We start from the raw sequence: 72,089 nt of genomic DNA on the forward strand, positions 1-72,089 counted from the left end.
TTGCCTTCGATCTTTCCCAGCATCAAGGTCTTTCCCAATGAGTCAGCTCTTCACATCAACTGGCCAAAGTGTTGGAGCTTCAGCTGCAGCATCAGTCCTTTCAATGAATATTCAGGGTTGATTTCTTTTGAAATTGACTGGTTTTCTCTCAATGCAGTCAAAAGGACTCTCAAGAGTCTTCTTCAGCACCACAGTTAGAAGGCATCAATTCTTTGGCACTCAACCTTCTTTATGGTCCAACTCTCACATCTGTACATTTCAGATCTTGGTTCTTTTCTTCACTGTCCTCTGAGACATGAATTAGCTTTCAAAACATTGTTCATAATTTTTCATTTTTCCTTACCTTAATTCTTAAAGCTTCAAGGCTATTCATCCATCACTCTTACTCTCCTGACTCAGAATTTCACATCTCCTAACTGCTTCCTCTCTTTCAATATCAGAATAACATGATCAGAATACAGAAAACATTTCTGTCATCAGAATATTTCAGACTGGGTGAGAGGGAGAAGCTGCTTAAGGAGTTAGGAGTCATCCTTGATCAGAATAAGTTTATTGTGACCATCACTCGAGGAAATCAATCTCACCTGATTTTTTGGATTATATTCAGTATTTAACAAACTACCCTTTTACTTGAGGAGAAGTTAGAAAAGAAGAGAGTGGAGATGAGGATGCAAAGAGCTTATTTCATACCATCTATAAAATCAAAAGGCAAACAGCAGGGAGTCACAGAGAGCAAACTGAGATTCAAAAAAGAAAATATCAAACATCTGAATTGCACAGTTTCAGAGTAATTTATTCACCATGACCCAATCTCACAATTCATTAGTTTCACCCCAGAGACAGGACTGAATGTCAACTATTTTCCTGACCTGTAAATAATAGGTGCCACTTGTTCTGAAATGAAACTTAGTTAGACCATAATACCAAAGTGAATCAATATGATTGTTACAAAGCTGAAGTACAACAGGCTAGGTCCTGAATCTTTGGGGAGAGAAGATTCTTATTCCCGCTCTTTATGAAAAAAAAATTTGACAGGAAAATTGATAAATTATCTTTTAGCAGCACTACGTTTGAACCAAAAACTAATCTAACAATGAGAAATAAAAAGTCATATTGTTCAATTATTTATTCAATCTGAGTGAATAACTGGGAACTATGATATTACATCTTAGGTTAATGACGACGGGGCATGGTTGGATGTGGCAAGACTGAATTCTAGACAATGGGATGTGAGTAGAATGTGTGCCTGACCCTAAAATGCACCCTGCCACATGCATTTCTCTGGGCTCTTTCTTCATTCCTGCTGGTGGGAATGAAGATGATTATGGTGACCTGAAAGCCGCTTGTTCAATGCGGCAGAGCCTCTGTCAGCCTGAGCCCCTGAATGACTGCAGGGAGTAGAGCCCCCACCAACCACCTTGGAACCTGCTCTCTGCTCCAGTACATGAGCAAGAACTGAAACCCTAGTTCTCTAAGCCAGGATATTTTTCAGTTTAATTTGTTAGAGCATCTCTATTTCACACAGGTGTATATATACACACATGTAAATACACATAATTACATACATATTACATACATAATTTTATATATATAATTTTTTCCATAAAGAGCTGATATATATATATATATATATACACACACAGACGCACAAAAGCGGCTTCCCAGGTGGCACTGGTGATAAAGAACCTGCCTCCCATTGCAGGAGACATAAGAGACACAGGTTCGATCCCTGAGTGGGAAAGATCCCCTGGAGAAGGAAATGGCAACCCACTCCAGTGTTCTTGCCTGGAGAATCCCTTGGACAGAGGAGTCTGGCGGGCTACAGTCCACGGGGTTGCAAAGAGCTCTACACGACTGAAGCAACTTAGCACAGCACAGCACAGCACATGTACACATATTCACATACACAGATATAAACTATACATTCCACCTTTATTTCATCTTTTAAATTTTTTAATAAAAATAATATGATTTTATTGAAAAAAATATTGTAATACAAATAAGTCAAGAAAGAGGAAATAAAAATCTGTAATTACTCAACATAATGAGATCTACTATTATAAACCAGGGGTCATACTTAACCTATCATTTTGGAAGGCACTTTTTTCACTTAAAAAATATCATGAACATCTCCCCTTCTGTGTCATTAAGTAGTATTCTGCCCCATAATTTTTAATGGATGCATGATAAAAATTACACAGGTCATTGGGAAATCACAGTCGAATGAACAGCAATATTTCTGTCCACAAACTAATGAACCTAGAACATCTCTAGGCAGCAGTTGTTCTCAGAATGCTTAGATCCTGAATTCATAGGTGACTGCTTGGAATATTATATTCGGTTCTGGTGGTACATGACTATTGAACCATTTGATGTTGTGGTAGAAGTTGAGCTTCTGTAAGAAAAAAAAACAAAACATCTTTGCCAGAAGGCAGGAAACATTTGTCATTAGAATACTTCAGATGATGCAGGAGAGAGTAGTTGTTTAAGGGCTATGACTTATCGTCAGTCAGAACAAATTTGGTATCACAGTCCAGCAGATCCAGACCAGCTTGGCAACTCTGCTTTCCCCCACAGGAAAGAGAGAAGTCTGGCCAATTTCTTGATAGAAATTGAAGATTCGCCTCTGCTTACATTCCATTGGCTAGAGCTTAGTTGAATGGCCAAATCTAACTTCAAGGGCATCTAGTTAACAAAGCCCCTACAGAGGGGCCTGTTATTCACCCCCAAACTCCACAATAGGGAAGAAGGAGGAGAACAAACTTGGGTGGTGAGGAAAAGCAATCTGCCACATCCTCCAAAGTTAGCACCGAGCAGTGTTTAAGAATCAGAGCCCTGGGGATTTTCCTGGTAGTCCAGGGGTTAAGACTCCATGTTCTCAATGTGCGAGGGTTTGGTGCATGGTCGGGCAACTAACATCCTGTATGTCAAGAGATGCAGCCAAAAAAATAAGAAAAAAAGAACAGGAACCCTGAAGACTTCTCTGGCCGTCTACTGGTTAAGACTGTGCACTCCCAACGCCGGCGGCTTGGGTTGAGTCCTTGGTGGGAGAAGTAGAATCCCACATGCAAAAAAAAAAAGAAAGAAACTGAGGGGAGAGGGAAGAATAGAAGTTCTGTCTCTCTAATAGCTACTCTCACCTTGGCTAATTAATTGCTAGGGACTTAGGACATTTACTTAACCTCAGTTTGCAAAACAAAGATATTGAAATTCACACAGCAGTTAGTTATGGGAATTAAATGATTTAATTTTTATAAAGTGCTTATAAAATACTGATTGTACTTACTATATATCCAGAACCAATAGAACATCGCTATCATATGGTCAGAAGAGAAAAGGGAACATAATAAACCAAGGAAGCAAAATCCTAAACTACATTAAGTCTGCGTGCTCACTCGCTCAGTCATGCCCAACTCTTTTGTGACCCATGGACTGTAGCTCACCATGCTCCTGTGTCCATGGGACTTTCCAGGCAAGAATACTGGAGTGAGGAGCCATTTCCTTCTCCAGGGGATCTTCCCGACCCAGGAATCAAACCCACATCTCCTGCACTTGCAGGTGGATCCTTCACCAATGTGCCGCCTGGGAAGCCCTACATTAAATATAGTACAGTGGCTAAAAGCATAACTCTACAGCCAGGCCTCCCAGATTTACCCACTTGGCAAGTTAAGTTACTGCCAGAGCTCACTTTCCCCATCTGTAAAGTAGAGCTCTCCATTAGTATCTACCCTGTAGGGTTGCGCTGATGATTACATGAATTACACAGAAAGTGTGCAGCACAGAGCCTAACAGGTAGCAAGCACTCTGTAAGTTAGCTTCTACTCATGATTAGTGTTGCCCAAGAAAATAAGCCAGCATTTTTATAAAATTCACTAATTCACCTGAGTATTTGCAAGTGACTTCCACCTCCATACACACTGACCATTACACAAACTATCACACCATTTCCATTTCTGTTACCCAGTACTAAGAGCTCTGTGCTTCCCAAAATCAGTAGATTGGTATTCCGCAGCATAGGATCTGGGAATACTTTCATCATGCAAATCAGACAGGAATAACATCTATGCCCAATATCATTTCCTTTTGGAGAGTCATGCATGTTCTCATACATCTTCCTTGGTTCTTGTAATACATGCTCCTGAATGAACACAGTGTCCTTTCAGGTAATGAATCTTCCCAAAGAATGTCCCTGTTGATTCTGAGATCTTCAGATTAAAAATTATTCTCAGAAGCCAGAACTGAATTAGGTTTTGTCTTTCTTTTCCATTGTTTTTATTCTTTATTTTTTTCCATTGTTTTTAATCAAAGCATTCTTGCATAATGACATATGCCCCAAAGTCCTTCAGTATGATGTCCACACTTTAGCTGCAATTAAGTTTATCTATCGAAATCAATGATGATTTGTAATCAGAAAGGAAAAAAATCAAGATGATCAGAACCTCCCTGCAAGTCAGATTCTATCAATCTACTCAGTCTCTGATAAATGTAATTCATTTGTGGACCATTCCTAGTTTTGCAGAGGATTGCATTTCTAGAAATAGTGGCTTAAGTCAAAATTATGTAAGCTTAAAATTGTTTCTTCACAGACTTAAAGTCATATTAGGCCATTAAATTCCTAATTAAAGGTTTAATATCCAACTTTGTTTTAAAATGAACCTATAGACTATGTTTCATCAATTACAAATTACATACCTAATATATGCTACAAAATATATAATGTCATATACCAAATTTTTATCTTCTGTATAATTTCTGCCCTACTTCATTGCATAAATCTAAAGGTGAAGGAATATCTTCACAGAATTCAGAAAGACTTTATTTTCTAACTTTTCATTTTAAAACAGTTTTAGACTTCAAGAAGGGCTTCCTTTGTGGCTCAGCTGGTAAGGAATCCGCCTGCAATGCAGGAGACCTGGGTTCGATTCCTGGGTTGGGAAGATCCCTTGGAGAAGAGAAAGGCCACCCACTCCAGTGTTCTGGCCTGAAGAATACCGTGGACTGTGTGTACAGGGAGTTTCATATCCCCTACACTCAGCTTCCCCAAATTTTTATCATTTTATATAACTATAATAAAATTGTTAAAACTAGAACATTGACACTAGTACAATAAAACTAACTAATCCATAGATCTTATTTGAATTTCACCAGTTGTTCTACCTATGTCCTTTTTCTGGTTCAGGAACCGAGCCAGGATCCCATGTTACAGTTAGTTGTCATGTCTCCTGGTCTCCTCAATTTGGAAAAGTTATTCAGACTTTTATGAAAGTGTACAATAGAGTCCTTTATTTTGTAGGATATCTCTCAGTTTGAATTTGTCTGATCTTTCTCATGATTAGTTGAGTTTATGCATTTTGGGAACAAGAATACAGAAGTTCAACCTTCTTAGTGCATCAGACCTGGAGGTACATGATATCTGTATGTCTTATTGTGGTGATGTTAACTTTGATCACTTGGTTAAAGGGATATCTACCAGGTTTATACTTTTAAAAGTTACTATTTGGGGTTTCCCTGGTGGTCCAGTGATTAAGACTTAGCCTTCCAATCCAAAGGGTGTGGGTTCCATCCCTGGTCGGGCAGCTAAGATCCCACACACCTTGAAGCCAAAAAACCAAAACAGAAAACAGAAACAATATTGTAACAAATTCAATGAAGACCTTAAATATAGTCCACATCAAAAAAAAAAGTCTTCAAAAAAATAAATAAAAGTTACTATTTTCCTTTTACATTAAGAATATCATGAGAGGGAAACTGTACAAATATCTGTTTTTCATGATGTCTTCACTGCTGATTTTACCATCCACTGATGGTACTTGAAACAACTATTATAGAAGTGTTTGCAAAAGGTGGTTTTTCTATTTCATTCCTTCTCCATTGTTTAACTGGTAGTCCATAAGGAAGAGCAGTTCTCTCTCTCTCTCTCTCTCTCTCGTTATTTACTCAATTATTTATTAACATCAATATGGATTCTTGGATATTTGTCTTGCTTTATGCATTATAATCAATCACTATCATTATTTATTCTGTTGCGCAAATTGTCCTCAGCTTGGCCATGAGGAGCTCCAGAAAGGCTTAAAGGTTTCAGCTGTCTCTGACTAGACCTGCAGGGGAGATCTAAGTTCACTTGAGGGCTTTTGAGAAAACCAACCAAGGGATGTGTTTGTCACTCTTTTATGAAAACAATTCTGGGCAAGCATAGGTATTAAAGAGGAAGTTTGGACTCTGTTCAAAATTGCCTGGGGAACAGACATTCATTTATGTTTACTACCATAAATCCAGGAAGTATTAACATGGGTTAATATCCTTTGGAGTTTCTCTGTTCAGATGTACAAAATCACTTTCATCCCTTTTGGGAAGTCAAATTCTCCCATAGATAAAGAAGTGTCCAAAAACATTTCTTATTCCTCTCTCCAGTTTATTACAAGCTCCTCCCCAAAGGGAAGGAGAATTGCCAATCTGATTAGAGATTAAATGCTAACTGCACTGTGTTTAATAGTGGGCCACCTTACTGTGCGATATAAAAGATAGATAGTTATGCTCTGCTTTTTCTCTTGCTGAACCTGTGAGGTAAGCTAGCCTGCAAGGTTTGCTGCTGAAACAGCCCAGGCAAGGCCTCTCTCAGGCCCATTCTATTCTATTCCAAATGAACAGAGACACTGCCCTTCTGTTTTCAAGAGGAAATGAATCCAAAGCCTTACTGGAGCCTCCCAGTCTAAGCCACACTTGAAAATACAGCTTTTGACTAGAGAACCCTACTTTGGAGACGGTTGGGTGCTCATTGTGTTGTTGTTTAGTCACTAAGTCGTGTCCGACTCTTTTGTGACCCCATGGACTATAGCCCTAACCCTAAACTGCTCCCTACTAGTTTCATTTGGCTGAGAGCTCAACCCAATCTTTACCCTTTCCCCACATATACACAGGGGGGGAAAAAAAGACCAAACTCGGACATGTGGGGATTATCCTGACCTCTTACCTTCCACCGAGCTTTGTTTTTTTTGGCTGCACTGGGTCTTCATTGCAAAGTGTGGGCTCTTCCTTGCATTGTGTGAGCTTCTCTAGTTGTGCCACTCAAGCTTAGTTGTCTCTTGGCATGTGAGATTTTAGTTCCCTCACCAGGGATTGAACCTTCAACCTTGCATTGAATGGCAAATTCTTAACCACTGGACCACCAGGGAAATCCCTCCATTAAACTTTTTTAAGACAGGGACCAAGTTGTACTATTTTTTAATAATCCCAGAAATAATTAGCATCTTGCCTTAAAATTTACGACACTAAACTGCATTGAGAGGTTCTAGTTTCAGGTAAGATGGAATAAGCACACGCTACCTGTTTCTTCCACTGAATACAGAATGCATGGGGCAGTCACTCGAGGATTCTGTAAAGAGTGTAGGCAGATTAGGGGAGAAAACAGATTTCAAAGTACTCTCAAATCCACAGTGAGTTTATTATATTTTCCCCTACTGTCTCCCCTGGTCTAGGCTAAAGGCAGCCCAAAACCTGGAAGTGGGCATTGGTGTGGATGGAGGGAACTCCGGGAGAAACCCTGTAGTTCAGACTCAAGGAGTCAGTCCTAGCAGTGACAGCAGGGCTAGTGGGGACCCACAGTGTCTGCTGTGGCGTCGGTGCTGAATTGCCCAATAATGATGGTGATAATAATAAATTATACAATGATGATATTAAAAACACTAGCTAGTATTTACTAAGGTCTTACTATGTGTCAAGAACTCCTGAGTTCATGGCTAACTTCATCTTCATAAAAATGCCATGATGTAGATATCTATTCTATTTCAGGGATCTGCAACCTTTCTATTAAAGGGTGAGATAGTAAATATTTCAGGTACTATAAACCAAATGATCTCTGTCACAACTACTCAACTCCACTGTTATAGTGTGAAAGCAGCCACAGACAGACAATATGTAAACAAATTACATGGCTGTGTTCCAGGTAAACTGTATTTGTAAAAAGAGACAAGAAGATGGGTTTGGCCCCAAAGCCATAATGTCATACACACACACATACACACACACACACACGTATATATGTGTGTGAGTGTGAGTGTGAATATTTATTTATTCTTAACTTTTCACTTTGTATTGGGGTATGCTGCTGCTAAGTCGCTTCAGTCATGTCCGACTTTGTGCGATCCCATAGACGGCAGCCCACCAGGCTCCCCCGTCCCTGGGATTCTCCAGGCAAGAACACTGGAGTGGGTTGTCATTTCCTTCTCCAATGCATGAAAGTGAAAAGTGAAAGCAAAATTGCTCAGTCGTGTCCGACTCTTCACAACCCCATGGACTGTAGCCTACCAGGCTCCTCCGTCCATGGGATTTTCCAGGTAAGAGTATTGGAGTGGGTTGCCATTGCCTTCTCCGTGTATTGGGGTATAGTCAATTAACGATTCTGTGATAGTTTCAGGTGAACAGCAAAGAGAGTCATCTATCCATCCTCCCCAAACTCCCCTCCCATCCAGGCTGCCAAAGCCCATAATTTTCTAAACCCTTTCCCATTTCGAAGATGGGAAAATTGAAACCCAGGGTGATTAAGTAACTTGCCCAATGTCACAGAACTGAGAAATGCCAGTGGTGTGTGTGCTCAGTCATATCTGACTCTTTGAGACCCCGCCAGGCTCCTCTGTCCATGGGATTTCCTAGGCAAGAATACTGGAGTGTGTTGCCATTTCCTTCTCCAGGGGAATCTTCCCAACCCAGGGATCGAACCCGAGTCTCCAGCATTTCCTGCAACACAGGTGGATTTTTACCACTGAGCCACTGGGGAAGGCCATAAAGTTCAAACCTGGTTGAGTCTTAATCAACTGTGCTATGTTGACATTTTTGAGTTAATGAATGAAATGATGACATAGAGGTGGACCCAAGAGATACCTTTGGTATGAAACTTTTCAGAGCCCATGAGTAAATGCTGAATGTCAGGACGTGCCAAAGAAGATAAAATTACAAGCCTGAATAAGACTATACTTGTTTCCCATTGCTGCTCTAACATGTCGCCACAAACACAGTGACTCAAAACAACACAAATTTATTATCTTAATATTCTGGGGGTCAGAGGTCAAGAATCACTCTCACTAAGCTGAAATGTTGGGAAAGATTGAAGGCAGGAGGAGAAGGGGATGACAGAGGATAAGATGGTTAGATGGCATCACCGACTCAATGGACATGAGTTTGGGTAAGCTCTGGGAGTTGGTGATGGACAGGGAGGCCTGGCATGCTGCGGTTCATGGGGTTGCAAAGAGTTGGACATGACCGAGCAACTGAACTGAACTGAACTGAAGCTGAAATCAAGGTATGCACAGGGCCATACTCCTTCTGGAGGGTCTAGAGGAGAAGCCACTTCCTTGCCTTTGTTTCTATTTCTAGAGGCTGCTTGTATCCCTTGGTTGTGAACCCTTCCTCCATCTTCAAAACTAGCAGCATAACATGAGTGGCCCTCATATCTCTAATAAAACCCTGGTGACTTCACTGGCCCACCTGGATAGTCCAGGATAATCTCCTCATCTCAGGTTCCTTGATTTAATCACACCTGCAAAGTCTCTTTCCCATGCAGGTGACATTCACAGGTATTAGAGATTAGGACGTGGACACCTTTGAGGGGCTGTTTTTTCCGCCTACCACAAAGACCTTAGGGACAAATAGCACTGACTCAGCCTCCTTTTTCCTCTAATGTCTGCTCACAACACCTCTGGCAATTTGAGTGAAAGCAGAACTTGTAGAAACTGTGCTGTGTCCTCATGTCTTCGTGCATAAGTGTGCACAGCACAACCCACTGTCAGAGGAAAAATTAAACACTTCAGGACCTGAGATAAACCAAAAATAAAAGAACATGACACTTTATCTGGGTATATCTGGTCTAACTAAAACTGTTTACCTTGGACTGGGACTTGAACACATGTGCTGGAACTCAAACCCAACCCAAACCCATGGTATCTGGTTTCAGGACCTAATGAAGCTCGGGTTCTTGATGCCTCATTGCAGAAAGAATTCAGTGAGAGACAAAGTGATAGGTAAGAAGTGGATTTATTCAGATTCAGAGACAAGCACATGCCACAAACAGAGTGTGGGCCATCGCAGAGGGCAAGTGCAGCCACAAAATGTGGAGTGATTAGTTTTTACAGGCTGGGTAAAATATGCTAATGAGTGGGAGGGTTATTCCATCTATTTTGGAGAAAGGGTGGAGATTTTCAGGAATTGGGCTACCACCTACTCCCTGGTCTTTTGATAGTGCCTTGGAACTGTCATGGGTTTCCCCAATAGCTCAATTGGTAAAGAATCCACCTGCAATGCAGGAGACCCCAGTTCGATTCCTGGATAGGGAAGATCCACTGGAGAAGGTATAGGCTACCTACTCCAGGATTCTTGGGCTTCCCAGGTGGCTAAACTGGTAAAGAATCTGCAGGCGGGAGGCTTGGGTTCAATCCCTGCGTTGGGAAGATCCCCTGGAGAAGGGAAAGGCTACCCACTCCAGTATTCTGTATATAGTGCATGGGTCGCAGAGTCAGACACGACGGAGCGGCTTTCACTTTGGAACTGTCATGGCGCCTCTGGGTGTGTCGTTCCACTTGCTGACTGAGGATCAGGGTCTAATCTCGTCTGCCATCTTGGTTCTGTTTGATTCTAATGGGTGTATGCTGTATCCTTGGGCTACGTCATTCTTTCAAAAGTTGTGCCCTGCCGCTTTCCCTTCTGTTACATAACTACCAAAATAAGTGAAATCTTAAGCCTTTCTTTAACAGGATGGTGATGTTTCAGTTTTGTTTTTCCTAGCAAAAATGTCAACCCTGACCTGTTGCTGGTCTCTGAAGACATCAGTGTTGGTCTGGGTTTTCTGGGAAGCAGGGGTTGAGATGGAATCAGAGATGCAAATATTTATTGAAGAAGATGCTTTTAAAGAATAAGGGGGCAAAGGACCAGGAAGACACTGAGAGCTATCTGTGCCAGAAGAGAAGAAAGAAGACACTGTCAAGATGAAGAAGGGGGCTTCCCTGGTGGCATAGTGGAAAGGAATCCGCCTAGCAATGAGGAGGACATGGGTTCAATCCCTGGTCTGGGAAGATCCTACATGCCTCAGAGCAACAAAGCCTATGCACCGCAACTACTGATCCAGTGCTCTAGAGCCCATGTTCTGAAACAAGAGAAGCCACAGCAGTGAGAAAATAATTTTTAAAAATACATGTTTAAAAAAAAAAAAGATGAAGAGAGACTTGCGTCTCCTTCCTGCTCTTCTATCTCCCACCACAGCCTCCCCTTGGCCAAATCGAGTCAGACACCAACTGGCAAGAAAGCCTGGGAGATGCAGGCTTCAGGGATCAGCCCCTGTGAAACAGAGCTGGACAGGGAAAGGACAGAGCAACCTAGTCTAGGACACACTCAAGCTCTGTGCCCTGGCCAGCTCCCTAGAACTTTCTAACTAGCTTATAAGGAAAGAAATTGTCCTCAAGACAGATAAGGACACACAGGTTAGAGGTTTCTTTCTCATTTGATGTTGCCGCATTTTCAATAAACTGGCTTCAGATGGAGTTATGTAGCCTATAAGAGGAACTCTTTGTTTTCCTACAAACTGTTCACCTTCTCTAAATGAACAATGCTTCTTTGAAAATCAGTTGCTCATGACTTCATGGTCATTCTTTCAAAGAACCGATATTGTGCAATGGTTAACTTACCAAGTACACATTTTTCAGGTATCCTTTTAAACTGTAATTATAGTAATTATATTCAAAAAAATTTCACACCTCTTCAGGATTTAAAATAATCTGGGATATTCAATTCAATACTTTGGCCACCTGATGCGAAGAGCTGCTCATTGGAAAAGACCCTGATGCTGGAAAAGATTGAAGGCAGGAGGAGAAGGGGACGACAGAGGATGAGATGGTTGGATGGTATCACCGACTCAATGGACATGAGTTTGAGCAAACTCTGGGAGTTGGTGATGGACAGGGAGGCCTGGCATGCTGCAGTCCATGGGGTCGCAAAGAGTCGGACACAACTGAACGACTGAACTGAACTGGAATATTCAAAATATTAGAATTCTAAAGGACAGTAGGACAAAATATTTGAGTTATACACTTCTTCAAATTTTTAAAATAGAATCCTTCCACTAAGATTGCATTTGCTCCCAAGTAAAGCATATGCCTTGGAGAAGGAAATGGCAACCCACTCCAGTGTTCTTGCCTGGAGAACCCCAGGGACGGGGGAGCCTGATGGGCTGCCATCTACGGGGTCGCACAGAGTCAGACACGACTGAATCGACTTAGCAGCAGCAGCAGCAGCAGCAAAGCATATGCCTATAGGAAAATGCATTGCAGTCCAGCTCAAAAGACCAAAATACATTTCTATCTCCTGTGAAATTCAAAGTGGGATTGTTTATCAAATGTATGGATTCCTTTTGGAACTGAGGATCCAGGTAGATGAGGGAACATTTACCATAAACAAATACTATCTTCATCTATGTACCAGAAAATGGTTTAACAGCAGTCCAGTCATGGAAGGAGCCGTGTCTTATATTGTAGAGTAATACCCAGTCACAAGGACGTCCCCAGTGGCTCAGAAGGTAAAGAATGCGACTGCAAGGCAGGAGGCACAAGAGATGCCGGTTCCATCCCTGGGTCCGGAAGATCTCCTGGAGAAGGGAATGGCAACCCACTCCAGTATTGTTGCCTGGGGAATTCCATGGACAGAGGACTCTGGTGGGCTACAGTTCATGGGGTCACAAAGAGCAGAACATGACTGAGCGACTATCACTTTCACTTTCACACAGTTGCAAACAAGGTCAGAAGACTACCCGCACCTGTCTATAAGCCAAGTTATAGCTTGGGGCACTGCTGGGAGGATTCACATTCATGTCAACAACTGCAGATCACCATTCTAGGATTCCTTTGTCTGGATTTCACTGTCCTCCTTCTCCCCTGAGCCTGCATTTAACTGAACATCCAGACTTCCAGTCACCATAGGAATTTTTAAACTGCTTTCTGGCTCTCCTTCTCAGATTTTTTTTTTAATTTGTTGCCTTTGGTTTGGCCCCTGATCATGACTTCATACTCATTTTTTTTTTTAATTGAAGTATAGTTGATTCACAATATTGTGTTAGTTTCAGGTTTACAGAAAAGCAGGTTAGTTTTATTTTTCAGATTACTTTCCATTATAGGTTATTACAAGATATTGAATATAGTTCCCTGTGTTATACATTAAATCCTTGTTGCTTATCTATTTTATCTGTAGTTGTTCGTATCTGTTACACTCATACTCCTAGTTAATCCTCCTTTTGTAAACATAAGTTTGTTTTCTTTGTCTGTGAATCCATTTCTGTTTTGTGAATAAATTCATTTGTATTCCTTTTTAGATTCCACATATAAGTGAAATCATATAATAGCTGCCTCTGTCTCACTTACTTCACTTAGTCTGATATTCTCTAGGCCAATCCGTGTTTCTTTAAATGCCATTATTTCATCCTCTTTTATGGCTGAGCCTCTTGATGAAAGTGAAAGAGGAGAGTGAAAAAGTTGACTTAAAGCTCAACATTCAGAAATCGAAGATCATGGCATCTGGTCCCATCACTTCATGGCAAATAGATGGGGAAACAGTGGAAACAGTGTCAGACTTTATTTTTGGGGGCTCCAAAATCACTGCAGATGGTGACTGCAGCCATGAAATTAAAAGACACTTACTCTTTGGAAGAAAAGTTATGACCAACCTAGATAGCATATTGAAAAGCAGAGACATTACTTTGCCAACAAAGATCCATCTAGTCAAGGCTATGGTTTTTCCAGTGGTCATGTATGGATGTGAGAGTTGGACTGTGAAGAAAGCTGAGTGCAAAGAATTGATGCCCTTGAACTGTGGTGTTGGAGAAGACTCTTGAGAGTCCCTTGGACTGCAAGGAGATCCAACCAGTCCATTCTGAAGGAGATCAGCCCTGGGATTTCTTTGGAAGAAATGATGCTAAAGCTGAAATTCCAGTACTTTGGCCACCTCATGCGAAGAGTTGACTCATTGGAAAAGACTTTGATGCTGGGAGGGATTGGGGGCAGGAGGAGAAGGGGACGACAGAGGATGAGATGGCTGGATGGCATCACTGACTCGATGGACGTGAGTCTGAGTGAACTCTGGGAGTTGGTGATGGACAGGGAGGCCTGGCGTGCTGCGATTCATGGGGTCACAAAGAGTCGGACACGACTGAGCGACTGAACTGAACTGAACTGAATATTCCATTATATATACCACATCTACTTCTGCTTTATTGACTATGCCAAAGCCTTTGACTGTGTGGATCACAACAAACTGTGGAAAATTCTTAAAGAGATGGGAATACTAGACCATCTGACCTTCCTTCTGGGAAATCTGTATGCAGGTCAAGAAGCAACAGTTAGAACTGGACATGGAACAACAGACTGGTTCCAAATCGGGAAAGGAATACATCAGGGCTATATATTATCACCCTGCTTATTTAACTTATATGCAGAGTACATCATGAGAAACGTTGGACTGGATGAAGCACAAGCTGGAATCAAGATTGCCAGGAGAAATATCAATAACCTCAGATATGCAGATGACACCACCCTTACGGCAGAAAGTGAAGAGGAACTGAAGAGCCTCTTGATGAAAGTGCAAGAGGAGAGTGAAAAAGCTGGTTTAAAACTCAACATTCAGAAAACTAAGATCCAGGCATCTGGTCCCATCACTTCATGGCAAATAGCTGTGGAAACAGTGGAAACAGTGACTTTAGACTTTATTTTGGGGGGCTCCAAAATCACTGCAGATTGTGACTGCAGCCATGAAATTAAAAGATACTTGCTCCTTGGAAGAAAGGTTATGATAACCCAAACAGCATATTCAAAAGCAGAGACATTACTGTGCCAACAAAGGTCCATCTAGTCAAGGCTATGGTTTTTCCAGTACTGATGTATGGATGTGAGAGTTGGACTGTAAAGAAAGCCAAGCGCTGAAAAATTGATGCTTTCGAACTGTGGTGTTGGAGAAGACTCTTGAGAGTCCCTTGGACTGCAAGGAGATCCAACCAGTCCATCCTAAAGGAAATCAGTCCTGAATATTTATTGGAAGGACTGATGCTGAAGCTGAAACTCCAATACTTTGGCCACCTGATGCAAAGAACCAACTCATTGGGAAAGACCCTGATGCTGGAAAAGACTGAAGGCGGAAGAAGGGAACGACAGGATGAGATGGTTGGATGGTATCACCAACTCAATGAACATGAGTTTGAGTAAACTCTGGGAGTTGGTGATGGACAGGGGGGCCTGGCATGCTGCGGTCCACGGGGTCGCAAAGAGTCTGACACAATCGAGTGACTGAATTCAACTGAACTCAACTCATATATCACATCTTCTTTTTGATGTGGTCTATACATATATATCAGGCTTCCCTGATAGTTCAGTTGCTAAAGAATCCACCTGCAATGCAGGGGACCCCTGTTCAATTCCTGGGTTAGGAAAATATGCTGGAGATGGGATAGGCTACCCACTCTAGTATTCTTGAGCTTCCCTTGTAGCTCAACTGGTAAAGAATCTGCCTGCAATGCAGGAGACCTGGGTTCAATTCCTGGGTTGGGAAGATCCCCTGGATAAGGGAAAGGCTACCCACTACAGTATTCTGGCCTGGAGAATTCCATGGACTGTATAATCCATGGGGTCACAAAGAGTTGGACACAACTGAACAACTTTCACTTTCATACATATATATCTCATGTATCTTTCTGAATTAGAGTTTTCATCTTTTCTGAATATATGCCCAGGAGTGGAGTTTCTGGATCACATAGTAGCTCTGTCTTTGGTTTTTTAAGGATATGGCTTCATACTTTTGATTCACAGTACCAAGTCTGCCGTCTCCCTCTTGTTCCAACACACCTTCTTGTCCTTGAGTGGGCTTTTAGCCCCAGCCTTTCCTGGCTTGGCCCACCCTACCCCACTGTCCCCACAACAGGAAACCTTATATTTACACAAGTATTGATAACTTTTCTAGGTTGACCAGGCCAACCCCTTAGTAGTAACTACTTAAAATCTACTTTTGGAAAGTATTCTGAGGCCAAGCTGTAGTACATACTATGACTGATTGGCAAGATCTGCCATGGGCAGGGTACTTTTTGTAGTAACTGTGATGCCAGAGAGAGCTTCTAAAGTTTGAATGCTTGCTGTGCATCAGGCTCTAGGCTTAATAGAGCACTTGTATGCTTTCTTGTTTAATCCTCATGAAGAAAAGGAGGCCCTAGTAGTTAGAAACTTCCCAGAATCACACAGTTAGTAAGGGAAAGGCCTGAGACTTGGATTCAGGTTTGTTTCATCAAGAACCCTGGCTTTTAGATCAAACACTTCTTGATATTCTGAAAAAACACGTAAGAGAACAAATGCCCATTCCTGTGGATTGTACACTCATTAGGTGTATGGTCACTGGTAAGCCATGTGCTTGTCTATTAAAATATACCTGTTCAGACCTATAAGGATTCTGGGAAAAAAAAAAAAGAAAAAAACAGAAGCTATGAAACTGAACCACTGTGGTGGGGCATCAAATGGAGGAGTGCAATGGAAAAATAAAGCAAGAAAGATCTAGAGAAGACAGTAACTGATATCCTATTTTAAACATGGTGTTGAGAACAAAGCATTCATCTTACTCCCTCGATCACTACACCCTGTGTTGCACACACTAAGGCCCTGCAACTTGAAGTCTCCCACTTGGGATTTCTGTTGGAGAAAAATGCAGCAAAGGAGCTTCAACATGCAGCTATCTGTTCCCCAGCCAAGGATTTGTCTTTGCTTGCATGTTCAGTCATGTCCAACTCTTGGTGACCCCGTGGACTGCGAAGTCCACCAGGATCCTCTGTCCACAGGATTCCCCAGGCAAGAATACTGGAGTGGGTTGCTATTTCCTCCTCCAGGGAAATCTTCCCAACCCAGGGATCGAACTTGCATCTCTTGTCGCTTCTGCCTTGGCAGGTGGATTCTTTACCACTGAGCCCCCTAGGAAGCCCTAAGGAGACTTAGCAACTGAACAACAACTCAAACTTTCCAGCCACTGAAACCTGGGGGGCCCTCCCAGTACAAAAGCCCCATTTCTTATCTGTAGGTTAAAGGCTTTAGCTTTCTAGACTTTTCCTGAGTTCCAAAGGGTATATTCAAACAGTTACTAATTGGGAAATAAGGGGATGCAGAAACAAAGGAAAAGCTGTGCAACAATAGAGCAGCAATAAAATAGAGTCCTGGCTCCTCCTCAAGGGATACACATACAAATATGTCTTTGAAGTTTTCTAAAGGACTAAGGCCCTCGCCCAGAGGGAGGATGGTAACTTCAGGCTGAGGACAGGATGCCCGGAGCACCACCCCATTATCTCACCACCAACCAATCCAAAGAAACTTACTCATCCTGCAACCCTCACCCCAAATTTTGCCTTTAAAAACTCTTCCGCCTAAACCATCAAGAAGTTCAGATCTTTTGATCTTGAACTGCCCGTACTCCTTGCTTGACCCTCCAATAAACATTGTGCTTTCCTTCACCACAACCTGTTTTGAGTAAATTGACTTTGTTGCCTATTGAGTAAGCAGACCCCAGTTCGGTTTGGTAAGAGCACCATGTGACTGCACCCAAGCAAAGGGATCTCAAGGAGCCCAGAAAGGGTGAAAGTGTTGCCAAGTATGGGTCTGGCCCCACTCACCAAACTGGGTGCTCCAGGCTCAGCTCTGTCAATCTTGGAGAAAGAATGACTGTTTTCTAATTCTCACCCAGAGGGCACACATTTTTCGAATTCAGGTAATAGCTATTTCCCTGCTTGTAGTTTTTTCTTGGCCTCACCAGACCAGATTTCATCTATTCTGTAGTTCCTTAGACCTTTCTCTGGGAGTGGAATGAGCTAGAGATGGAATTTGTTTATGTTGTTGCTGTTCAATCCCCAAGTCGTGTCTGACTTCACTACTACATGGACTGCAGCACACCAGGCTTCTCTGTCCCTCACCATCTCCCAGAGTTTGCCCAAGTTCATTTCTAATGAATCAGTGATGCCATCCAAACATCTCATCCTGTGTCACCCTCTTCTCCTTCTGCCTTCAATCTTTCCCAGCATCAGGGTCTTTTCCAATGAGTCAGCTGTTCTCATCAGGTGGCCATAAACAACATTTATGTTGTTACTTTGATTATTTATCAACAGCCTCAGAAAAGAACTTGGTAGACTCTCTGAAAACCCGATTGATGTCTCTGAAAAATACACTGAATGGTTATCAGTAGATCAAAAAGATATGTTGGTAGATCTCTAAAAGAATTACAGAGAAACAAAAGAAAATGTTGAGTATTGGTTTATTTGCTTAAAACCATAAAATTCTAGAGAGAAAACCATTCTCCACTGCAGAGATTGGCTTTAGTGTCTAACAGCCTTCCTACCAGCAGGGGAGACTGGAAAACAATTTCACAAAGAACTCTGCAGTATTCCAGGCTCTGAGCACGAGGAATGCAGAAAGTAAACAGTCAGTCTTACAGAGGTCTCCACAGTGGACATCCAATGACTACATGAACCAATGACCCAGGTTCTATTTCTGTCTTTTAAAACATTTAACCATATTGCTTTGTTCAAGGCAACGTTTAGTGATTTTGATTGATTCGATTCCTACTCTTGTAATACCCAGATGAAGGCTAATTACTCAATAAATATGAGTTGCCTTAAGCTGTCAAATTCCAATAATATTTCATCATTTTCAAAGGCACTCAGATATAGTGCTGAAATGTTTAAAAGAGACAGAGGGATCAGCATATTTATTTGATTAAAAATAAACTACCTTGTTCCCTCTCTTTGCTGGTTTCTTTATCTCATCACTGTAGCAACATGGAAGAGTCTATGTTTGGGAGCAGCTCAGCTGCATCCTACTGCAGCCATCTCCCCAGTCCTACACAAAATGGTACTGGCAACCAAACGCCCTTACATCACAGCAGGAGCAACTCTGGTTCTGCAAGGAGGAATCTCAGAAGCCACACTCAACACACACGGGGCACAAGTGACAGGCTGGCATGAATTCCTCAGATTTCCACTGGGCTAATTCAGCTTTAGCTATTTTGCTAACCCGTGGACACCCCACTACCTCGGGGGCTCATACTCTTAGTTCATTTTGCTGGATTCCAAATCCTTGGCCGGCCATGGCTGGAAAGCTTACACCATGGATGTTGTCCTGGATACGGCATCTAAAAGGACTTCAGTGACTTTTGCAATGTTGTTTTCCTCTCTGAAGGGAATCGTTTGTTCATACAACAGATACTTTTAAAGCATCCAATAATGTACCTCAAACTATTCTAGGCTCTGGAGACATAGCAGTAAGCAAGAAAGACGCAGTCATAGTAGAAGGGGAGTCAGATAATATACAAATATAACGTGGCAATGATAAAATGAGCATGGAGCAATGTAAGAGAGTGAAGGGAGGAGGTACCATTTTCAAAAGGGTTAAAAAGCAAGACCTCTTTGACAATGTGACATCTGAGCAGAGGACTGAAGGAGTGAGAAAGTAAACTATAAGGCTCCTGGAGGGCAAAAAAGCGTTTCTTACAGAGAAAAGGAGATGCAAAGGTCCTGAGACTAAAGTGGGTTTGGTGTGGTCAAGGGACAATCGGGAGACCAATATGATCAGAGAGACCAGCAGCAATCTGTAGGAGAGGTCAAAGAAGTAATAGGGGCTGGGGGCGCTGAGACTTTTGCTCTGGAGTAGATGGGAAGCCAATGGAGAATGTTGAAAAGATATAACCTTTGATGTTAAAAGAATCTTTAGGTTTTAAAAGGCTGCTGTGCTGAGAATAGACGAAGACAAGGAGCTGGGAAGAGCCAAGAGTAACATCAGAAAGAAGAGTTAGGGGACACTTCCAATAACCCAGGAAAGATCATGGTGGCTGCAGTCAGGGCAACATCAGTTGAGGTGAAGACGTGGTCAAATTGTGAATTTGTTTGGAAGATGGTACCAATTGGATTTGCCCAGTGGATTTGATGTGAGATGAAGAAAGACTCAGAGTTGACTTTGAGTGCCTGAGCAACTGGAAGGACAGAGAAAGATGAGGTTTGTAGGCAGAAATCAGAAGTTAAATATCATACATATTACATGTGAAACACCCATTAGTCTTTTAAGAGGAGGTGTTGAATAGAAGAACTGAGAAAGTGGTCTGCTGGACGGCATTGTTTCAAGGAGGAAGGAAGATTGTTTTCAAAAGCTGCTAAGAGAGTAAGTAAAATAAGGACTGAGAATTGACCTGCAGATTTGGCAATTTGTGGGTCGATCGATAACAGTGTTTAGAACTGCTCCAGTGAAGTAATGGAGCAAAAGCCTGATGGAGATAAATTCAAAGGAGGATGAGAAGAGATGAAAGTATCAATAGGAACAGCGAGTGGAGACAATTCTGTCAAACAGCTTTAATGGGACAGAGAAACTTAGCTGTAGTTGGGCGGGGATAGGGAAGTTATAGGGCAATTATTTTGATGGAAGACACTATAACTTCTTTGAATGCTAATCAGAATGATCCAGGACTTCCCTGGTGGTCTAGTGGCTAAGACTCCGTGCTCCTAACTCAGGGGGCCTGGGTTCGATCCCTAGTCAGGAAACTAGATCGCACATGTCTCAACTAAGATTTGGTACAGCCAAATAAATAAATAAGTTTTTTTGTTTTTGTTTTTGTTTTTTTTAATGAGAATGAGGGCTTTCCTGGTGGTTCAGTGGGGAAGAATCCACCTGCCAATGCAGGAGACACAGGTTCGATCCCTTTTGTCCAGGAAGACCCCACACGCTGAGCAGCAACTAAGCCCATGCTCCGCAAATGCTGAGCCTGTGCTCTAGAGCCTGGGAGTCACAACTCCTGAAGCCCGCACACCTAGAGCCCGTGCTCCACAGGAAGAGAAGCCACTGCAACGAGAAGCCTGCACACCGCATCTAGAGAGTAGCCCCTGCTAGCCACCACTAGAGAAAAGCCTGCACCACAACGGAGACCCAACACAGCCAAAAGCAATAAATGAATAATTTCTTAAAAAAAGAAATTTTAAAATTGAGAATGATCCAGTGGTAAGGGGAAATTTGATGATACATGAGAGAAATACTCCTGAAGAGGAAGGAGGGGAGGAGGGTCTGTGTGCAGGTAGTTAGGTTGGCCTAGATAGGAGTTCCAGCTGGGCTCTTATCTTCCCACTCTAAGAATAGATAAACATCTCTTACTGAAATTCTTTGATTCTTTTCCTTCACCCACCCACACCCAAGCAGGTTTTTCTTATCTGCCCACAGGAACTCCAATATGTAACCTACTTTCCCCCTATTTCCTAACTAACTGACATTGCTGATTTTCCTTGATTTCAATAAATTTTTCTCTATCACAAGTCCTTTGCTTCACTGGCTTATTCAGTCAACAAACACACCCTTCTAGCTCTCCAGTTCTCACCATTCTTAAGTCATGGAAAATAACTACCATCCTAGAATTCTACATCCAGTGAAATTACCTATCAATAACAAAGTCAATGTGAAGACATTATATAAACAAAAACAGAAAGAGTCAGCCACCAGAAGGACCTCAAGGAAGGAAATGCTAAGGTATTATTGTTCTTCAGTCATTAAGTCATGTCCAACTCTTTGCAGCCCCATGGACTGCAGCAACCAGGCTCTTCTGTACTTCACTATCTCCTGGAGTTTGCTCAGATTCATGTCCAGTGAGTCAGTGATGCTACCTAACCATCTCATCCTCTGCTGTCTCCTTCTCCTCCTGCCCTCAATCTTCCCCCAGCATCAGGGTCTTTTCCAATGAGTAGGCTCTTTGCATCATGTGGCCAAAGTATTGGAGCTTCAGCATCAGTCCTTCCAATGAATATTCCAGGTTGACTTCCTTTAGGATTGACTGGTTTGATCTCTTCACAGTCCAAGCTTAAGGATGTACTTCAGGGCAAAAGAAAATGATTGCAAATGGAAGAAATGAAGTGCATTGAAAATAGTAAATATGTACATAAATGTAAATTAAGATCATATGAAACAACAATAATACTTATATAGTAATAATTACTATATTACTAATAATACTATATTATTAATGTTTAAAACAAAGCGAGAATTAAATATTTAACATTTATACCATATTGCTGAGGAGCATGAACAAATGCAGTTAAGAATCAGAAGTCTTCATATTATTTGGAAAGAAAGTTAGGCTATTAAGTTTAGAATGATGTCAGTTAAGGCCCACAGTATAATTTCTGGGGGAGTGAAAAACAGTGCAAAAAGAAAAATGAAGGTGTGACTGTCAAGCTAGCGTGTTACTTCAAGTTCATGGAGAAGCAGATACCACAACAGGATTAGGAAAACAAGAGGTTTGCTGGAGGAAAAAGTCTGTGAAAGAGAAAGAGGCTGAAGTCAGAGACAGCAGAAAGAACCTTAGACAGACTCGGATGCAGATCTGACATCCAGGAGGGATGGGGGAAGGAAGAAGGATTGAGTAGGATCCGAGCTGCTACTGGAGGAGAATGTTCCAGGAAGAGGAGGACCAAATACAAAGGCAGAAAGGAAAGCTCATGAAGCATTTGTCATCATCGTTCAGTCGCTTAGTCGTGTCTGACTCTTTACAACCCCATGGACTGCAGCACGCCAGGCCTCCCTGTCCATCACCAACTCCCAGAGCTTGCTCCAACTCACATCCATCGAGTCGGTGATGCCATCCAACCATCTCATCCTCTGGGGTCCCTTTCTCCTCCTGCCCTCAATCTTTCCCAGCATCATGTCTGTCTTTTTTTTTTTTTTTTCTAGTGAGTCAGCTCTTCTCATCAAGTGGCCAAAGTATGAAGCATTCAGCAACCAACAAAAGGTTCAGTATAACAGGAAAATTATGCAAGGAGCTCCGAATAGCAAGACAGCAGGAGGAGGAACAGCCTGATAAGGGTACAGTCCCAAGGACCTTACATGCCAACCCAGGAAGAAATATGAATTTTAACCTGAAAATGATAGGAAGTCATTGCATGACATTTTCTAAGAAAATGGCTTCTGTTCAACAGGTATTGGAACACCTACTACACACTAGGCACTCTGGCTGCCTCAGAACAAGACAAACGCAGACCTAACCTTCCAATCAGGGTTGGCAAAGGAGGTCATAGGCTTTGGGGGAGGGCCAGTCAGTGTATAGCAATGCGGGGAATTAGGGTTATGAAAATGAATCAGTACAGGTAAACAAAGGATAAGACTCAAACAAAATGTCAGACCAGCCAATGGCAGAGTTCCATCGTGTCTCTGTGGGGCCTAGACTAGGGAAAGGCAAGCAAGATACCCAGGGGTCAAAATTTAATGAGGCATTTACTTCTAGGCTCATGCAAGTGTGGGGTTCACACTTGAAATGAATGCCACCTTATTTTTTTCTTTTAAATAATGGCTTTATTGGGAATTCCCTGGTGGTCCAATAGTTAGGACTCAGTGTTTTCACTGCTGAGGGTGTGGGTTCAAACCCTCCTTAGGGAATTAAGATCCTCCAAGATTTTCAGCCAAAACAAAACAAAGAAAAAAAGTGAGGAAAAAAGTACTAGCTTTATTAAGATATAATTTAGTACCCTAAAGTTCATCCTCTTAAACAATGAACTTTAATTCTCAGTACTATTCACAAAGTTTTGTCTCCACTACCATTCATTCCAGAACATTTTCATTACCCTAAAAGAAATCTCATACCAACCAACCCTCAAATCTCTGTCAACCACTAATCTATTTTCTGTTTCCATGAATTTGCCAACTTGGACAGTTCATATAGATGGAATCGGACATTCTATCTGGCTTCCTTCAGCTGGCTTACTGTTTTCAAGGTTCAACCATGCTGCCGCGTGTATTGGCACATACATGTGTCTTTCCTCTTTCTTGCTCAGTGATGTTTCATTGTATGGATCTACCTTTTCTTTATCCATTCATCCATTAACACTTCCGTGGTCTCTACTTTGGGGCTCTTAAGAATTCTACTGCTGTGAACATTCACGTACAGGGTTTTGTGTGTACATTTATTTTCAGGTCTCTTGGGTATGTACGTAGAATCATATAGTAACTCTATCTTTAACCTTTTAAAGAACTACCGAAGTGTTTTCTGGGCTTCCTTGGTGGCTCAAACAGTAAATTGCAAGCTCCTGCCTGCAATGCAAGAGACCTGGGTTCAATCCCTGATTTGGGAAGATTCCCCTGAAGAAGGAAATGGCAACCCACTCCAGTATTCTTCCCTGGAGAATCCCCATGGACAGAGGAGCCTGACAGGCTACAGTCCATGGGGTCACAAAGAGTTGGACACGACTGAGAGACTAACTTTCACTTTCAAAATATTTTCTAGGGCCGCAGAATCACTGCATTCACATCAGCAACCTATGAGAGTTCCAATTGCTCTACATCCTGACCAACATTTATTTTTCCTTCCTTTTCATTATAGCCAAGCTAGCTGGTGTAAAGTATTATCTCATTATGGTTTTGGTTTGCATTTCCCTAATGACTAATGATGCTGAGCATATTTTCATGTGCATTTTTTCAACACACTCATCACCCAACCGTCATCTTAGAATCTAAAGAAATGAGGAAGACAAAAACATCTCTTCAATAATGTAAGAGACTCTGGGCATACCTGTCCTGTGTCATTCCTATACCCAGGAGGTGCTTAACTAATTCCTCCTAGCAAGAGAAGTTCAGGATGTACACATTTTACCAATAGGTAATCAAGCATCCTTCGGTTTCAGTCACAGACTCATGCTTACATCAAAATCACCACATGACATCCTTTCCCTTATCAGGAGAAGACTTGGGGTTTCCTCAAAAACAACCTGCTAGAAAGACCCATAGAAAGTATGACTCCTTAACCTCATTAGTGAACTTAGAGCTAAACCACATTTTACTCTTCTCAGACACAGGAGAATAAATTCAAGCGTTTGTTTTTGTTTGTCTGGGTTGAGCTGAAATGTCAAATATTCTCTATGTAGACAAAAACACCTGCCAGACTATCAGGCTAGCACAGCTAAACTTAAATGTTCACGTGTGATTTATTCAGTAGCAGAGTAAATTACACAGCTTGTTTATATCAGCCTTGTCAACAGCAACATGAAGCCACTTACCAAAAAACCATATTGATAGAGGTTGCTGCTATGACACAGGACTGAAATCTGACTGAAAGATATCAAGAAACACCATCTGTGTTATGATTTATGACAATGCTAAAAAAAAAAAAGGGGTTGTAAGACTGCTTTGGAAATACTAAACGCATTAAGGGCTAAATGCAGCACTTGGTGCTACATTTTATAATTTGAATACATTTTAAGTATATCCGTCTTTGAAATGCACTGCAGTTTCAGGGGAAAAAATATTTTTCTTAAGTCTGATTTGTTTTGAATAAGGATAATCATGGGAAAGTTAGACATCAGCTTATTAAAACTTAAGCCAACATTCAGAACAGTTTAATTACAGAGAATCCTTGCAATTAGACCCTGTAGGAAACTTCTCTCTGGCTAAAATGTTTCCATATTTTGTTCCTTATTTTTAAGGCAAACTTCATCAGCCATGAATCTACTATGAATCACTGAATTGGAACAAATGTATCTTAAGTTATAAAGAATGAGAGCCTTTTTCTATTAGTGTGGCATCAATTAAATTTGAATTTAGTCTTTTAAAAGAGTTTTCTCACAATAAGTTTCAAGATTTTATAAGGAATCAGTAGAATGTCAAATGGCTGCAAATTACACAATAAGAACACAAATAAATCTATGTTTAAATGAAATTCCAAGTTTCATTTTTCTTTATTTTTCCTTCTAATTAAACCATTCAATTCTACCTTTTTTTCCAGCCTTCAAGACTTCTGTCATTGGGATATGAATTCCAGTTCTTATAAGCAATAAGCACAGTCCTTTAAAGGCTTTTGTTTTATAACACTGGATTTCTGAGTAAATAGTAACCTCTACTAAAGTGATAATTATTGCTAATGGTTTGTAAATAAACGTTTCTTCAATGCTGTCATTGCTTTGCTGTCTCAGAGTATTACTCACTCAGAGTAATAAGAAAATTGTACGAAAGAGAGTCAAACAGGAGTCTGAACAGTTGTCCCATAACTTCGAGCATATCTTTCCATTCTCTGCTTTGTAGTGCCCATGCCAGGACCTTGCAAACCACATTTCTGCTTTGCCATCTAGTTCCCTGTCAGACTCACCATAAGGCAGCATTATAGGGAGACTGCAAGGCTGGAGGAAGAAGAAAGGACTGCACTTCCTGTTTGCTTCCTCTTTGCTTCCTGTTTGCTTCCGGTTCCTGTGACTATCATCCTACATCCTGGCAACTTCAGTTCCTTCCCGTCCCAGTAGTTCGATGAGTCTGCAATTTTTCCAACACTCGCAGAACAAACCTCGTGACACTCCCTTAGAGACACCAGCACCAACTGGCTAGTGTCCCCAGCTCAGGAGTCTGGGCCCCACCTCCACAGGGCTTCTCCTTCAAGTTTAGAGACCTCACAGACAGTCACACTGTGTCCCCTTCCCAGTGGTGTGAGTTCCTACTCACAGTTGGGGGAGGGGAGGCGTCTCCTCCAAATTTTTGAGTTTTAATAATTCCAGCTTCTTCCCTGTGGTTGCCCAGCCACAAAGACGGAAACTGTCCCCACATTTGCTGTCTTCATGATGTATTAGTGTTCTCTTTCTACCTCTTCTGTTACCTAGTTATAAAAATTTTCTTTTAAGATAATTTTGGGACTTTTTCCTGGTGGGACAATGGTTCAGAATCTGCCTTGCAATGCAGGGGATGTGGGTCCGATCCCTGGTGGGGACACTAAGATCCCACGTGCCTCAGAGCAACTAAGCCTGTGTGCTCTGGAACCCCTGTACTACAACTAGAGAGAGTCCATGGGCAGCAACTGAAGATTCCACATGACGCAACAAAGATCCCTCGTGCTACCTCTAAGGCGTGACACAGCCATAAATAAATATCTTTTTAAGTTGTTTTTTTTTTTAATGCGGACCATTTTTAAAGTCTTTATTGAGTTTGTTACATTTTGTTTCTGTTTTATGTTTTGGTTTTTTTGGCTGAGAGCCATGTGGGATCTTAGCTCCCATGACCAGGGCTCAAAGCCACATCCCCTCCATTGGAAGGCAGTCTTAATCACTGGACCACCAGGGAAGTCCCACCTAATTATCAATTTAATACCTGGTTAATCACTCTTTATATTAAATTATCTTTGTTAAAATAACTTGTATAAAGTCTGTCTCCTGAGACATCAACTACACATGAGTTAATACCAGAAATTTCTAAGGGAAAGTTTTAAAACTATGATTTAGGGGATTGATTTGGTTGTGTCCTGAGGTTGAATGCAGTGCTTTGATCATGGCACTAGTGAATACTAGTGATTCACGCATTGGTAGTACAGTTAATCAAGTTATACCTCTGGTTGGTTATGAAAAGTTCTCAATGGATTCAGTACTTTGGAGACACAAATGATTGCTTCACTTGATTGTTAGGTTGACCACAAGGGTTGTGGCATTGAATGGATTCTTCTGAGTGCAAAGGGAGCAGTTACAGAAAGAAAATTACGAGTCCAGGTCTCTACACACTCCAGCTTGTCACAGATTATCAGATAACTTCTGTTCTATCCCTGAAAGAATTTCTTATATCTGGTCAGTTCAGTTCAGTCGCTCAGTCTTGTCCTACTCTTTGCCACCCCATGAACGACAGCACACCAGGCCTACCTGTCCATCACCAACTCCTGGAGTTCACTCAGATTCACATCCATCGAGTCAGTGATGCCATCCAGCCATCTCATCCTCTGTCGTCCCCTTCTCCTCCTGCCCCCAATCCCTCCCAGCATCAGAGTCTTTTCCAATGAGTCAACTCTTTGCACGAGGTGGCCAAAGTACTGGAGTTTCAGCTTTAGCATCATTCCTTCCAAAGAAATCCCAGGGCTGATCTTCAGAATGGACTGGTTGGATCTCCTTGCAGTCCAAGGGACTCTCAAGAGTCTTCTCCAACACCGCAGTTCAAAAGCATCAATTCTTCGGCGCTCAGCCTTCTTCACAGTCCAACTCTCATATCCATACATGACTACTGGAAAAACCATAGCCTTGACTAGATGGACCTTAGTCGGCAAAGTAATGTCTCTGCTTTTCAATATGCTATCTAGGTTGGTCATAACTTTTCTTCCAAGGAGTAAGCATCTTTTAATTTCATGGCAGCAGTCACCATCTGCAGTGATTTTGGAGCCCAAAAAAACAAAGTCTGATACTGTTTCCACTGTTTCCCCATCTATTTCCCATGAAGCAATGGGACCGGATGCCATCATCTTCGTTTTCTGAATGTTGAGCTTTAAGCCAACTTTTTCACTCTCCTCTTTCACTTTCATCAAGAGGCTTTTTAGTTCCTCTGCACTTTCTGCCATAAGGGTGGTGTCATCTGCATATCTGAGGTTATTGATATTTCTCCCGGCAATCTTGATTCCAGCTTGTGTTTCTTCCAGTCCAGTGTTTCTCATGATGTACTCTGCATAGAAGTTAAATAAGCAGGGTGACAATATACAGCCTTGACATACTCCTTTCCTGATTTGGAATTAGTCTGTTGTTCCATGTCCAGTACTAACTGTTGCTTCCTGACCTGCATATGGGTTTCTCAAGAGGCAGGTCAGGTGGTCTGGTATTCCCATCTCTCTCAGAATCTTCCATAGTTTATTGTGATCCACACAGTCAAAGGCTTTGGCATAGTCAATAAAGCAGAAATAGATGTTTTTCTGGAACTCTCTTGTTTTTTCCATGATCCAGCAGATGTTGGCAATTTGATCTCTGGTTCCTCTGCCTTTTCTAAAACCAGCTTGAACATCAGGAAGTTCACAGTTTCACGTATTGCTGAAGCCTGGCTTGGAGAATTTTGAGCACTATTTTACTAGCCTGTGAGATGAGTGCAGTTGTGCAGTAGTTTGAGCATTCTTTGGCATTGCCTTTCTTTGGGATTGGAATGAAAACTGACCTTTTCCAGTCTTGTGGCCACTGCTGAGTGTTCCAAATTTGCTGGCATATTGAGTGCAGCACTTTCACAGCATCATCTTTCAGGATTTGAAACAGCTCAACTGTAATTCCATCACCTCCACTAGCTTTGTACATAGTGATGCTTTCTAAGGCCCACTTGACTCACATTCCAGGATGTCTGGCTCTAGATGAGTGATCACACCATCGTGATTATCCGGGTCGTGAAGATCTTTTTTGTAGTTCTTCTGTGTATTCTTGCCACCTCTTCTTAATATCTTCTGCTTCTGTTAGGTCTATACCATTTCTGTCCTTTATTGAGCCCATCTTTGCATGAAATGTTCCCTTGGTAGCCACAGGCAAATATCTTTGAAAACTGAACTCAAAATTTAATAATACAGGTTGCAGAATTACAGTGTAAATTAAATTCATAGTCTGCCTAAGTCTCTCATGTAAAAGTGAAGGAATTGATTGGAAAAGAATGAGATGAGATTTGGAATGGAGATATCTGCTTGGGTTCAGAATATGAGAATTTTAACCAGCTCCCCCGCACAGGCCCTGCCACCATCACCATTACTAAATCACTTTGAGATTCTCTCGCCAGTAGAAGGAGCCTGCCCTACATGTCTAAAGTGAAGCAAAAGTTGCTCAGTCATGTCGGACTCCTTGCGACTCCATAGACTATACAGTCCATGGAATTCTCCAGGCCAGAATACTGGAGTGTGACTCCTTTCCCTTCTCCAGGGAATCTTCCCAACCCAGGGATCGAATCCAGGTCTCCCGCACTGCAGGCGATTCTTTACCAGCTGAGCCACAAGGGAAGCCCCTCATGTCTAAGGAGACTCTCTAATCCTTGCTTGAATACCCCATAATAACTTCACCTGAAGCAGTTGCCTTATAAAGTGGCACTCATCCTCCTGAAGAATTTGCCTCAATGTTCCTTATTGTCCAGGTACCTACAAGGTTAGATCTCATCATGTTCAAAAGGGGAAAGTACATAGGGTGATTCAGGAGAAAATGGCTTAAAGAAGGGCAAGGATTGTTGATTGTGCTGACATAGACATGGAGAAAATGTGTGAGAATGTAAACCAGAAGGTGAAAGATGAACCCCATGAAAATTCAGGAACCCATCTCCTCAGTAAATTTTCCAGATTCTCATGAACTAGAACATGCTGAGACATCCATCAAGGCTGAAAAGAAAAACAAGTCGCTGCACCTTCTACCACCAACCACTAAAAAAGTGGCACAACACGTGGTGGGCTTTTATTTTGGAGGCAATTTATACCACTTTTTTTTTTCTTTTTTTTGGCTGCACCAGATCTTAGTTCCTGCAAACTAACACAACACTGCAAATCAACTGTATTTCAATAAAAATAAAAGAAAAAACAAAAACAATAAAAAGAAAAAAATGTTTTTAATTTTCAGCAAACCAAAAATGTAATTTAGAAATAGAAGCAAGCTAGAAACTTAAGAATAAATGTAATACATATCTATAAGAACCTTATGAAAAAAAAAAACTTTAGAATGTTATTAAATATAATGTTTTCTAAAAAGACCTAAAGAAATAGTTCCCCCAACCACAATTTTAAGACAGGGATTTTTTTTTTTTTTTTTTTTTTTTGAGGGGAAAGGGGTGTGGTTCTATGAATCTTTGCCCTGGAGGACTGCCGGGATTTCCATCAACTTGGAGAGACATAAATGACCTAGCTTGATAAAAGTTATAGTCTGTAAACAATATTTAAAGGCCTTACTGCTCCAACCAAGCCTTTGGCAGCCCCTCGAGGAATGTATACTATGCTCTTGCCATAGGGGCAGAAGTTCTGGGGTCCATATGGTTTCTGCAACTAACAATATTGGGAGGAGTGATTCATCTGCACGATGGGCCCTCTCTTTCCCTCTTCTACTCCTTTTAAAGGTAAAAGAGCTCCCAAATAAAAAAGGAAAGGGAGGTAATTATGCAAGTAATCATAATATTGATAAATTAGAAATCAACTTGAACCATAAATATGGTAATAATGATTGCCAACACATATGGAGCTCTCACTGTATGCCAGAAGCACTTTACAAGTATTATCTCATTGAATCACCACAATAACTCTAGGAGGAGGTAATATTATCCTCTTCTTTTTATAGAGGCAGAGGCTAAAATATAGAGGGTTAGTTAACCCCAAAGTCACATCTAGTGTATTGGTTTCTTAGGGCTTCCATAACAAATTATCACAAACTTGTTGGCTCAAAACAGCACAAATTTTTTTTGTGTTGAGTCTAGAAATCAAGATGTTGGCAGAGACAATTCCCTCTGGAAGTTCTGAGGGAGAATCCCTCCCATGCCTCTCTCTTAGCTTCTCTGCAGCCCTTGGTGTTCTTGGCCTTGGGACTGCAGAACTCCTATTCCTGCCTCCATCTTCATGTAGCCTTCTTATGTATCTCTGTCTCTTCTCCTTTTCTGCTTCTAATAAGGACAATCGTCATTAGATTTAGAGCAATGCAGGAGAACCGGGTTTGATCCTTGGGTCGGGATGATCCCCTGGAGAAGGGAACGGTTACCCACTCCAGTATTCTTGCCTGGAGAATTTCATGGACAGAGGAGCCTGGTGGGCTACAGTCCATGGGGTCGCAAAGAGTTGGATGTGACTGAGCAACTAACACTTTCACTTTCTAATCCAGGATGATCTCATCTTAAGAGCCTTACCTTAATTACATCTGCAAAGACTTATTCCAAATAAGGTCACTTCCTGAAGTTTCTGGTTGACATAACCCAGTACAATTAGTAAATAGTAGCACCAGGGACTTATATACAGTTCTGTTTAAGATCTTAGTCTCTTATCCATTATTTTACACTTCTTTTTAACCAAGTGTTACATATAGTAGATGCTCAATAAAAGCTTCATGGCTGGACAAGAAGTAAAGAATAAATAAGATACTTAGTCTTAGAGTTTATTGTACTGGAATTTAATCTCTGGTCACTTCTCAGAAGACTGATTCTGATTAATCGCACTGTGTATAGTTACTAGTCCTACAAAGATATCACTAACTTGCCACTTCCTCCTTGTCATTATCCAGTTCCTCTTTGATCCTTCACAATCTGTTCTTTTAAAAGCAGAAACCAAAGGCAAATTACAAATTCACTCAGGAAAGAATTAAAGAGAGAGGTGTGGTCAGTGAGCCCCACTAATGAGGTAAAATGGTCAGTACCAGGCTTTATTCCCACTGATCAAAAGGCAAAATGAGCAGTCACAGGCCTCTCTCGGCATCTCTGTTTTCGACTCTCGAGTAAACACGGGACTGTAACACTAATCCACTTCTCATGTTTTCCAAGAACTAGAAAGAAGAGTTCCTAGAACAAAAAAGGTAGCCGGGTCATGGGGTGTTCTTGGGCTTTACTGTGATTTGAGCCTCAGGATGTTTCTGAGGTGGTTAATCTCTCATGTCTATGTCCCAGAAATGTAAGGACATGGAAAAAAGAAGAGAAAGAAAAAACAAAAATTCCATCCTAAGTATCTTTTTAATTGAAAAATGTGGTCATATGAATGATGAATAAAATGTTTGAGATGAGGTTACCAGTGAAGGCTATCAGCTCTTTCTTTTTGAAATGATTTCTCAAATCTATGAAAAGAAAGGTTTAGGTTCAGAATCATTAACCATGTGAGGTAATCTCAGTATTTGTACACTGAGGAGGCATGGTATATTCCCATAGTCAGTAAAACTGTTTCAAAGTCAATTTAGTGCAAATAGGTTATTGTGAGCTATCTTTCTAATTATGATATGTCAAGTGCAATCATGTTCTTAGAGGATGACAATGGAAAATTATTTGGGGGGCTATGTGGTATGGAATTAAATTCTTCTCAGATTGTCTGATTGCCTCCTCACCCCTACAAAAGCAGGGCTGGGGAAAGAAATCGAGAGACACAGTTAGGAACTGGTGGATTGGTTGGTTGCTTGCTTGCTTTTATCCACGATGTCAAGCTTTCCAGAAACTTTCTATTTCCAGTTTCCCCACCAGAAAGAACTGGTTTGACCGAAAAATTCATTCGGGTATTTTTCCATAGAAAAATCCGAACAAACTTTTTGACCAAGCCAATAGACACTGTTTGGAGAAGGAAATGGCAACCCACTCCAGTATTATCACCTGGAGAATTCCATGGACAGAGGAGCCCGCAGGCTACATTCCATGGAGCTGCAAGAATAGGACATGACTTAGCAACCACACCACCAACCACCAACAGTGTTATCTTACTGAGAAATGATGTCTTACAGTGATAACTTTTTAAGTCAATGTCTATATGCTTCTTTAAGATATGTTATCCACATTTTAAAATTAAAAAGTAAAGCCATAGAGTTCACTATTCCACCACTCCAAAGCACACGTTTGCTATCCAGAACTAATATTTGATGCATCCTGAGCAAGCCCTGGATCTCACATACACCGAGAACTTGACTTCTTTCTCCTTCTCACCCCAGTCTTCCTTGAATGGTCTGGGACTCATGGCTGAACTTCAGCTTGCATTATCCCAGCTCCAAAATTTTGTCCACTTTGTCACAAAGCACAGTGGTCTCAGGCTGGTTTATGTCCAACTTCACCCAGATCCAACATTCCTACTTCATCTCTATGTTGTTTTTGTTTAGTTGCTAAGTCATGTCTGACTCTTTGCAACCCCATGGACTGTAGCCTGCCAGGCTCCTCTGTCCACGGGATTTGCTAGGCAAGAATACTGGAGTGGGTAGCCATTTTCTTCTTCAGGGATCTTCCTGACCCAGAGATCGAACCCACGTCTTCTGTATCTCCTGCATTGGCAGGCAAATTCTTTACCACTAAGCCACCTGAGAAGCCCTTCATCCCTCTGAAAGCATTTGTTAACGATGCAGGTACACTATTACTTTGACTTCCAGCAGACTTCTATATTCTAATTTTCTCCCGCCTCTCTGACTACTCTTCTTCATTCTCCTCCTTTGAATTTCTTTCCCAAGTCAACAACTTTTAACACTGATGTTCCTCTGGATTCTTTCCAGAGCTTCTGGCCTTTGCAGCCTCCCGCCCTAGGCAATTTCATCCAAAGATATAGTTTAAACAAGACATCAGCAAGCTATAGCTCCCAGGCCCAATCTGACCCACTGCCCTTTTTTTAATAAAGTATTATTGAAACACAGCCGCGTTCATTTACTTACGTATTGTCTATGGCTGTTTCTGTGCTAACCACAACAGCACTGAGTCATTAGACCTCAGGAGGGGAATTGGTGGAGGAACAATTTTAACAGGAATGAAAGGTAGCAAGAGAATAGGTTTAACTTTGCAGTCTTTTCAGTTGTGTGCCCGTGGGACAGCCAGTTCACATCGAGAGAAAGTCAGAAAACGGAAAGTCGAGGGGGAAGTGTGAGAATACAGATTTGGGAGTCATCACAGTTTACACAAGACCTGAGTCCTGAACTAGGAATGAGATCTACTGGCAAGCATGTAGAAAGTGTATTCAGCAACCCCAGGCAAAGGAGGCCAAGAGAAATCAATATCTTCTTTGGTGTAACCCTAACTCACTAATTTGGTAAATGCTGATACTGCTTAAGAAAAGGGAGAAGTTAATCCACAGAAGAAGACAACAGAGCTGTGCCCTAAGTGCCCCATGCCAGGGATCAAGTGCTCAAAATCTGTGTTGCTGCAGTAGCTGCTGTTGCTTTAGGCAGCCAACCTTGTAACTTTAGATAGTTTGATAGAAAGATAAGCAATTCCCTGGCAAATTTAATCCATGCAAGCCACCAGTGCAGATCAATCTTAGCATTCATTCTCAGTGACAAATTCTTTTATCTGAATTTCCTGGCTAACCATTCCTATATTCACTAGACTTTTTTCATTAAAGAATTTTTGTGTGTTGACGCATATATTTCAAATAAAACATATTACTTATGTTTACATGTAATAGATTAATTTTTTTAAGTAAAGCTGTTCATTTTAGAGTGATTTTACGTCGACAGAAAAGTTATGAAGATAGTACATGGTTCCTATACACCCCTCACTCGGTTAACCTTGATGTTAACATGTGACATTGTTATTATTATTTAGTTGTGTCTGACTCTATTGTGACCTCATGGACTGTAGCCCGCCGGGCTCCTCTGTCCATGGGATTTCCCAGGCAAGAATACTGGAGTGGGTTGCCATTTCCTTCTCCAGAGAATCTTCCAAACCCAGGGACCACATATCCTGCATTAGCTGTATTCTTTACCACTGAGCCACCAGGGAACCCCCAACATATGTCATTACAGTAGAACATTTGCCAAAACTAAGAAGCCAACATTGGTACATCACTAATAACTACATTCTGGACTTTATTTGAATGTCATCAGTTTCCCCACTCAGATCCTTTTTAAAAAAATTTTGAATTTTTGGCAGGGCCACACAGCATATGGGATCTTTAGTTCTCTGACCAGGGATTGAACCTGTGCCCCCTGCAGTGGAAGCTCAGAGTCTAAACCACTGGACCACCAGGGAAGTCCCTCAGCTCAGGTCATTTACCTGCCCCAGAATCCCAAGCAAGTCGCCACTTGGCATTCAATCATGTCTCCTTTGTCTTTTCTGCTCTAGGACAGTTTCCCAGTCTTTTGCTTTCTTTCCTAACCCTGACAGTTTTGCAAAGTATTGATCAGGCATTTTGCAGAATGTCCCTCCATTTGCATGTATACGATGTTTTCTCATGATTAAATCAGGGCTATGGATCTTGGGGTAGAATACCTCATAGCTCAGGTGCCCTTCTCATCACGTCGTATCACTGGGCACACGAGCTCAACATGACTTATTGCTAGTAATGCTGACCTGGATCCTGGGCTAAGATGGGGTTGCCAGATATCTCTATAAAGTTACTATTTTTTTCCTTTCCATACTCTATTCTTTGGCAACAAGTCGCTAAGTTCAGTCCACACTCAAACTTCACATTATGGAGAGGGCAATAGCTACTTATATTATTTGAAATTCTTCATTAAGGAAGGCTTGCCTCTTCTCTCCTATTTATTTGCTTATTCAACTACTTTTTAGATTTTATTGATGTCTTTATTTTTGGTTGTGCTGGGTCTTCACTGCTGCGTGGGCTTTCTCTCGTTGCGGAGAGTGGGGGCTCCTATTTGTTGTGGTGCTCGTGGCTTCTCTTGTTGTAGAGCACGGGCTCTAGGCAAGAGAGCTTCGGTAGTTGAGGCACCTGAGCTCAGGGGTTGCGGTTCCCAGGCTCGAGAGCACATGCTCAGTAGTTGTGGCACCTGGGCTTAAGCTTCCCTGCATTGGAAGGCAGATTCTTAACCACTGAGCAACCAGGGAAGTCTCTGTTTATTCAATCATTTATTTATATCAGTGCGAACCAACACATACTTATTTTGTATTTGGATTGTGATCTAACACCGTGCTGTTTGCTTTGCCATTCAAATTGTTGCGGGTCATTGGTAGCTCCTTTAGGTTGGCTCCCGTGTCCCTTTAATATGCCTTCATCTTTAATTTTTTTAGCACTTCCATGCTTTCTTGCACTACAGATGCCCCAAGCTCATCTTGTATTTTCTCTGCTAGAATCACCCACTTCTTAGCCATTTAGAATAAAGGAAACAGCTTGGCAGTAGCTTCAAGCATTAAACATATAGTTATCATATGACCCAGCAGCTTCCTCTGTAAGAGAATGAAAACATATGTCTACATAAAAACCTGTATGCAGATATTCATAGCAGCATTATTTAACATAGCCCCAAAGTAGGAACAATATAAATGCCCATCAACTGATGAATGGGTAAACCAAATGGAATACCCTGTGGAATAGTATTCAGGCATAAAAAGGAAAGAAATACTGATATATGCTCTAACATGTTTAAACCTTAAAAACATTCTACTAAGTGAAAGAAATTAATCACAAAAGGCCACAAAATTATCTGATTCCATTTATATGAAATGTGCAGAATAGTCCAATTCACAGACACAGAGAGTAGGTAAGTAGTTGCCAAGGGCTAGGGAGAGAGGGAACAGTAAGTGACAGCTAGAAGTTATGGGGTTTCTTCAAGGGGTGATAAAAATTTCTAAAGTTAGTGGTGAGAGTGGCATAATTCTGTGAATATTCTAAGAACTACTGAATTGTGTACTTTAAAAGGATCAGTTTTATGAAACATGGATTACATCCAATAAAGCTACTGTTGAAACAAAAAACTTTATATGATTGTCCTTTGGACACCTAAAGGCCTTCATCAATATACAAATATGGTAAGATTTTTCGAGTAAATAAATCTTTAAAATACTGAATGAGCATGGCAATAATAAGGCAATTTTTTTTTAATTGATTTGGCAGTGTGGGGTCTTAGTTTCAGCACTTGGGATTTTTAGTTGCAGCATGTGGGATCCAGTTCCCTGACTAGGAATCATACCCGGGCCCCCTGCATCAGGAGCACAGAGTCTTAGCCACTTGAAAACCAAAGAAGTCCCAATAATGGTTACTTTTAACTGAATACTCGCTATATCTGGAGAAGGAAATGGCAATCCAATCCAGAATTCTTGCCTGGAAAAATACATGGACACAGGAGCCTGGCAGGCTGCAGTCCATGCGGTTACAAAGAGCCGGACACAACTGAGCATTCGTGCGTGCAAGTCAAGACTAGGTCCTTGAATGCATATCATTTTCAGCACCATAAATGCCCCCAGTGGCTAGCAAATAGTTCCAATGAGGTGAACTGAGTTGCCTGAGGTCAATGAATACCTGGAAAAGCCAGGATTCAAATCCAAATCTGCCTCCTGCCAATGCTGAGCTCATTCTGCTGGTCCTTAGTGGGTCCCAGAGTAAAGGGGGCTATTGAATTTTACATGTGATGATTCTAACCATTATTTTAATGAAAATTAGTCACATACAAATATACTTGCATTTAAAAGGGGCAGGGAAAATTGAACTACTCAACTTTCAACTTGGCGTAGACTCGAAAGAGCCCATATCAGAGCTTAGCATCTTTCTGATTTTAGACTTTTCAATTTTAAGGTGTTAGTGCATCTCTCAAATTGCTAATAGTCCTGACATCTCTAGGTAGGCAGAACTTAATATTTTTAATCTTCTGACTGTTTTCTAGGACCAGAGGGGATCCGGAACTTTATGCAAAACAGAAACAATCAGTGTACACAGGTTGGACAAGACTGTTGACTCTGACATAAACTGCTCTTTAAAAAAATTTTGTTATGTGCATTTCATTTGTTTTTTTGTTTGCTTTGTTTTGGTTTTTTGGCCTCCCTCGGGATCCTTATTCCCGAACCAGGGATTCGACCCACACCCCCTGCATTGGAAGTGTGAAGTCTTAACCACTGGACCACCAGGGAAGCCCCTGACATAAACTGCTTTTAATTTTCCTTGATTTGTTTCTAACTTTATCTCAGGATTTCTCTACCCTACAATTTCGTCTTGCCCCAAATTCTCAGAGTTTGATATGAATGCAAATTTTTAATGACTAGAACTTTTTCTCCTCTGTCTCCTCTGCCAATTTCTTCTTGTATTTGATGCTTTATCTCTCTACGTCTATTTCTTCCAAGTTTATGTATTTGAGAATTAGCATCAAACTTCTTCTCTGTGTTGAAAGAAAGTGAAAGTGTTAGTTGCTTCAGTCGTGTCCAGCTCTTTGTGACCCTATGGACTATAGCCTGCCAGGCTCTTCTGTCCATGGGATTCTCCAGGCAAGAATACTAGAGTTGCCATTTCCTTCTCCAGGGGATCTTCCCCACCCAGGGATTGAACATAGGTCTCCTTCATTGCAGGCAGATTCTTAACCATCTGAGCCACCAGGGAAGACTTATTTGTGTTGTCATGCTATGAAAAAATAAAGTTTAGACTGTATCTCTAAATATATATTTACAGGTTGAGTTTTTTGTGGGGGAGGGGTGGAGCATGTTAGCATTTTCTACATGGTCTTACAGAGCACAGAGTGAATATGTGTGTGGTTGGAAGAAAATAGAAAGGAAATAATAACCTCCCCACCCAACCTCACACTCCCAACACTTACCCTGTTTTGTCTCCTTAGACCTCAACACCATCTGACATAATATTCATTTGTTTCACTCTCCCCACATTCAAATGAAAATCCCAGAAGGGCAGAGCGGTTTGTTCCCAGTTATATCCCTAGTCTAAAATGGAGCTTAGGCTATTGAAGGCTCGCAGTAATTATTTGTCATATAAACAAATGAATTAGCAACAAAAACACAAAAGAAACAATAACCTTAAGGAGAATGACAGGTCTTTTTTTCCTCTAAAATTTTCTCTACAATTATGATATCGTATTTTACAACCAATCAAAAAAGAAAGGAAAAAAAATGCTTCTTATTCAACCTGAAAATGTTAAGTTCAAATGCTGACAAGCTTTGTGAGACTAGCTGACTGGTCTGAAACATGAGAGGAGGGTAAAGATTAAATGATTTATCTCAGGGAGAGGAGCAAGCATGGGGGCCCCTGAGCAGGATGACAGAAGGAAAGAGAAGTCCGTTTGACAAGACCATAGAATACATTTTTCCTTCTTTTATTTTTTTCCTCTTTCTCTTCCTTTGATGCATAGCTGATTCCTTTGTCTTAAAATTAATTGCAATAATCAGAAAAGATCCTAATTAAGAGCAAACTCTGTTTAAGCAGGACGAGTAGATTATAACCCGGTTTGAAGGCATGTGGCCTTTGGCTGAGGGAAGAAGTGATTCTGAATGGCTGAGCAAGTCAGGCCACATGCTCAGAGCCAATTAGATTTGCCGATGTCCAAAATGTAGCAATTTCTAGTTTAAAAATGAGCTTTTCCCCCCCCCCCCACGAAACAGCCTTACTGCCATTTAAAGACAAACTCCTTATTATTATGAGGGTTTTTTTTTTTTTAGTAACTATAACCTGTCATTCACCAAAATGACACCTTAAAAAGTCAATTTCAAGAATCACCTTGGCTGTCACTCAGTCTCATAAATCTTTCCAAATCCCTTTAGAGCCTGCTTGACAGCACAGCCTCACACAATTTAGGATGTAAGTCAGCTACACCTGTTGCCTATAAAATATGGTTTATTGTAAACCTATACGTCCCAATGCTGTTTTATGGCAAAAAGCAAGCACTCTTGACTCTTGTATTTGATGCTGAATGGTTGTCTTGAATAACACACAACATTTAATCTCTCTCAACACGGCTGTTCTTGAGGCACATAGATCATAAGCTGGACTTTTGTGAATTGTGGCTTCCCCAAGATAAACCATATTGCCTATAAAATGATTAAATGGTAAATAAGTCCATTGTGTGATCTCTTTAAAAGCCTTGCATTTTTCTCAAATAAGAATACAGTATGTCTTTGACATAAGTTTCCTGACCAGATTACAAATCTAGTAATTATATCCTGATGCTATAAATCTACCCCCCTTTCATTTCAGATGAATGAATTATATTCATCTCATCTTAAATGCTAGGGAGATTTGCTCTGCACAGTTAAATTGCTGCCATCCTTCTCCTGAGAGAGTAATAATAATTTACATTTGTATAACTTGTCACAATTTGCAAATTCCTTGCACATCGCTTTCTTTCTTTTAATTTATCATAGAATACCTCTGAGCCAGGTCTTATTAGCTCCAATTTTACAGAAGAGAGAATTGAGGCTAAGAAGAGAGTGTTAGTCACTCAGTCATATCCAATTCTTTGCAACCTTATGGACTGAATAATGGAGTAGGTTGCCATGCCCTCCTCCAAGGGATCTTCCTGACTCAGGGATCAAATGCAGATCTCCTGCATTGCAGGCAGATACTTTTGCGTCTGAGCCTTCAGGGAAGCCCAAGAAGAGTTAAGTAAGTTGCAATAAGTCAGACAATGATCTTTCTCATGGATTTCACCTCAGGCAGTGCTATCTTTTATCAGTAACTTCAGCCCTGTCTGGGTTCTGACCAAGGTAAAGGGTATACAAACGTTAGGAACCTCAGGCACTGATCAATAGAGGTTTGAAGCTGGTCTTGCTGCAGACCAGAGTCAGCCAATCCTGGGCATTCTGATGCCCAGGGACCTGCTACTCTTCCCTGCCTCTGCTTCACCTCCAACCTAGCACCTGGTTCCCATCTCAGTTCTCCCCCTGGTACTGGAGTTACAGTGAGAGCTCACTCCCGCTCGTCTTGGCTTAAAACCTGACAATATGCCAAACTCATGCCAGCTTCATCTCTTTAGGAATTGAATCCAGTACCCTTAACTGCTGCTGAAAACTTGCCCTAATCCATCTATCTTGTCCGTGTGTGTGTTCAGCAGTGTTGGACTCTTTGCGACCCCACGGACTCTAGCCTGCCAGGCTCCTCTATCCGTGGGATTTTCCAGGCAAGAATACTGGAGTGGGTTGCCATGTCCTCCTCTGGGAGATCTTCCCACCCCAGGGATCAAACTTGCATCTCCTATGTATCCTGCATTGGCAGGCAGATTCTTTTAACACTGAGCTGCCTGGGAAGCCCTAACCCACAGAATTCCCCTAAAACTACAATACGTTAAGGCCAACACTGACCTGCAAAGAATGAGCCACTCTCTGGAGAATCTCACCCAAGAGCTCCAGATACCAGATAAGACATGATCCCTGTGAAGACTATGGAAAGAGACCAATCACTAACATAGCTCCTGGAAAGAAAGCTCCTACTGTACAAAATTGCACACATTGGTCTTATTTAAGAATTAATGATCAAAACCCAAATTTGCTCTCAGTTGTTTCTTAGCAAGTAATAGAACACCATGTTCTTAAGAGATCACCACCTCTTCTTGGGATCCTACACACATAGAACAGGAAAATCCTCTGAGTCAGTTGGGATTAGGTTCAGCTTAACTATTAGAAAACTCACATTAATAGTAGCCAAAACATGAAATACTTTATTCTAAAGTTCTGAATTGATACTAACTACAGAGTTGGTATGAAATCCATAAAGTTCTAAGGAACATAAGTTCCGCCCAGCTTTCTGCTCTGCCATCCATAACATATGGGCTTTATTGACCTGGGTCAAAACGGCTGTTTGAGCTCCAGCCAATGCTTCCATATTCCAGCCACTAGCTAAAAGGAAAGGATCAAGACGAGAACACCACAACCCTTTGAAGATTTCCCAGGAGTCACATATGACACTTCTGCTTAAATCCCATTGGCTGTATTTTAGCTACATGCCTACATCTAACTGCACGAGAGGTCAAGATTTAGTGTTGATTCTAGGTAACTGTATGTCTCTCTGACAATTTTCCTAACAGAAAATTAGAATTCTGTTAATAAATAATAAGGATTCCCTGGTGGCTCAACTGGTAAAGGATCTGCCTGCAATGTGGGAGACCTGGTAATAAATGTGTTCAGTTTGTGAAAATTCAGCATTTATATTTAAAATATATGCATTTAAGATGTATACTATACAGCAGAAACTAACACAATATTGTAAAGCAATTATACTCTAATAAAAAAATTTTAATATATATTATGCTTCAATAAAAAGAGTTTCTCTTAATGTTTAAAAATATTTCCAGACGATTCTGTTGTATGTCAAGCTATGGAAGCACAGTAAAGAAGCCTAATCAAAACTTGACTGTAACTAGTTTCTGGAATCAGAACCTTTATCTACGCTATTTCTCCTGGCTTAACTGCCATTATTTTTCACAACAGTTTTACTGTAGGAAGCAAGCACTCATTTATTCACATATTGACAACTGAATCTAGGTTTGAAACAGAAGATAGGAAAGTGTGAGTTGGAATATTCTTCTGCATTTTTTTGGAAAATCTGAGTTCATCCTACCAATTTTCAGCCTCTCAGAAGCATTCTAGGATATGTTTTGTTTATATTTTTTATTAATTTCCATTCATTTTCTCCTTTCTCTACTGGCTTCTCCTCTCTGTGTGGTCTACCTTTTACTTGGAGAAAGACTGGCCATTGTCACAAAAAGCAGTAGAAGTAGGGGCTTCCCTGGAGGTCCAGTGGTTAAGACACCATGCTTCCATTGCAAGAGACACAGGTTCGATCCCCATTTGGCAAATTAAGATCCCAAGTGCCAATGCGGTACGGAAAAAAAAAAAAAAGTAGTAGTAAAGAAGAGATCAGATGGACAGGAAAATGAGTTGTAAAAGAAGAGATTCTATCTACCTAAGCCAATCTCTCTCTGCACATGTGAGAGATGAATGCAGGCCTTCTTGTCCCCATGAAATGACAGGAAAATCATCAGGGCAGGGCATGCCATCATCAATTCTGGGCTCCATTCCTATTTGAAGTGTCAAGGCATTGTACAAAGACATGACCCAACATAGGCCTGTCTTGAAGTTAAAAATATTAGAAAATTCCCTGTAAGAACCAGCATGCTGAGCAGAAACTACCTCACAGTCCACCAAGCCTTGCTTTTCCCACAAAAAAATATGGGTGGAGATGTTTTGAAATACTTGCCTATCTTATCAACTCCAAATAAAACTTTCACTGCAGTCATAACAATTTTTACCTTAGATCCATTTTGAAACGTTTGCTGATGATGCAAACATTCCTGTTGGAAATGTGCTTGCCTTTAAGACAATGCCAAATGAAACAATTTTCTGTGCGTATAGAACATTTTATTTTGAAAACCCTTGCTGATGTATGCAGGGTCTGTGCAATGTCAAGAAACATATTTAATCAAACATCCCTGATAGAGCAGCTTAGTACCATTAGCCTCATCATACAGATAAGAACACTGAGATCTAAATAGGTTAACTAGGGGTTGCAGAATGCTCCATAACAGCAGAGTGCTCTAAAAATACTGTGCATACAGAAAGAAAAATGTGATCTCTCATAGGAAAGAGAGCAGAGAAAACAGCTCAGAGGCGAGGAGAAGTTATATTTTTGTTTTGAAAGCTTTCACAGCTAATGTCAAAGAATACATTGTTCTCCTGAGCCATGTATAATTTTCTCATCCAATATTTTGGGGAATTATGGCACTTCATCTCCAGAATTCAAGCAAATTAGATGCATATCTGTGGCTTTCCTCTATGGAGTGCAAAGCATAGTAAGAGAAATCTGGCTATGTTATTGCTATCAATATCATGCATTACCAGCACATTGCTGATGGCACCATATTCCATACACACCTAATAAATAAGTTGCAGGAACATATCAATTCTTGTTTCTTCATTCATTCAACGTTGATTGGGTGGCAACTTTGGATCAATCAATGAGTTAAGCCTGGAGATTCAACAACAAATAAGAGAACCCCCACTCTCTAATAGGGACTTGCCTGGTGACTCAGTAGTAGAGAACCCATCTGCCAATGCAGGAGATACAGGTTCAATCCCTGATCCCAGGAGATCCCCTGGAGAAGGAAATGGCACCCTCTCTAGTATTCTTGCCTGAGAAATCCCATGGACGGAGGAACCTGGCAGGCTACAGTCACAAAGCCATGAAGAGTCAGACACGAATTAGCAACTAAACAACTCTCTAGTAGCTTAGCATGTAGGAGAGAGAAACAAAACAGAATCAAATAATTAGAAAATAAAATGATTAGTTAAATTAGAAATACATAGAAAGTAACCCAAAAGTACAGAGAAAAGTACAGTCTCCTCTGGTTATAGAAAACAGCAAAAGAATTAGAGGCTGTGACATTGAAACATTAAAACAAAACAAGGCAAACAAGGTCAAAGGCATTGCACATAGATTAGAGGTATACATGGAGGGACAGAGAAGTACAGAGGGCATACTATGGGAAGAGATGGGAAAAGTTTGAAAGTTTAGTCACTCAGTTGTGTCTGACTCTTTGCCACCCCATAGACCAGGCTCCTCTGTCCACGGGATTTTCCAGGCAAGAGTACTGGAGTGGGTTACCATTTCCTTCTCCAGAGGATCTTCCTGACACAGGGATTGAACCCAGGTCTCCCACATTGTAGGTAGATGCTTTACCATCTGAGCCACCAGGGAAGAGATGGGAAATGAAAATAAAAGATCAAATGAAGAGCTACATCATCTACAAGGAGCCAATGAACATTGTAAAGAGGAAAGGAACACCATCACACTTGTATCTTAAAAAGACAAATTCGAGTATAGAACAGACAGGCTGAAGAGGGACACGCTGTAGGTAATGGGGCCCAAGAGGAAATCCTGGGTCTGTGCAGTGATTCATGACAGAGGTGAAGACAACTAGAAGCTTCTCAATGGCAGTGAGGGTAGAGAACAGAGAATGGATTCAAAAAATGGTTGGATGGTAGAATCCACACAACTCGGAGACCAATGCTAGAGGCAACGACTTGGGCTTTATGGGATGCTGGTATCATTATCTGAGTTAGGATTATGGGGGAAAGAGCAGGTTTGGGAGAAGACAATCACTTGGGATTTTATGTACACATGATTTTCTTCCTGAGTGAACAGAGTGCAGGAAATATACCTGAACCCTTTATTGACTGACTTGCAATACCGTACAAACTTTGTCCTGAAATGAAGAGCTCTCCAAGTCCATCAGAAATGTGTAAGTATATGAGTTCAGCAGTGCTTGTTTTGAAGTTTCCTTTTTGCTTGCCTTGAGAGAGAGGCTTCCTTCCTGGACCCCAAATATAAGCTCTGCAGAGCTATCTCTGAATATATTTATTGAATATAAAGCCTGATAGAAGTCAACATAGCAAAGGTGCATGCGAAATGGGAATTGAAAGAGACAATTCAAGACAAGCCTCTCTGTCCTTGTGTTCCCAGCTTCTAGTAGAGGATACAGCCCATGGACCATGCTAATGAAATTTGAATCTCATTATCATCCACTAAGATCTGTAATAAGTCAGTGTGGGAGGTCCTGGCTTTGACCATTAGAAGCAATTAATGACACAGATTTGGAGATCCTGTTATTCAGGAAATGCTTCAAAAAGAAAGATTCATAACACACTGACCTTGTGAGTGACATCGGCCATGGAAAAGTTTAAGCATAAATGTCCTTTGGTAACCGCAATTGAGTTTAATAATCTGACCCAGAAGTCGCCACAGCACCCATGTTTCTACCTAATGGAAAAGTTGCTTTCAGTTTAGACCCCAATTAAGAAATTATTCTCCCCATTCCCATGACACAACAGATCACAGCAGCTGGCCAGAACAATTAGACTAAAGATAGAAAAGGTATAGAGCCACACAGAGAAGAAAATTATTCCCAGGTAATGAATAATAAGTAGTGGAAGGCATTTTATAGATCACAGTGAAGTGAGTAACTTCATTTACATGTTATTAAAAGAGCATTTATACTCTGAACAATCACATAAGAATTGAGATTTTTGGCAAATAATGAATTTGATTTTAAAAGAGTCATTTTAATCTCTCATTTGACTAAAATTTTAAGATTATCTAGCACCCATGACTAAAGACTTCTGTCTCCCAGAACTATTCAAAGCCTGCTCTAATTAGGGGACTGCAGGGGTCACCTGTTTACCTTCCCAGGCGTGGTACATATGTAAGGATGCAAATGTGGTCTTTCTGTTCTTCAGTAAATTCTCTGTGAAGTGAAGTGAAGCAACTCAGTCGTGTCCGACTCTTTGCAACCCCATGGACTGTAGCCTACCAGGCTCCTCAGTCCACGGGATTTTCCAGGCAAGAATACTGGAGTGGGTTGCCATTTCCTTCTCCAGGGGATCTTCCCGACCCAGGGATTGAACCCAGGTCTCCTGCATTGTAGGCAGACGCTTTACCGTCTGAGCTACCAGGGGTCTCCCAGGAAATTCTCTATTCTCCCCCAAATTTAGATGCGTCAGTTTGTTGAACGCTCTGTAAAAACTTAGACCAGCTTCCCTTCTCAAACTACAAATCTGGATTTCTCAGTTCATCATTTTGTTCTTGTTCAAAGGCTTCCCTGGTGGTTCAGATGGTAATGAACCTGCCTGCAATGCACAAGACCTGGGTTTGATCCCTGGGTTAGGAAGATCCCCTGCAGAAGGGAATGGTCACCCACTCCAGTATCCTTGCCTGGAGAATTCCATGGACAGAGGAGCCTGGCGGGCTACAGTCCATGGGGTCACAAAGAGTGCGATACGACTGAATGACTAACACCAAAGAGCAAAAGGATTCGGGTACAATTAGACATTTACTGATTATCGTCATGTTATTTACCTTGTGGAGAAATCTGTCAAGAATCACATGAATCTGTAAACATTTTGTCACCTTTACTTGCATTGATTTGAGAAACAAGAGTTGGCTACAGACAATGCAACACAGACGTAAGCTCAGTTATTGATCCTCATAGATGACCTGCACTGTAATATTTCTGGTCAGATGGGAAATACCCTTGCAGTGTAGACAGAATAATTCAACTTTTATTTCAATTATTTGAAGGCATGGTCTCCATTCTCCTCTAGTAATCCTAATGATATTTTCATTTTGTTTTGTTTTATTCTACTTGTTCACTTGTTTATTTTACTTAACTATTTCTGATGCCTGATTATCTTCAGAAAAAAAAAAGACTTTGTATAAGTCCCTGAAACTAAAACTATCTTTAAAATATGTCCTCCAAAGGGCAATTGACTCATATTTCCTGATTCCAGGCAAAACATTAATCCATGTAGTAACTTGAATTACATGGTGAGTTCATCAGAAAGCTATTTTGTTTAAAAAAAGAAATATTCCATGGGAGCATTACTGAGATTTTTCTTGGCCAAAATTATTTGTCATGCTCAATGGGTTAAAACTTTCAGGAATTCAATCATATATTTTTCATGGGCCTAAGAGGGCTCACTCTTTCTTGAAGAAAGCTTTTCCTCTGAAAGTTGCTTGCAATATTAAGTTATTATCTTCACCAGCTTTTCCTGTAGCTCGTCTGAATCACCCAAATATAAAGTGTAACAAATGCATTTCAGGTTAACTGATGTTTCTAGATAATTGAGCTCTTACTATTATAAATGATTAATAATTTTTTCAACATAGATTCCATGTATTGAGTGTGACTTTAAAAATGCCTTTTCAAAATAGCTTGTCCTATTTCAAATGAATAATGTCATTGCAGACCACCTCAAGGATTGTGGCTGCAGTTCAAAGGAGGTTTCTTCAAACATAAATGCTTTAACCTTTTAAAAAGAGATCATTATTTGGTTCTCTATTACAGCCATTCACATTTCTGTTTTAAATAATCTTACGATAGACGTTAGCCCACAGCTTTTTACTTTATGAATGCATGCAAACTGATCTCAATATTTTTAGTTCGATGTGTTATTTGGAGGAAGAAGTAACTGTGGAGTGTTCTTAATAAGCATCAATTAAAGAAGAAATTATCTTTCCTGGAAAAGTGGAGTGTGGTAGAAGCAAATGGTTATTATCCTCATTTCAAACTATTCCTAGAAATGTTTTCACCTGAGTATTTTGGTCAGTGGGATTAAGGGGAAGAAAGGAATGTATCAAGACTTTGTCCAAAAGAAATAGGATCCGAGTCATTTCGTCTGGAAATGGAGTCAGTTTACAGCCAGGTCAGCCTCCAGACAGACGTGCTCTGCCATCCGCACCTTTGTTCTCTTACAAGGCAGAACCTTGTGTTCAACAGGAGGAGGGGCTGTCTGGAGATACCTGAACAAAGAGAAGTCATTCACTGCTCAGTATTTACATAAAGCATGTAACTTTTCAGTAAGTCTCTTTGCTCTCACTGAGCTGTGGCATATACTGAAATTACATGAATCTATTATTTCCTGTGACAAGATATTTATATCGTTATGACTTTGAGATTGAAATTGCCCTCTCAAAAATATTGTTTGGATTTGGTCAACATGAAATGATGGCTATCCCTTGTTCCCTATCAAAAACGTTGTGCTAAAAAAAAAAAAAAAAAAAAAACATTGTGTTAAATCCCACATTTAAAAGTTTCCAAAACAGTATATTTAGGACCTTTGGATCACAAGTGTTTGTTTCTAATGTGTTAAACTTTCCATCTTATGTTTATCCAGTCATTCATCCATTCAACAGTACTTATATGTATAGTTCTGTGTTGGGGCCATAAGACGTTCAAAAGAAGTATGAGGAAAGGCACACTCCTATTAAATATTTAAGTGACATAAGACAAAAATTTACAAATAAACTGAATGGCGAAAGGAATTCAAAAGAGAAAACTATGTGTGTGGGCAGGAGTGGTCTAGAGTAGCTTCATTGTAGAGTCATCTTAAAGCCAAGATTATGAACTAAGATCATGGCATCCAGTTCCATCACTTCATGGCAAATAGATGGGGAAACAGTGGAAACAGTGGCTGACTTTATTTTTGGGGGCTCCAAAATCACTACAGATGGTGACTGCAGCCATGAAATTAAAAGATGCTTACTCCTTGGAAGGAAAGTTATGACCAACCTAGACAGCATATTAAAAAACAGAGACATTACTTTGCCAACAAAGGTCCATCTAGTCAAGGCTATGATTTTTCCAGTAGTCACGTGTGGATGTCAGAGTTGGACTGTAAAGAAAACTGAGTGCCGAAGAACTGATGCTTTTGAACTATGGTGTTGGAGAAGACTCTTGAGAGTCCCTTGGACTGTAAGGAGACCCAGCCAGTCCATCCTAAAGGAGATCAGTCCTGAGTGTTCATTGGAAGGATTGATATTGAAGCTGAAACTCCAATACTTTGGCCAACTCATGAGAAGAGCTGACTCATTTGAAAAGACCCTGATGCTGGGAAAGATTGAGGGCAGGAGAAGAAGGGGACCCCAGAGGATGAGATTGTTGGATGGCATCACTGACACAATGGACATGAGTTTGAGTAAGCTCTGGGAGTTGGTGATGGACAGGGAGGCCTGGTGTGCTGCAGTCCATGGGGCTGCAAAGAGTCAGATATGACTGAGCGACTGAACTGAACTGAAGAAGTTGCTCCCTTCCACTGCCTTCCTTTCAATACCCCTGACTCCAAGTACCCATTCCCTCCTGTCACCTTCTTCATGCCTCCCTCAGTCACATATAAATCCAGCACCAGTGGGTACAGAGAAGCCCATTATGAACTTCTTCAAAGCAGATTGCATGAGATCTTTCTTCCCTCTTCTTTTCCTGTAATTTATCCTGTCTTACTATACATTAGACTATCTTCCATGGTGGGTCTTGTTTTCTGCTACACAACTTTCTCACATATCCCATGCCTTCATGACTAATTTAAAGAAATGGTTTGACCATGATAATATTGAACAGCAGAGTGAACAGGTTGGTGGCAGTAATATTTTTGACAAGATGGTCAATCTAAGTAGCCACAGCTTTCTCCAGCACAACTGGCCAACCTCATGCTAGTGGTAAAGAGCCTTCCTGCCAATTAAAGAGATGTAATAGACTCGGGTTCGATCCCTGGGTCGGGAAGATCCCCTGAAGGACAGCATGGCAACCCACTCTGGTGTTCTTGCCTGGAGAATCCCACGGACAGAGGAGGATGGTGGGCTACAGTCCATAGGATTGCAAAGAGTCAGACAAAACTGAAGTGACTTAGCACGCAGCATGCATTCATGCATTTTGACTATCTCTGTGTTAAATTGGCTTCCCTGAGAAGAGGGATAGATGAGGTGTGAACTGCAAAAACTTCACTTAGAGAGTGCTTTCAGGACATTGTCCTATAATGGAGTGAAAAACAAAGTTAAAGCAAAGGAGCTGACCTGCAAAGTTGTTGCAACTGAGTCCTCAGCCAGCCCTTTAAAGGGCTCTGGGGCTGGGTGTGGTTCCATACTGAGGCATGGGGGCTGGTCCTTTTCTCTCTATATCCTCCAGTCATCGGTCACAAGCCGCTGCTTAGTGAGAGCAGTTCCTTGGGGGCAGTTCCAGTGAGAAATACAGAGTGAGCTGAAAGCAGCCAAAGTGCCCAGCAGCTGGGGGATGAGAATATTATTCCTGAAGAAAGAATCTGATAGGGGACCAAAGTATGAGGGCAAGATTAGGAGAGTGTCTATTAGTATTAGGTCACCCTTGGCTCCCAAATTATTTTTAAGAGTAGGTTTCCCACATTAACAGGGTGGATGCTAACATTATTCCCTTATATGTTTATATTTTGTGATCAATAAGTTTGATGACTTATGATGACTGTCTCCATCACCTTAATAGAGCTCCCAGGTGACAGGAACATGGTTCAAGAGACTCTGTAGATAGTCTGAATGATGTCATCAGTTTCCTGATGATCCTTCTGGAAGGGTGCAGTGAGCTCTTCATTTTAGACTGCTGTCACAACTGCCTGACTACTAGCATACAATGCATTCAGGCTTTTAAATTCATACATACAGGAAGAAACTATACTTTTGGACTGCAACTCTGTATTTTGCAATGGGGCAAGAAATTTGGTCTCTATGTGCTCAGTCGCTCAGTCATGTCAAACCCCTTTGCAACCCCACAGACTGTGGCCCAGCTGACTCCTCTACCAGTGGAATTTTTCAGACAAGAATGCTGGAGTGGGCTACCATTTCCTCCTCCGGGGTCTATGGAATCAATTCATTTACACATGTGGAAGCAAAATAGTCCTCTGAGATACCGTGATTTTGCAAACGCTTGAGTTCTCAAGTAATTAAAAATGGGATTTCATGCTTTCAATTTAGTATGCAGTTCAAATTTTAATTTATTACACTGTACTTCTAAGAGGGAATCTCATGAAGAGGACAAAGGTCCTTATTTTAGAACACATAATTTAATGTGGTGCCATTTCATTTGAAATATTCAGACTCAACCTTCTACCAAAACTAGCTGGTGTTGAATTCAAAACACATCCCTCTAGGCTAAAAATTATATCCTCTAATTATCTGGTCTAAATTTATGATGTTCTCTATTGAGTCTCTAATCTGTTTAGACATACCCTTTTCTGAATCATTGTACTTGTGACAGATATTCAGGTTGTTATTTGGAACTCCTTAACGTCATTTTGAAATTCAATTTATATCCCTCGAAATATCATTTCTATCAAATCATGAGCTCTTTGGCCAGTTTAAAGCTGGATGACTTTGGAATTATAACTCAGGAGGTTGAAAGCTACGGGAGATGGCTGGGTAAGCATCCAAGTCAAAACTGACTTCACGAAAAGGGTCTGTTAATTCAATTAATTAAACTGGCAAGTTAAGACTGTTGTTGAAGCATTGGACTTTACTTCCATCACCAGTCACATCCACAGCTGGGTATTGTTTTGGCTTTGGCTTTATCTCTTCATTCTTTCTGGAATTATTTCTTCACTGATCACTGATCTCCAGTAGCATATTGGGCACCTACGGACCTGGAGAGTTCATCTTTCAGTGTCCTATCTTTTTGCCTTTTCATACTGTACTGTTCATACATTCTAAAGGCAAGAATGCTGAAGTGGTTTGACAGTCCCTCCTCCAGAGGACCACGTTTTGTCAGAACTCTCCACCATGACCCATCTGTCTTGGGTGGCCCTACAAGGCACAGCTCATAGTTTCATTGAGTTAGACAAGGCTGTGATCCATGTGATCAGATTGGTTAGTTTTCTGTGATTGTGGTTTTAGTACTTCAACAGTACATGAACCGTGAACTTCCAGATGTTCAAGCTGGATTTAGAAAAGACAGAGGAACCAGAGATCAAATTGCCAACATCCATCAGATCATCAAAAAAGCAAGAGAGTTCCAGAAAAACATCCATTTCTGCTTTATTGACTATGCCAAAGCCTCTGACTGGGTGGATCACAATAAACTGTGGAAAATTCTTCAAGAAATGGGAACACCAGACCACCTGACCTGCCTCCTGAGAAATCTGTATGCAGGTCAAGAAGCAACAGTTAGAACTGGACATAGAACAACAGACTGGTTCCAAATCAGGAAAAGAGTACCTCAAGGCTGCATCTTGTCACCCTGCTTATTTAACTTATATGCAGAGTACATCATGAGAAATGCTGGACTGGATGAAGCACAAGCTGGAATCAAGATTGCCAGGAGAAATGTCAATAACCTCAGATATGCAGATGATACTACCCTTATGGCAGAAAGTGAAGAAGAACTAAAGAGCCTCTTGAAGAAAGTCTTTCACTCCTCTTTCAGGAGAGTGAAAAGGTTGGCTTAAAACTCAACATTCAGAAAACTAACTGGCCCCATCACTTCATGACAGATAGATGGGGAGACAATGGAAACAGTGATAGACTTTATTTTGGGGGGCTCCAAAATCACTACAGATGGTGATTGCAGCCATGAAATTGAAGGATGCTTGCTCTTTGGAAGTTATGACCAACCCAGACAGCATATTAAAAAGCAGAGGAATTACTTTGTCAACAAAGGTCCATCAAGTCAAAGCTATGGTTTTTCCAGTAGTCATGTATGGGTATGAGAGCTGGACTATAAAGAAAGCTGAGTGCTGAAGAACTGATGCTTTTGAACTGTGGTGTTGGAGGGAGAAGACTCTCAAGAGTCCCTTGGACTGAACGGAGATCCAACCAGTCCATCCTAAAGGAGATCAGTCCTGGGTGTTCATTGGAAGGACTGATGCTGAAGCTGAAACTCCAATACTTTATCCACCTGATGTGAAGGGCTGACTCATTTGAAAAGACCCTGATGCTGGGAAAGATTGAAGGTAGGAGGAGAAGGGGACAACAGAGGATGAGATGGTTGGATGGCATCACCACTGACTCAATGGACATGAGTTTGAGTGAGCTCCGGGAGTTGGTGATGGAGGGAGGCCTGGTGTGCTGCAGTCCACGGGGTCGCAGAGTCAGACACGACTGAGTGACTGAACTGAGCTGAAGACTATTGTTAATACCCTGAAAAGGGTAAAAACTTCTCAGTAACTAATCTCTAGAAGTATATGACTCTTTTAGGAATACCCAGACAAATTTACATCACCGTATTGCAGTAAAAGGACCTGCACGATGCTTTATGAGGCCCCAAACTAAACAGCCACATGTTCTTGTATTATTTACTCAACTGGGGGGAGAGGGGCAAGTCGTTCCGCTTATGAGAATATTGCTAAACCTCATTAGCAGAAGCAACCTGACTCCTCGAAGATACAAACAAACATGCAGGGAAACCCTGTAATAAACTGTGTTTATTAGAGCTAAGAGGAAAATTAGAGGTTAGATTCCTGTCTCTCTCCACGTGTAGATTTGACTGAAACGTAGCAGTGGGGGTAGTGGGGACTCGTAGGAAAGATTAGATGGTTTGGAAATAATTTATCCTTCCCAGTTTAATTGGAAATACTAATAAGGACAGGTCCTTTTGTCTTTTCCTTTGAGCTCTTAAAAGACAGGATGTTCATAATAATGCTTAATACCTAAATAATACCTTTCTTCTTCAAAGAGTTTTAAATACAGTAACTACCTGCTAGAATCTGTACCCAGCAGGCCAGGGGAGCCTCTTACCTCCAACCTCATCTAACTGCTGAATAGCACTTGTTAAAGTGCAGTGAGAGTGGGAAATAGGTAGGAAATAATTGATCTACAATCACCCCATACCATAAAATCATAGAGTGACTGGTTAAAATCCTGAACCCTTTTATATCCTTTCAAACCTACTGTATTTTCAAATAAACATTTAGGATATTTTTTTTTCTTTTTACAAAAGGAACATATGCTTATTGCAAAAAACTTAAGAAGCTTGTGCAAGGGGAAAGAAAAAGCTTAGTGAATTGCTGATTCACTTTATATGTTGTGATCGTTGGCCTCATGACCCTTTTTTGTACCTTTTTTGTTTTTAAAAAGTGCAAATGGGCTTCCCAGGTGACTCAGTGGTAAAGAATCTGCCTGCCAATGCAGGAGGCACAAGAGATGTGGGTTTCCATCCCTGGGTTGGGAAGATCCCCTGGAGTAGGAAATGACAACCTGCTCCAGTATTCTTGCCTGGAAAATTCCATGGACAGAGGAGCCTGGCAGGCTACAGTCCAAAGAGTCGGACACAACGGAGAGAGACTGAGCACACACAGGCAGACACACACACACACACATACACACACACACACACATACAAAATGAGTCACAATAAAAGACTGAAGGTTTAAACCTGAAAGCAGTTGCAACATAACTGGAGACAACAATGAGTAGGTACGTTAATGAGAAAGAGCAAGGTACATTTAAATCAAGCAACTTGATTTTGTGTGTGTGTAATTTTAAGCCAGCTATTCTTAAACAAGATGCTTTGGTTTCCATTTCAACAGCCAAAATATTTACTGGAATGTGTTAACCAGGTTTTGCTAATTTTTTCCCCCTCTGAATCTTCCTTGTTCTTTATTCATGTAGTTATTCATTCAGCAATTAAGTACTGAGACTATCATGTGTGAACAGCTTGTGCCAGGAGCTGAAAAAGGTGTTTAAGCCAAGCAAAAACTTGAGAACCTGATTTCTTGTTCCCTGAGTTGGAGTCATCTAATTTTTAACATTATGAGTAAATAATACTAACATATGAAAGAAAGATTTGAGTAAGTATTTAGAAAATAAAAACCTTTAAAGGTCTCGGATTTCTCTTGTTTTGTTTTCAATGTAATATTTTACAACAGATTCTAGATCAAGCTGATTTAAGGATTTATTTTTCCTACTACATACTTGAGCCTTATCTAAACTACATAGACCTGTGTCCTCTGTTGAGAAACTACCTACAGTGCTTCATACATAACACTCCATGGAATGTGAATTTCACTGCTAAGAGAAACACTAGATAAATTATAGGGTAGGAAAATTTTTAAGGGTAAAAAAATTTTACTTAACTCTTATTAAGTAAAGAATTTCTAGTTCAATGAGCTCCTTTGGAACAGGGAAGGTGTTCTTTTCCCCTACTGTGTGCCTGTAAGATTTCCTGCCTACCTTCAAGGACCAATATGATAATGCTCTTTCCAGGCGCTTTCTAGATCATGCTGGCCTACGTGATTGTTTTCTATCCTTGAAATTCTATGGCACTTATTATACGTGTGTTGTACATAAGACATGCATATAAGACAGAAATGTTATTGGTTATCTTGCTGTCTGAATATATTTGCCCTCTGAAGCCAAATTATAAGTCCTTGGAGGAAATGTCGTGATGGCTAATGTTACTAAAACAAACAAACCAAAAAAACCTCATTATTTCTGGGTGTGTCTGTGAAGGTGTCTCTGGAAGACATTATCGTCGTGGTCCAGGCATGGGTTGGAAAAGAATTTCCAGACACGAGGCAGAATGAAAGAAGAATAAAGTTTATTAGAGTGGGGAGGGGAGAGTCACTGCAAGCACAACAGGCCAGCTTCCTGACAGTCAGGGAGAGCCGACAGTGAACAGGGGTTCTTGATTCATTTTTATACTCTGGGTGTAAGGCGTGGGAAAGGGGTCTTATGGGTCATTTGCTGATTGAATGAGGTAGGTATTTGGGGTGGGGGGTGAAGAGTAATGCAAATACCTTCTCCCTATATGGGGAAAGGGTGGGGAAGGTTATACTGGTCAGAAGGACCTAAAATTCATTAATAGTTACATCATTGAGGATGGGAGGAAAGGTCAGTAAGAGTCTGGTTTTTCTGTTCCTCCATTCCAAGACCCTCCTTGGTGTTTTATCTGCTCTTTCGTCCTTGGGTCACCACAAATATCATTTGAATGAGTAGACTGAATAAGGAAGATCCCTCTCACCCGTGTGAGTGGAGGATGAACCGATGAAAGCCGTTCGGTCACGTCAGACTCTTTGCAACCCTTTGGACTGTAGCCCTCCAGGCGCCTCTGTCCGTGGGGTTTTAAAGGCAAAAATAATGGAGTAGGTTGCCATTTCCTACTTCAGGGGGGGTCTTCCAGGGATCGAACCCGAGTCTCTTGTGTCTCTTGGGATAGGCAGGCGGATTCTTTACCACTGTGCCACCTGCAGGCAAATTTGTTCTCTCTTTGCCTAAGCTGGCACTTCTGTTTTCTCCTGTCCTAACACACCCGGTGCCCCTGGTTCTGGGACTTTTTGATTCAGACCAAGAGCTGCACCATCAGTTCCCCTGGTTCTCAGACCTTAAGACCAGGCCTGAATTACACCCAGGCTTTCAGTTCTTCCGCTTGCAGACACAGATCATGGAACTTCTCGTCCTCTCTAACCATGGGAGCCAATTCCTATAATAAATCTCTTCTCATGTCTGTACATCCACATATATCCTGTTGGTTCTGTTTCTCTGGAGAACCCTGCCTCAAACAGCTATATCCCTTACATTTCATTGTATTTTCCCAGAGTACCTCCCAAACCACTGTTGCTATGTAACTGCAGGAGATTCTGTTTACATAAAATCCTAAAAAGCTGCAACACTGTAGCCCTGGAGATTTTCACAGTGATGATTGTATGTGTTAGTACATGTTCTCTTTAGAACTATTCTAGTGAATTCCCTGGTGGCCCAGGGGCTAGGACTCATTTCCACTGCAGGGGGCACAGGTTCAATCCCTGGTTGGGGAACTAAGATTCCACATGCCATGCAACAGTCAAAAAATAAACAATGAAAAATTTTAAAATAAACTAAAAAAAAAAGAACTACTTTAAATCCTGTCTGCTTTATCCAATGTCCCCATTCTTCTTAAAAAACATACTGATCACTTTGTAGCTTCCTGTGTTTAACTATAGAAAGATTTTAAGATGGCTGTTTGTAAAACAGGTGGGACAGCACAAAAAGTAATCCTGGCACAATGCCCTAAGTCCCAAGCAGGGCCAGGACACTGTGGAGGAGGGTCACCCTTAGTAAGTCTCCAGCCTTTGAAGTGGATTCCAGGGTAGGTAAGACCATTATCCCAAGAGAAGAGAAAAGTGAGAACTCAAGATCTTCTCCTTTTCTCTAACAAAAATCATTTTATTATTTATCACGGTGTTGTAGGTCAGGGATCAGCCAGGTGATTGTTCTTTTCCACGTGGAGTTGATAGGGTCCAAGATGGCTTCCATCACTGCCTGCTGCCTTGGTGACACTGGCTAGAAGCCTGGGCTCAAGTGGGGCATGGACCTATATGTGGCCTTTCCATCACAGTGGTCCAGTCAGGCTTTCAGTGGCAGCTCAGGGCTCCTAGGGGGAAATAGTACAAGAGCCCAAATCCTTTCTGATGACTTAAAACTTGTCCTTTGCTTCATCCCTACAGTTGTTTAATTAACCAATACTCTTAGGAAAGATGTTTTGTTTTTAATAATATGAATGTTCTTACTATTATATTTAACTTTTTAAAAGTTGTGTTATTATTTTTGGTATTAAAAGTTCATACATCCACAGTCATGTAAGAGATGCAAGAAAAATATAAAATTACAAGAAGTGAAATAAAAATAATCTAAAATCCCATGACTGTCAATTATTGGGGGCTTTGGTAAACATCTTTCTAAATAGCTATGTATTTGTATACATATATACTTATTGTATATACACATGCCATATATGACTTTATAAACATGACATTTTTAGGACTTCCCTGGTAGTCCAGTGGTAAGAATCTGCATGCCAGTGCGGGGGACATGGGTTCAATCCTGGTCCAGGAAGATGCCACACGCCATGGGGCAACTAAGCCCAAGGGCCACAACTACTGAGCCTGTGTCCTGCAGCCTGGGTGCCACAAGAGAAGCCACTGCAATGAGAAGCCCATGCACCACAGCTAGAGAGGAGTCCCTCCTCTCTGCAACTAGAGAAAGCCTGGACACGCCAGCAAAGACCCAGCCCCGCAAAAAATGCCACCTTATAACTTAGTCATGGAGAAAGCAGCTGGAATATATATTTGATCTCTTATAGTGGTCAAATAAACAACCAACTAATAGCAAGGAGATCCAACCAGTCCATGCTAAAGAAGATCAGTCCTGGATGTTCTTTGGAAGGAATGATGCCAAAGCTGAAACTCCAGTACTTTGGCCACCTCATGTGAAGAGTTGACTCATTGGAAAAGACCCTGATGCTGGGAGGGATTGGGGGCAGGAGGAGAAGGGGACAACAGAGGATGAGATGGCTGGATGGCATCACTGACTCGATGGACACGAGTCTGAGTGAACTCCAGGAGTTGGTGATCGACAGGGAGGCCTGGCATGCTGCAGTTCATGGGATCACAAAGAGTCGGACACAACTGAGGAACTGAACTGAACTGAACTGAACTGAGTAACAAGTTCTTTCTGTTTCCTGCTGCGCTAACATAGGTTCATAGGAATGTAACCTTACTCATTGATGAGGCTAGGTAACTATCAGCCAAATGTTTGCATTTTACTGCAGAAGCCCCCCCAAAAAAAGAAGGTGGGGAAAAGAAGGAGGGGTTGGGAGGAGGAAGGAAGAGGGCGGGGAACAAGAGAGAAAGGGAAGAGTAACATAAATAAACTGGGGTTTTATTTTTCTCTAGCGGCAAGAAATAGAGAAATAGAAATTCTAGGGCTGGTCAGCAGCTCCATGATGTAATCAGTGTCCAGGTTCCTGTATCCTTCACTCAGCCATGCTACTCTGTTCATCACTTTGGGCTCCCAAGACGGTCACTTCACTTCCCAACAGTGCGTCCATGTTCCTGATGGAAGGCAGCTGAGGGTCTAAAAGGAAAGGGCAAAAATGTTCAAACCAGCTAAACCTGTCCTCCTTCTAAGGGTTTTCCTGGAGGTCTTGCTCAATAAGTTCTGTTCCCATCTCAGCATTGGGAACAGGATTGTCCTCTTCTGCAAGCAAGACTTTTGAATAGTTTTGGCAACTTGCTTGTAAGAAAGGACATTCTCACTTTAGGAAGGCAACTATCTCTGCCACAATAACTAATATGTGGTATTTTTAATACACGTTGGTGAATGTATATGTACATATTCCCAAGAAACTTGATCAAAGAAAGGAAAAGATGAAATGGATAAAATTTTTCTTGCGAGTGAAGTTTTATTTGGGGCAAAATGAGGACTGCAGCCCTGGAGGCAGCCCCTCAGACAGCTCTGAGAAGCTGGCTCCTAGGAGGCAGTTGGGAGATCAATATATGTGATTTTGGTGAAGGAGGAGTTCACATAATTAAGCACTTATCTTACAAAGGTTCTCTGCTAGTCACAAAGAACTGATGTCACCATGAAGGGATTTAGTGCTTTTCTAGATATGAGGAGATGCAAGGATTGGGATCATGAAATCAGTTCCTGAAAATATCTAACTATCTAAAATCCTGTTCCACCAGTTTTCCTGGAGCACAAAGTGCCCCAAAATAAATAAAACTTTCATATAGATAGAGAAGTCTGAAAGTATGAGATTGATTCTAGAATAATGTCCATGAAAATTTTCAATGAAAAGAGAATTTCTTCATTTTCAATTCAAGTTAACGAATATCTAAGATATGAGAAGGAAAAAAAACCCATGATGGATAGAACTATTTTCCTGCCCTCAAGGATCTCAGCCTAGTGACACAGGTGTTCAAATAAATAATTTAATATAAAAATCCCTTTTGCATGAAAAATGTATAAAGGAATACGTGAGGGGTGGGAGAACTTTGGAAAGGAATAAAGATAGGGTCTCCTGTGCAGTAGGCTTAACAGATAAGTAAAAGTACATCAAAGGGATGAAATAAAAGAAGTACTTTTCGGGGCAATGGAGTGGGAAAATGCAACGTATATCAGGTTCCAACTGCTCCCTTTAAAATATTGTGTAAGAAGTCCGTGTGTAGCCTGGGTTGGTCAGAGTTTGGTCTATGAATCACCCATATCACCAATATGATACTCCAACCCCTAGTGATTCTGATTCAACTAACTCAGTGTTTCTGAACTTACTCTTTAGAATTCTTAGGCACGTCGAAGTTTGAGAACCCTAGGTCTAGCTTGATGGAAGAGAAACTGGGTCAAAGAGACTATTACCTTATCAGTCCCTTCTTGTATTCCTGTCGTACAGTCTAACTATATTTCTGAGTTATGTTGACTTTTGACTCCTTCTTGGACACTCCCTCACTGAGGTCTTGGTTCTGAATCCCTACCATGGAGCCAATGTAGGCAAAATAATTCGAAGATGTTAAAGCCTTGGGTCTGAGATTTTATCCACTTTTTGGGTGAAAAACCCCTTTGGTAATCTAGTGAAGATATGGCACTCACTTCTAAAAATAATGTTTTAAAATACATAAAATTAAACACATAAAACAAAGTACATCAATTAGGTTGAAAAATAGTTATCAACATATTGAAAGAAGGAAGTAAACTTGCCCTACTACTTGCCCTATGCTTTTTTTTATGTTCTATCTAACAGGCAAATGTTTATAAATTATATGCAGAGAGATATAAGTTATATAGGTTATACAGTGATAAATAGATGGGGTCTGTAAGTTCTCACATTAGAGACCAATGTGAATGTTTTTGTTGCTGGGCTTGAACAGAGCATTAATGGTGGTCTTTGACAAAGCAACAAAGTATGTCATATCAAGTGTGAAAGTCTATGTATTTTTTTTTTGGAGTCCATGGATCTCCTGAAATCACATGAGCTTCTGCAGATCCAGCATGAAGAACCACTATCCAGTAGATTAACTAGTTGAGTTGGCCTCAAATGGGGCAGTACTGCTGTTATGGTGTATGTGAGAAACGTGAGGAGGCAATTTGAGGTTTCACATAATTGGGAAGATACTATTGGCCATTAGAGGACAGGAGGGCCAAGAATGCTGCATGGTCAGCTATATGCTGAGGAAGTCCCATTCAACAAAATACTGTTCTGTCCTGAATGACTCTCTAATGTTCTACTATACCATGAAATTAAAAGACGCTTACTCCTTGGAAGAAAAGTTATGACCAACCTAGACAGCATATTCAAAAGCAGAGACATTACTTTGCCGACTAAGGTCTGTCTAGTCAAGGCTATGGTTTTTCCAGTAGTCATGTATGGATGTGAGAGTTGGACTGTGAAGAAGGCTGAGCACCGAAGAATTGATGTTTTTGAACTGTGGTGTTAGAGAAGACTCTTGAGAGTCCCTTGGACTGCAAGGAGATCCAACCAGTCCATTCTGAAGGAGATCAACCCTGGGATTTCTTTGGAAGGAATAATGCTAAAGCTGAAACTCTAGTACTTTGGCCACCTCATGAGAAGAGTTGACTCTTTGGAAAACACTCTGATGCTGGGAGGGATTGGGGGCAGGAGGAGAAGGGGACAACTGAGGATGAGATGGCTGGATGGCATCACGAACTCGATGGACGTGAGTTTGAGTGAACTCCGGGAGTTGGTGATGGACAGGGAGGCCTGGCGTGCTGTGATTCATGGGGTCGCAAAGAGTCGGACACGACTGAGCGACTGAACTGAACTGAACTGATGTGAAAATCCTCTCTATAATCTTCTGAACTTAAGACCTATCTCCATTTTTACATAGGAACAGAAAAATTTTTCATAAGATAAGTCATATCTGACTCTTTGTGATCCCATGGCCTTCCGCGTGACAGGCTATTCTGTCCTCTACTATCTCCTGGGATTTGCTCAAATTCATGTCCATTGACTTAGTGATGCTGTCTAACCATCTCATTCTCTGTTGCCCCCTTCACCTTCTGCTTTCAACCTTTCCCAGCATCAGCGTTTTTTCCAGTGAGTCGTTTCTTTGAATTAGGTGGCCAAAGAATTGGAATTACAGCTTCAACAACAGTCCTTCCAACGAATATTCAGGGTTGATTTCCTTTAGGATTGACTGGTTTGATCTCCTTACTGTCCAAGGGACTCTCAAGAGTCTTCAGCACCACAATTCAAAAGCATCATAAAAATAATATGTGTTGAATTACCCAGAAAAACAACAATGATGCAAATTCAGAGAGGGACCATTGTAATTTGTGTCATTTAAAACTTTGTACTAAAGATTTTTCACTATTTTGGAAAACTATGTCACCAATAGCAAGGCCATTGAAGAAATTTGAGTCCCAATAAACAATACTTTTGTACCCTGTAGCTATCGTAGTTATATGATTCTATGTATGGATGTGCATATGTAGATGTGCACACATATTTAGCCTCTTAATTTAAATGTCAAATACGAAGTAAAATATAAAATAAGCAGTAAATAACATCAATGAGAAAATGTAAAATTAAAATGTGAAATATATTGAGTTAAATATTGCTTTCCTTCCCTTAAATCTAAACTTAAACATGATAAGTATATGTAAGCACATGATTACTTCATCATGCCTTCTAGTGGTTGTATTCAAACTTTTATTGACATAAAAAATTGTACTTTAAAAAAATTTGTTTATTTTGCTGTATTGGGTCTTCATTGCTGTGCACAGGGTTACTCTAGTTGTGGCGAACTGGTGCTACTTTTCCTTGCGATTCTAGGGCTTTGCATTGTAGTGGCTTCTTTTGTTGCTGAGCAGGGGCTCTAGGCACCCAGTATTCAATAGCTGGCATGTGGGCTCAGTAGCTGTGGCTCTTCTGCCCCAGGGCACTGACTCAGTAGCTGTGGCACACGCGCTTTGTCACTCTGCACCCTGTGGGATCTTCCCAGACCAGGGATTAAACTCATGTCCCCTGCATTGGCAGGCAGATTCTTAACCACCAAGGAAGACCTCCAAGGAAGCACACTATTTTTTATAATTTTCTTTCCTTCTACTAAGCAGTTGTGACATTATATGGATTGCTTAAAATTTTTATTTATTGTTATATTATCTATGTATTTTATTTCATGAAGTAAAGAAGGCACTACAAAATACTAATTACAAAAAGATGGATCTGGGTCAGATATGGTTGAGAATCACTTGATCCTGACCAAAATTTTCACCGAAAGAGCTATTAAAGCACATGCTTCATTCCACTAGAATAGAAATGAACTTACAAGGAAAGTGTAGGATACGAGATGTAACATGGAGAACAGAAATAGCTAAAAATATGCCAGTAAATATGAATAACAGTATAAATTAATGCACAAATATATTTTTTGCTCAATTAAGAAATACACTAAAACTTTAGATATAACCAAAAAAAAAAAAGTAACAAAATGCAAGCGCTGAGAAAGCAGGGGAGTTGTATTTACTAAAGAGTAAAGTTTGCCAAGATGGCACTAGTGGTAAAGAACAGCCTGCCAATGCAGGAGACATAAGAGACACAGGTTCGATCCCTAGGTTGGAGAGATCCCCTGGGGGAGGGCATGACAACCCACTTCACTATTCTTGCCTAGAGAATCCCATGGACATAGGAGCCTGGCAGACTACAGTCCATAGGGTCACAAAGAGTCGAACACAACTGAAGTGACTTAGCACAAGGTCTGCCAAAACTGGAACTGTGCTCAGTGAGAGGATAGAAATAGAAATAAATACATAAATCCACTCAAAAACAGAAAAATAATCTGCAATTTCCAAGCCAGCAGAGAAAATTATGGGGCACATGAAAAACTTTGTTTAACCCATTAGAGAGCAAAAAAGGAGAAAGCAAAGAAAAATACAATTAAAAAAAGACAACTAGTGTGTAGAAATATGTCTAAATAGATGAGCAATCACGATAAATATTAAAAAATTACATTCACCTATAAAAGGATAGAGATAATCAGAATGTACAAAAATATGGGCTCTAGATGTTTATACAAGACACAAGTAAAACAACTGCACAGAAAGACAAAAAAATAAAGGAACAGAAAATTGATATATGCTAAATCAGACAGATAGAAAAGCTGCTGCTACTGCTGCTGCTGCTGGTGCTAAGTCGCCTCAGTCGTGTCCAACTCTTAGCGACCCCATGGACTGCAGCCCACCAGGCTCCTCCGTCCATGGGCTTCTCCAGGCAAGAGTGCTGGAGTGGGGTGCCATTGCTTTCTCCAATAGAAAAGCATTTAATAGCAAAAGTAAAATGAGCCAAAAGAGAATTTAAGCCAAAGGTATTAATAAGATAAAAGAGACAGTGAATAATAAGAATGATCCACCAAGAAAATAGAACAACCTTCAACACGTAGTGTGAAAGTGGTAGTCACTTCAGTCGCGACCCTCTGGACTGTAGCCCACCAGGCTCTTCTGTCCATGAAATTCTCTAGGCAAGAATACTGGAGTGGGTTGCCATGCTTTCCTCCAAGGGATCTTCCTGACACAGGGATAGAAGCCGGGTCTCCTGCACTGAAGGAGGATTCCTTACCTTCTGAGCCAACACGGAAGCCAATATGTACTTTAAAACATAGCTCCAAAATTTATAAAGCAATATCTTACTAAATTACTAGGAGACATGAATGAATTGATAATCTCAGTGGGATATTTTAAATGGAGAGCTCAAACTCAAAATGACTAATAAGAATTTTCTCAAGAGTTGAACAACAAAACTAAAAGGCTTAAGCCAATAGATATGAATAGATCTTTGCATCAGATAGAAAATATACATTCTTTTCAAGTGCACATTTTTTAAAAAATGACTACATATACATCACCAAAGAGAGTTCAACCACTTCAATAAATCAGCCATGTATAAAATATGTTCTCTGCCCAGGATAAAAAATATTAGAATTCAAGAATAAAACATGAATTTAAACTGTTTGGAAAGAACAAAAAGTACTCCTAAATAGCTCTATGGATCACAGAGAAAATCATAATAAGAAGTAAAACATTTGTAGAACTGAATGGCAATGAATGAACTACACAAAAAGGCCCTCAGGAAGTACTTGTTGAAAGAGTAAACTAGTATCCAGAATTTTTGACTCCCAGGTTGGTGGCTCTCGAGTATTATTATGAAAAATACAAAATGAAGAATTTTGAAAACAATAGACAAAATTAAAGGACCAGGTAAACTTTAAATTAAAAAGATAACAATTTTCAAACCATCAGGCTGGCTTCAAAAGATACTTAGGGTATCTAATAAAACAAAAGTGTTTTTAAGATCTCACTATAAAGGGTATTATCCCTACCACCTACATGATAAATAGACCAGGAAAAAATCTGGTTTATAAAAGAAGCAAACAAAAATTCCAGGGGTAAACAAATAAGCCACCATTAACAATGGTGATGGAAACCGTTCTAACTGATGGCAAATCAGAACTTCATATCATATACTGTCCCAAAACTATCAGCTATGAATTTAAAAAGCTTAAGTCAGTCTTCAATTGAGAGAGTAGCATTGACATATACACACAACCATGTGTGAAATAGATAGCTCATGGGAAACAGCAGTATAACGCAGGGAGCTCAGCCACGTGCTCTGTGACAACCTAGCGGGGTGGGATGGGGGCGCTCAAGAGGAAGAGGATATAGCTATACACATGGCTGATTCAGGTTATTTGGCAGAAACCAGCATAACATTGTAAAGCAATTATCCTCCAATTAAAAATAAATTTAAGTAAATAAACATCCTCAATAAAAGTACAAGTTGAAAGAAAAAAGAAATATCTCTTATTTTGCTGTATCTATTTCAATTCTTTCTAAAGAGGAAAAAAGAAATTACTTGAAAGAGTAAAATTAACTGGAAATCCAGGCAAATGTTTTATATCCTTTTCCTGAACAACAAATATTTCATTCCCTGGAAAAGAAAAAAATTTAACACCAGGTTTCATTTATACGTGTTTGCCTACATCTTTTGCTGTAGTGTTCAATGGAAAATTACTGCAATAATCCCTACAGTTCTAGTCTAGAAAATTTTCACCTACAGGTTACAAAGATCATCATTAAGAATAATTTAAGCAGGCTTTTTAAGATTAATGGATGCAGTTCTTTTCTTTGAGTTACCTTTGCATCATAGAGAAAAGCTATGCAAAAAGATAATAAATACTGTCTTCATGAGATAAATGCTCAGGTGTTTTTTTAATTCATCATTTTACTCTTTCTACTTATAGACAAAATGCTTGCTTCCTTATAATCAGACCATTAATGGAAAAAAGTCATTGGGTTTGCCTTTTCTTCACACTAGGTGGGTTGCATTTTTAAATCCCCTTTTCCCAAATAAGGTATTGGATTTGAAAGAAAGATACTAATTTGAAATCCTCTGAGATTCAGTAGAGTTAAAACCGTGTTATAATAGACAATCTACATTCAAAGCACAGGCAGTCCCTAAGTTGCAAATGGGTTATATTCCAAAAGTTAATTTGAAAGTCTGCTGTTTAGAACTTGTAAAGGCATTTTGCCATGGAAACAAAGTTATAAATGACAGTTGAATTTCCAGACTAGCCCACAAAAGTCTATCTAACCCATAATGTGTCTGAATCCAATTGCTTCACGGAGAGGTTTGTAACAGAACATAATAGTCCACTGACAGGTTGATGGGTGGCCCACTTTATTGGTGTGTCTCAATTTAGGGTTGCTGACTTGTCATTTTAATATTTCTTCATTTTATCCCCAAAAAATGTATTAGTCAAATACTAATACCTTTCTACAAAAAGAACTTAACATTTTTCATAGCCATGTAGATTATTTTTGGACTTTGATTTATCTGACAGCAAAGGATAAACAAGTACTCTTCTTTTTCCTCTGTGATGAAAACCAGTTTCTTTCTCTAAAAGTTTTTTTTCCTTTTTTGGCTTGATGTTTGCTTTTTTGCTAACCCTGAAATCTATGCAAAGTTAAAATTCCTTTTCTAATCACTTGTTTTGATGGTTAATCCATAAAGGTTTTTCTCTTGTCTTGTTTTTATTTGTTGGTTCTTTAAAAAGCCTTTGGTAACAACAGCGGCTTGACAAATATCAGTGATGAAGTCCGTTAATCACCAATACCAAACAGCTTCTCACTTCTGCCATTTCACTTCTCTGATCTCTGATTTAAAACATGTGGTTTCTAAATTCCTCATGTGCCACCCAAGGTCCTTCTTAATCTGGCCCCAACCTACTTTTTCTGCCCTGTGTGATGGCTTTCATCACAAACTTTTGCACAAGTTTTTATTTCTTATCCCCAGGAATACTTGGCGTTTCCCCAATTTCATGCCCTTGTTAGCTATCGTTCCCATTAAAGTGCTCTCCTCTGACCAGTCTATTTGAAGCTTATTCTTCAAGATCCACCTCAAGTATCACCCCTTCTGAACTAACATGGAATAATGGAAAGGATGCATACACAGACCTAGGTAAGAATCTCAGCTTTGCTACCATCTTAGCTGTATGTAAGCATATATTTAACCTCTCAGAACCAGTATTTCTCATCTATAGAATGAGAACTAATAGTACTTTGATCACACTGTTGAATATTAAATCCAAAAAAATTTAACTGAAAAAGCATGGGACTTCCCCAGTGGTCTAGTGGCTAAGACTCCTTGTTCCCAGGGCAGGGGACCTGGGTTTGACCCCCGGTCAGGGAACTAAGATCCCACAAGCTGCAACTAAGAGCTCACATGCCACAACTAAGACCTGGCACAGCCACATAAATAAATAAAATTATTTTTTAAGAAAGAAAAGGCATGATGCCTGTGTTTGATCAACCCATAGCAACTGATTGGCTACTTTTTTGAATCCCTGCAGGATATTTTATCAGAGTAGTTTATTTCATATTTTATTTTTCTGAATGTTTCCTTTTTTTTTTTTTGCATGAGTAAATATTGTCTCCTTGACCAAATATTTTAAATCTACCTGATTAGAATCTACCAATCAGAGTCCAGGCAGGAAGTCAGAAACCATGCTAGGTATTTCAGATGGAGGAATTTAACTCAAGGAATTAGTCACATGGATACTGTAAAACTGAAAGGGCAACAGGAATGGTAAAGAATCTACCTGCAATACAGGAGGCCCAGGTTCAATCCCCGGTTCAGGAAGATCCCCTGAAGAAGGAAATGGCAACCCACTCCAGTATTCTTGCCTGGGAAATTCCGTGGGCAGAGGAGCCTGGTGGGTTACAGTCCATGGGGTTGCAAGAATCGGACATGACTTAGTGACTGAACCACAGTCACATGGGTATTGAAAAACTGAAAGGGCAACAGGAATGCTGAAAGCATTAATAGCTAGAAACTGCTGGGTTGGGCTGGGGCAGGGCAGATAACTAAATAAAAAAACTGCTTGCTTATAGGAAGAGTCTTCATATTGTTAATACCTAGGTCTATGAGGAAAGTATGTCAAGGCTGTATATTGTCAACCTGCTTACTTAAATTCTATGCAGAATACATCATGTGAAATGCCAGGCTGGATGAAGCACAAGCTGGAATCAAGATTGCCATGAGCAATATCAATAACCTCAGATATGCAGATGACACCACCCTTATGTAAAGAACTAAAGAGCCTCTTGATGAAAGTGAAAGAGGAGAGTGAAAAAGTTGACTTAAATCTCAACATTCAAAAAACTAAGATCATGGCATCCAGTCTCATCACTTCATGGCAAATACATGGGGAAACAATAGAAATCATGATAGAGTTTATCTGGGGGACTCCAAAATCACTGCAGATGGTGACTGCAGCCATGAAATTAAAAGACACTTGCTCCTTGCAGGAAAAGCTATGACCAATCTAGACAGCATATTAAAAGGCAGAGATATTACTTTGCCAACAAAGGTCTGTTTAGTCAAAGCTATGGTTTTTCCAGTGGTCATGTATGGATGTGAGAGTTGACTATAAAGAAAGCTGAGCGCCGAAGAATTGATGCTTTTGAACTGTGGTGTTGGAGAAAACTCTTGAAAGTCCCTTCGACTGAAAGGAGATCAAACAAGTCAATCATAAAGGAAATCAGTCCTGAATATTAATTGGAAGGACTGGTGCTGAAGCTGAAGCTCCAGTAACTCTGGCCACCTGATTGGAAGGACTGACTCATTGGAAAAGATCCTGATGCTGGGAAAGATGGAAGGTAGGAGGAGATGGGGATGACAGAGGATGAGATGGTTGGATGGCATCACTGACTTGATGGACATGAATTTGTGCAAGCTCCAGGAGTTGGTGATGGAGAGGGAAACCTGGCGTGCTGCAGCCCATGGGTCGCAAAGAGTCGGACACAACTGAGCGACTGAACCGAACTGATGAGGGAGGTGTTGTATGGCTGGTGTTTACGCTAATAAGGAAGCAAGAGTTGGCTAGTCCTAGCAGCAGTGGAGGGGTGTGGCATCGCTGGTCTAAATATGCCCAAAGATATTGAAATTATTTTGGAGCTGTTATATTTTGACAGGAATTGCAAATAGAAAGCAAGTCCTGTCTCCCCTTTACCGCCCTTCCAATATCTCTTTAATTACCACAGCCTCCACTAGGTGACCCTAAGATGAAGGTAACTGGTAAGGGAGTCTGGGAAATGTAGTTTCCAGACCCAGACCCAGCATCCCAGGGCAGAATATGAAAGGGTGGGCATGGAACTGAGAGCACAACATAAATAATCAGCACAGAAAATAAATTTGTTAAGGTCAGGCATTTGTTCTTTGTACAAAGCCTTTAATATAAAAGGTATTCTATAAATATTTTTGATTGATTCTGTCCTTTGCAATGGAGAGCTTCCCGGATGGCTCAGTGGGGAAAGAATCCACCGGCAAGAGACCCTGCTTTGATTCCTGGGTCAGGAAGATGTGCTGGAGAAGGGATAGGCTACCTACTCCAGTATTCTGGTCTGGAGAATTCCGTGGACTCTATAGCCCATTGGGTTGTGAAGAGTCTGACGTGATTTTCACTTCACTTTTTTGCAATGGACTTCTCTCTGAAGCAGATTTGGATTATCAGTCTAAATTCTTAGGAGGAAGTAGTTGTTCTTTTTCAATGTTGAGTAAGATGCCTTGTCTAATATCCATGTTTAATGAAAGTGAAGTGTTTGTCATTCAGTCATGTCTGACTTTTTATGACTCCATGGACTGTAGCTCACTAGGCTTCTCTGTCTGTGGAATTCTCCAGGTAAGAATACTGGAGTGGGTTGCCATTTCCCTTCTCCAGGGGATCTTCCCGACTCAAGGATCGAACCCAGGTCTCCTGCATTGTAGGCTGATTCTTCACCGTCTGAGCCACCAGGGAAGTCCAATGTTCAATGGAAGCTGTTATTAAGAATATTAATATAGTAAATCATCTCTTTAACATCCAAGACCCTCCTCAGAAGTTGTTTTTGTAGCTGGGGTCACAGTTTGAGCTAAACTGTTTTTTGGTCTAGGATTTGAGCATGTTTGGGCACATTAGCAAAGCAGCAGAGCAGTCTATTTACAAAGGAGAAAAACAACTCACCCTAAGTGAAGAGAAGTATGAAAAGTTCGCTTTAAGGTCAATTGCCCAGTATTAGCAGAGAAGGCAATGGCATCCCACTCCAGTACTCTTGCCTGGAAAATCCCATGGACAGAGGAGCCTGGTAGGCTGCAGTCCATGGGGTCACTAAGAGTCGGACACCACTAAGCGACTTCACTTTCACTTTTCACTTTCATGCATTGGAGAAGGAAATGGCAACCCACTCCAGTGTTCTTGCCTGGAGAATCCCAGGGACGGGAGAGCCTGGTGGGCTGCCGTCTCTGGGGTTGCACAGAGTCGGACACGACTGAAGCGACTTAGCAGCAGGAGCAGCCCAGTGTTAGAGAAAAAGGCTTAGTGGAACATGTTGTCTATTCCATGAACTCATGCCTAAGTCCTAGAGCTACAAATAAATTATATAATTATATGTTTTGCAACAATGTACATGGGGGTTTGGGAGCAAGGGGAAATAGTGGCCGACGGCAAACTGTATCTTGGTACAGACATGAGCGCCTTTCAAGTTAGGGGTTGGCAGCTTTGGCACAGAGAGAACTGCAGTGGGGGAGTTTTGTCGGGTTCGGAAATAACAGGAGAAAATACCTCAGTACACCAGCGGAGGGAAGGAGGAAGTCGGTGAACGCCATGGAGTTTCTCAGAGGACTAATTTCTTGGACAGTACCTGTGTAAATCCCTGGGGATTGTTAGAATCCTGTGGAAGAAATTTGCAGGTGGATGGGAGAAGAGTGTGGGACTACTCTGCGAGTTCTACCACAGCTCTGTTTTTAATTGTAGTTTGCTGTAACTTGAGAAAATGGGCTACATCTGAATTTCTAATGTTTTAAGTCAGTAGTTTCTCTAATTTGAATCTAAATATGTAGTTGGTGAAGTCATCTTTCATTATTTTTAAAGTGAATCTCTTCTTTTTACTTTATTTTAATAATGGTCATTACTTCCAGTAATTAATTTTAGTTTCTGTCTTTTCAGTAGAATGGTACTGGATTTATATCTTGGATGTACACTGTAAAGAGAAAACAAGATCAAAGGTCAGATGTGTCTTGATTTTTAAAAACTTTATAATGAAAATTTGAAATTAAATTAGTATTTTATTTACCTCATTAAAAGTATTCAATTTATAAACAATTTCCCTAGTTTTTCCCATTTGGAGAAGGCAATGGCAACCCACTCCAGCACTCTCGCCTGGAGAATCCCGTTGACAGAGGAGCCTGGTAGGCTGCAGTCCATGGGGTCGCTGAGAGTCAGGCACGACTGAGCGACTTCCCTTTCAATTTTCACTTTCATGCATTGGAGAAGGAAATGGCAACCCACTGCAGTGTTCTTGCTTGGAGAATCCCAGGGACGGTGGAGCCTGGTGGGCTGCTGTCTATGGGGTTGCGGAGTCGGACATGACTGAAGCAACTTAGCAGCAGTAGCAGC

Source organism: Capricornis sumatraensis, chromosome 12 (assembly GCF_032405125.1).
Source record: "Capricornis sumatraensis isolate serow.1 chromosome 12, serow.2, whole genome shotgun sequence".
Classification (NCBI taxonomy): domain Eukaryota; kingdom Metazoa; phylum Chordata; class Mammalia; order Artiodactyla; family Bovidae; genus Capricornis; species Capricornis sumatraensis.